The sequence below is a fragment of the Lutra lutra genome, chromosome 13, assembly GCF_902655055.1.
Source record: "Lutra lutra chromosome 13, mLutLut1.2, whole genome shotgun sequence".
In the NCBI taxonomy this organism is placed as follows: Eukaryota; Metazoa; Chordata; class Mammalia; order Carnivora; family Mustelidae; genus Lutra; species Lutra lutra.
In genome coordinates, this window is record NC_062290.1 from 67064844 (window position 1) to 67136932 (window position 72089).

Sequence of the window (72089 nt, forward strand, 5' to 3'; positions counted from 1 at the left end):
TTACTAGGAAATTTGGGATGTTATAAAAATCTGGATATGATAATTCTACATATAAAAGCAAAAATAATGAAATTATGTAAACATTTAACAATTGAATGGATAAGATATTTGATGACGTATATATACATATATATGTATACATGTATATATATATATATATAGTGAAATAGTAGGCAACTTTTACACACCATGTTTTGGTGAATTTTTTAAAAATACTGATCATGCTTACATTAGGGTTGTCCTTCCAGAAGAATGACAAACTTGACAAACTAGGAACACTGGGGCCTGAGAGCAGACTTTTCACCTGAATCATGCAAAAAATATTGTTTTTGTGTTGTTGCTAGTTCTCAACAAGAAAAATAAAAGTTATGAATTGAAAAGAGAGTGATGATTTAAAGAAGATGAGAGGATATAGGATCTATTGTATGAGTGCAAGGGTTGACCTTGGCCATAAAGCATAGTTCATTCGTAGTAGTGAAAAGGAAGGCAAAGTATGTGCACACCACTGCTCATAGGTAAATTAATGTAGTGTCAGGTCTTTTGTGGGATATCTTTTCTGATTGCTTCTGTTTTCTCAATGAAATAAGAAGTAATGTCATCAAAAGAGTGACTATCAGAGAGGTCATGGGTGATGTTTACAAAGAAAAGAGACGTGAATTTATTGAGGAAGAGAAGGGAAGAATGGAGATTGACTAGAGAAATAGAATTGTTGGGCAACATTTCAGACACTTTGACATCATTATCATGACTTTGAAGTTAGGCTATTGTGCATGGTTACTTGGTTTGCTCCAACCATAGGTATAGCTGTTAATGGAAGAGAACTGGATTTTTTTTTAATTTCTTTTCAGTGTTCCAGAATTCATTGTTTATGCACCACATCCAGTGCTCCATGCAATACATGCCCTTCATAATACCCACCACCAGGCTCACCCAACTCCCAATCTGCCTCCCCTCCAAAACCCTCAGATTGTTTTCTAGGGTCCACAGTTTCTCATGGTTTGTCTCCCCCTCCAATTTCCCCCAACTCCCTTCTCCTCTCCATCTCCCCATGTCCTCTGTGTTATTCCTTATGCTCCACAAGTAAGTGACACAATATGATAATTGACTCTCTCTGCTTGACTTATTTCACTTAGCATAATCTCTTCCAGTCCCTCCATGTTGATAGAAAAGTTGGGTATTCATCCTTTCTGATGGAGGCATAATACTCCATAGAGTATATGGACCATATCTTCTTTATCCATTCATCCGTTGAAAGGCATCTTGGTTCTTTCCACAGTTTGGTGACTGTGGCCATTGCTGCTACGAACATTGGGGTACAGATGGCCCTTCTTTTCACTACATCTGTATCTTTGGGGTAAATACCCAATAGTGCAATTTCAGGGTCATAGAGAAGCTCTATTTTAAATTTCTTAGATTCTAAGGAATCTCCATACTGTTTTCCAAAATGGCTACACCAACTTGTGTAAGAGGGTTCCCCTTTCTCCACATCCTTTCCAACACATGTTTACTGTCTTGTTAATTTTGGCCATTCTAACTGGTATAAGGTGGTATCTCAATGTGGTTTTGATTCAAATCTCCCTGATGGCTAATGATGATGAACATTTTTTCATGTGTGTGTTAGCCATTTGTATGTCTTCTTTGGAAAAGTGTCTGTTCATGTCTTCTGCCCATTTTTTGACATGATTATCTGTTTTGTGTGTGTTGAGTTTGAGGAGTTCTTTATAGATCCTGGATATCAGCCCTTTGTCTGTAGTGTCATTTGTGAATATCTTCTCCCATTCCGTGGGTTGCCTCTTTGTTTTGTTGACTCTTTCCTTTGCTGTGCAGAAGCGTTTGATCTTGATGAAGTCCTAAAAGTTCATTTTTGCTTTTGTTTCCTTTGTCTTTGAAAACATGTCTTGAAAGAAGTGACCATGGCCGATGTCGAAGAGATTACTGATTATGTTCTCCTCTAGGATTTTGATATATTCCTGCCTCACGTTGAGATCTTTTATCCATTTCAAGTTTATCTTTGTGTATGGCGTAAAAGAATGGTCAAGTTTCATTCTTCGATACATAGCTTGTCCAAATTTACCAGCACCATTTATTGAAGAGACTTTTTTTTCCAGTGTATATTTCTTCCTGCGTTCTTGAAGATTATTTGACCATAGAGTTGAGGGTCCATATCTGGGCTCTCTACTCTGTTCCATTGGTCTATGTGTCTGTTTTTGTGCCAGTAACATGCTGTCTTGGTGATCACAGCTTTGTAGTAAAGCTTGAAATCAGGCAATGTGATGCCCCCAGTTTTGTTTTTCTTTTTCAGAATTTCCTTAGCAATTCGGGGTCTCTTCTGGTTCCATACAAATTTTAGGATTGTTTTTAGGATTGTTTGTTCCAGCTCTTTGAAAAATGCCGGTGGAATTTTCATCAGAATGACATTGAAAGTATAGATTGCTCTAGGCAGTATAGACATTTTAACAATGTTTATTCTTCTGATCCATGAACATGGAATGCTCTTCCATCTTTTTGTGTCTTCTTCACTTTCTTTCATGAGTGTTCTGTAGTTCCTCAAGTACAGATCCTTTACCTCTTTGGTTAGGTTTATTCCCAGGTATCTTATGGTTCTTGGTGCTATAGTGAATGGAATCGATTCTCTAATTTCCCTTTCTGTATTTTCATTGTTAGTGTATAAGAAAGCAACTGATTTCTGTACATTGATTTTGTATCCTGCCATGTTACTGAATTGCTGTATGAGTTCTAGTAGTTTGGGGGTGGAGTCTTTTAGGTTTTCCATATAAAGCATCATGTCATCTGCAAAGAGAGAGAGTTTGACTTCTTCATTGCCAATTTGAATACCTTTTTATTTCTCTTTGTTGTCTGATTGCTGTTGCTAGGACTTCTAATACTATGTTGAACAAGAGTCGTGAGAGTGGGCATCCTTGTTCTGTTCCTGATCTCAAAGGGAAGGCTGTAACCTTTTTCCCATTGAGGACAATATTTGCTGTGGGTTTTTCCTAGATAGACTTTATGAAGTTGAGGAATGTTCCCTCTATCCCTATACTTTGGAGTGTTTTAATCAGGAAGGAATGCTGTATTTTGTCAAATGCTTTATCTGCATCAATTGAGAGGACCATGTGGTTTTTCTCTCTTCTCATTGATTTGTTCTATCACACTGATTGATTTACAAATGTTGAACCACCCCTGCATCCCATGGATAAATCCCACCTGGTCATGGTGGATAATCGTTTTAATGTACTGTTGTTTCGTATTAGCTAGGATCTTGTTGAGAATCTTTGCATCCATATTCATCAGGGATATTGGTCTGAAATTCTCCTTTTTGGTGGGGTCTTTGCCTGGTTTGGGGATCAGGGTAATGCTGGCTTCATAAAATGAGTCTGGAAGTTTTACTTCTGTTTCTATTTTTTGAACCAGCTTCAGGAGAATAAGTAGTATTTCTTCTTTGAATGTTTGGTAGAATTCCCCCAGAAAATCCATCAGGTTCTGGACTCTTGTTTTTTGGGACGTTCTTGATCACTGCTTCAATCTCATTACTAGATATCGGTCTATTCAGGTTGTCAATCTTCCTGATTCAGTTTTGGAAGTTTATAGGTTTCCAGGAATGCATCCATTTTGTCTAGATTGCTTAACGTATCAGCATATAGCTGTTGATAATAATTTTAGATGATTGTTTCTATTTCCTTGGTCTTAGTCATGATCTCTCTCTCTTTTCATTCATAATTTTATTAATTTGGGTCCTCTTTCTTATCTTTTAGTTTGGCCAATGGTTTATCAATCATTGATTCTTTCGAAGAACCAGCTTCTAGTTTCATTGATGTGTTCTACTGTATCTCTAGTTTCTATCTCATTGATCTCTGCTCTAATCTTGATTACTTTCCTTCTTGTGTGCGGAGTTGGCTTAATTTGTTGTTGATTTTCCAGTTCTTTAAGGTGTAAAGACAGCTGGTGTATTCTGGATTTTTTTATTTTTTTGAGGGAGACTTGGATAACTATGTATTTCCCCCTTACAACTGCCTTTGCTGTATCCCATAGGTTTTGGACCAAAGTGTCTTCATTCTCATTGGCTTCCATGAAGTGTTTAAGTTCTTCTTTGATTTCCTGGTTGATCCAAACATTCTTAAGCAAGGTGGTCTTTAGCTTCCAGGTGTTTGAATTCCTTCAAGACTTTTTCTTGTGGTTAAGTTCCAGTTTCAAAGCACTGTGGTCTGAGAATATGTAGGGAATAATCTCAATCCTTTGGTATCTGTTGAGTCCTAATTTGTGGCCCAGTATGTGGTCTATTCTAGAAAAAGTTCCTTGTGCACTTGAGAAGAATGAATATTCTGTTGTTTTAGGGTGGAATGTTCTGTATATATCTATGAGGTCCATCTGGTCCAATGTGTCATTAGGTGCTCTTGTTTCTTTATTGATTTTCTGCTTGGATAATCTATCTATTATTGAGAGTGGCATATTAAGATCCCCTACTATTAATGTATTCATATCAGTATGACTCTTTATCTTGATTAACAGTTGGCTTATGTAGTTGACTGCTCCCATATTGGGGGCATAAATATTTACAATTTTTAGGTCTTCTTGGTGGATAGATCCTTTAAGAATGATGTAGTGTCCTTCTTTATCTCTGTCTACAGTCTTTAGTTTAAAATCTAATTTATCTGATATGAGGACCACTACCCCAGCTTTCTTTTGAGGCCCATTGGCATGAAAGATGCTTCTCCATCCCTTTACTTGGAGTCTGGATGTATCCTTAGGTTCCAAATGGGTATCTTGTAGACAACATATGGATGGTTCCTGTCGTTTTATCCAGTCTGCAACCCTGTGCCACTTTATGGGAGCGTTTAGGCCATTCATGTTGACAGTCATTATTGAGAGATAAGTTTTTATTGACATTGTGTTGCCTGTTAAGTCCTTGTTTCTATAGATTGTCTCTGTAAATTTCTGTTCTATGACACTATTGGGTTCTTTTTTATTTTATATAAAATATTAATATTATATTAATTAATTAGTATTATATTTATTATATATTAATATATTAATATTTCTTATTATTATTATAATATATATAATATATATAATAATATATATAATATATTATATATAATAATATAATATATTATTAATATATATTAATATATTAATATTTCTTGTAGTGCTGGCTTGGTGGTCGCATACTCTTTTAAACCTTGCTGGTCTTGGAATCTCATTATCTCTCCATCCATTTTGAATATCAGCCTTGCTGGATAAAATATTCTTGGCTGCATGTTTTTTTCATTTATGCCCTGAATATGTCTTGACATCCCTTACTGGCTTGCCAGGTTTCTGTGGACAGGTCTGACGTTATTCTGATGGGCCTTCCTCTGTAAGGAATCTCTTCCCCCCAGCTGCTCTCAAGAGCTCCTGTCTAAAATTATGATTCATCTGTTTCACACTCAGGTGTCTCGAGCTCTTTCTAGATTCTATGATCTTTTGGGGAGAACTTTCTGCCTCTAGGACACAAACGCTGGTTCCATTCCCCAACTGGGAAAATTTTCATGGAGAATTTGTTCAATTATATCTTCAAGTCTTCTTTCTTTCTCCTCCTCCTCCGGGATTCCATGTTTCATGGCGTCATTACAATAAACTAATGAATTACAAAAGTAATGCTGCATAACAAGCAATGACAAAAACCAATATCTTAAAACAGTAAGTATTTATTACCCTCTTGAATTAGAGGATGAGCTGGTGTGATTCTTGAGTTCTTGGCTGAGTTTATTTATGTCTCAGTGCTCAACTGGTGAGTCATCTGCAGTTGCCTTTAATTGAGCTCTCTCACTCCTCTGAGGCTTGGGCTCTGATACTGGGCTGATGGACTCCAATTCACATGGGGTCTCATCCTACACTGGACTGTGACTGCTCGCTATGCTTGTGTCAGGGCAGAGGCAGGGGCTCAAGAGAGAGAAAAGAAGTCCACAGGATCTCTTGAGGTGGAGACTGAAAATTGTCACTGTGTCACCTCCACTGCATTCTGTTGGCCAAACAAGTCTTAAGGCCATCTCAAAGAGAGAGTAAACAAAGACTGAAGGTTAGGCAAATAGCGCAGATATTGGCAGGCCACCAGTTACACCCATCAATGTGATCAATCTACTGCTTTCATTTATCATCAATGAGTTGATATTCTCTGTAACATCATTATTTTTAGATTGTTTTAATATTTTTTTTCTGTATTTTATAAATCTAATGTTGTAAACTTTATCTCTTTCAAGATCTGAAAATGAATAAAATATTTAAAATGAGAATTAATGCATAAGTATTTCATCATAATTCAAGTTTTATGGGGTTTTCTTTAAGTTAAAATGTAAAGTATTGAAGTAACTTGTAGACACCAAGAATTTTAAAAAAAAATAATAAAAACTAAAACATGGGAAAAGAAGGGAAAGAATTGAATCTGAAGGTCTCTCATTTGACTAATGGATCATATTCTTCCCCTGGCAGTAATAATTTACTTCAACACCTAAAATTCACTACCATCTGCTGTAATGTTAAATGAATGAATTCCAGCTAAGTACTGATACACACCTGAGATATGTTTGTGCTGTATTTATGTGTAGCACAGTTTCAGAAGTATTAATTGATACAAGAAAATAATAGTTTCCTGAAATAGAAATCAAAAGTGATTTCAAAAATTTAACACCACTATTTCATGTAACACTAAGTCAGGTATCCATATAAAGGAAAGCAGCTTCTTGATTTACAAATATTACCTATTTGGAAATAAAAGGAAAAAAAATGTACTCTGCCCCTGGAATATTAAGCTGTCTGTCCCTCAATTTCCTCACCTGAAGATAAAGATAGTACCAGCTTGATAGAGTTGGTGAGAGGTTGAAAGAATTATAAAATGTTAAGTACTCAGGGGAATGTTGGAAAATAATTAAAGTTTCAGAATAACAGTGTCAGAAATGTTCATTGTGTTGCTGTAGTGATAATTCTCCCCTGCTCTGTCACTCTGATCCATGTTCATTTTTTCTGCCCTGCTCCATGCCTGGAAAAGATGATTCCAGCTAAGTTAATCAATTGGGCCCCCTTATCAGTTGATTACTAGTTGGCTCATCCCATGGGAGACACTACCAAAATATTAGAAAGTGAGAAGAAAAGCTTCTCTAGGTTACTCCCTGATACAGTGTGTCTGCCAATTGACTATAATTTCTATCAGATGGCCCTTCATCAAGGTTTCAGCTGTCACTAGGGTGGAATAACATTTTATAATCCTCTTGACTCATTAGTCTTAAAAGTAGTAACAGTTTCCCACTCATGACAGTCTTGGGCGATGCAGTAACCCTTATTTGTTCCCTGAAACTTACTCAAATCTTTAACTTAATTATCTTCATTTGAACCATGTGTATTGTGTTTTTTCTCTGGATCCTATTCAGTAACTACTATATACTAAATTTTTTAGTCAGAAGTTTTCATTAGGCAGTTCACTCATAGAATATACTAAAATACTTTGTACTCTGTCCTTTTCATCACAGAGATAAAAGTTCAGATTTGATGAGTAGAATTTAGAGAAGAAAACATTAGTAGAAGTTAAGAAAGAATTATTAGAGGGGGCACCTGGGTGGCTCAGTGGTTTAAGCCTCTGCCTTCGGCTCGGGTCATGATCTCAGGGTCCTGGGATCGAGCCCCACATTGGGCTCTCTGCTCAGCAGGGAGCCTGCTTCCCCCCCTCTCTCTGCCTGCTTCTCTGCCTACTTGTAATATGTCTGTCAAATAAATAAATAAAATTTAAAAAAAAGAAAGAATTATTAGAAATGAATAGAGTGAAGATACTAAAAATATCTCCTTTTTTTGCATTAAGGACCAACTTGGTGATAATGGGAATGTATTTGTATAATTTGAAAGCAGAATGATTACCATAGAGATGAAGAAAATAGGTACCTTTTATGGCTATAAGTGCCTATTAATTCAGGTAGACAGTAAATACATTATTTGATGTAATGTTTACCACAATTATCCTCTTAAATAGGTGCTCCTTCCAACACATCATGCTACCTCTTATAGTTCCTTTTGGATAAATTAAGTATCAGGAATCTGGTGAACATATAACCTTAAAAGAATTAAGAAAGGGAAATTAACTTTTACCAGCCTTACAAACTAGGTTAAAAAAAAAAAAATGAATGTCTGTGTTTTTAAAACCACAAGCATTTCTCAAAGCAGGATCAAACAGTACCTCCTTTGCTTTCTCATTACAATTTATTTATTTCTATTTTATTTCTTTCCATTTTCTTATAATTATTTGAATACTTATTTCTCTTTCTCCAGCTATAGTGGATTCCTGGACATGATGAACTACATTTTATCTAACTTTTCATTTCTAAAAAATTGCCCAACCCATAGTAGATTTTTAAATTAGTGAATGAAAAAGTTAATAAATAAATCATGGCAGGTACAATTCTGCTGGTTAAAATTGATCCATTAATCAATGCTAACAGGGCATTCTTTTACATCAGCTACACATTATCTTAAATATACTACCTGACAGACTGAGATTTACCAAATTCATTTAACTCTGAAATATTCTGGATATGTTGATAGGGCACCAAAGGCATATGTTTAGATTGAAGTAGACAATAATAATAATAATATCACAAATTAATTTCTTCTGCAGGCACAGATTCATTGTGAATGAGTCATAGGTTATACAAGTTTAATTTATTTTGAATATCAAATGATATAAGATATATAGAATATCACAATTATATGCATAATGTGTTCCTGCAACTCAGTTGGTAAATAATTCCTATGCATCCAAACACAAATGCAACCTTATATATTCACACATTGATTGGATAATCTCTCCTATAACTCTCTTGGGTTCTCAGATCTAGCACACTGTTTTTTAAAACCTAATATTACATAATGATGAGCAAAATGGTGAAATGCATTTTTCATGATCTTACATTGCATGTAAATGTTAATTTACATAAGCTCTAGAAGAAATTATTTTATGTGTGTGTATACATACGTGTATGTGGTTATGCCATTGACATGTGGAAAAAATATACTTTGGAAAACACTGTCTTTCTAAAACAAACAACTTAAATACATGAACAATCTCATGTTTTAATCAGGACACTTAGTTCTATAAATCCACTATTCAAAATTGTGCAGCGTAAAGAAATAATTTTAGTTTGATGTAGAATTTTTTTGTTTTTCTTTGTTTTTAATTTTTTTCTTCCTAAATTTTTTTATTCGAGCATAGATGACACAAAAAATCATATTAATTTCGGGTATAAACATAGTGAGTGATTCACCTTCTCTATACATTATGTTATGCTCACCACAAGTGTAAAATCTATTTAAATGTCAAGTATTTATATATCCTCCTCCCAAAAATAATATCATATAGAAATTTTCATTAACATCCTTTTACTTCACCTAACAATAATCTTTCACCAAGTCCTGTCAATTCTATTTCTGAAATTGCTTCTACATCTTTCCCCCTAACCATTTTCTAATTACTGTAGCCATTTTTATTTCCTGAGGTTTCCCTCAGTCCTGACCTTCATTTACTTCTAATGCAGTTACTGCAGAATCCCCTACCTGATGTCTTGCCTCTTAGCTCCACCTTCTCCAATTTGGCATCCACACTCAAGTCTGAGTTACCTTTTTAAAATATTTTAAAATATTGCTCTAAAATTTATCCTAAAGGCCTTAGCTTTTTCACCCTTGCTTAGAAAAAAATCAAGTTCAATTTCTTGAGCAATTAATGTAAGCCTATAAACACCTGATCACTGTGGGTCTTCCCAACCTAAGCTTTGCTGACTCCCATTTCTCTTGTTTCTACCATACACTCACAAACTATCCCAGGATCCATCATCTTGCCATATGACTTTTAAATCCATGCCTCTGAACCTGTTCTTTTTTTGCCTAGTGCCCTACACCAGTTAATATCACTTCCTTCATGGAAAACTTACTAACATTCCTCAACATTAGGCAAATTTTTGAGCTTCCATAGATACATTTTAAATAGAAGTATTTCCTACACCTTTATCATTTAATTGTTATGTTTTCCTTTTTCTGGATTAGGGACTTCTAGAACAGAGACTGTTTTATTTTCATCTCTATCTCCAGAACATAGCATATAACCCATCACGTAATAGAAGGACAGAACTTAGAATGACTTGCTAGTGAAACTATTCATCAAAGGCAACACAATCATAAAAATTCCATTAAAATGTCTAAGTCTTAAACCTCCTTTTAGAATTTACTACCATTAATCAATATTTTTTCCTTGCAATGTTTTCTTTTCCCTTGGAATAGTGACAACACACTATTTTAGATAATCACATCCTTTGGACTACTTTTTATGACCATTTTCTTGATGCTTTTCATTTCCCACTGATTAAATGAAGCCATAATCTGCTTTAACCCTCTTTTTTCTTCTTCTTAGTTTACATATTCTTCATTGGCAAACTTATCCAAGCTCATTGTTTCATTAGGCAACTCTTTTTGTTTTCATTAGGCATCTCTTTTCAGATGGACTCCAAATCCATCTCTGTTCATCTTAATGTATCTGACTTGATTCCACATTACTTCCTGGATATGCAGGTTATTATTAAAGTGATCAAGCAACATTTTAAAACAAAAATATGTCCCACTCTAAACCTTCTGTCAAGTGGAATCAATCTCATTCTCTTTTGAGAGCAGAAAAAAAGAAATAAAAAACTTTGGAATCATGTCTGACTTCCATCTTATTCTTGATTTATTGTTGTGCCTGCCTTTGAAATGCCTCTCAGGTATGTTTCCAAATATTCCAAAAAACTCTGCCCTATTTCAGACCCACATCATACTTCAACTAGGATGTAAAAAAACTCGATGTTCTTTAGCTCCCATTCTCACTCTATTCTCCAACGTTGATTTTGGGTTCACATACAGGATCTCAACCTATTTGAAGATGTATTAAGAAATCATTTACATTATATGGACACTATTTTTATTATCTTACTTTCTTTTTAACTAATTTATGTCTTAGGGATATACCTTAGAGAATTTCCATAACAATAAACATGTAAATATGATTGTAATGAAAATGAAATTTCCTAGATTGTATAAAGTGTACATCACAGTGCTTAACACATATTACATTGCTTGCTTTCCTTGATTATGTCTTTCATATGACATACAAAGTTATTCAAAACCTGTACTCCATCTATATTTCCATGCTTACTCTGATACTTGTTGAGGGTATGTAAAGATATTCTTTTCTGCATCTTACTTGTAGTATGAGTCTTATGATTTCATTGGATTTGTTTCTTTAGGCAAGAAGTAGGACCCAATTAATTGAGATAACTCAGTGTAAGTTCTAATAGAAAGCATGGCTCTGTTTATACAGTTAAAAACTTACCCTATGACCCTGCAATTGCACTACTGGGTATTTACCCCAAAGATACAGATGTAGTGAAAAGAAGGGCCATCTGCACCCCAATGTTCATAGCAGCAATGGCCACAGTCGCCAAACTATGGAAAGAACCAAGATGCCCTTCAACGGACAAATGGATAAGGAAGATGTTGTCCATATATACTATGGAGTATTATGCCTCCATCAGAAAGGATGAATCCCAACTTTTGTATCAACATGGATGGGACTGGAAGAGATTATGCTGAGTGAAATAAGTCAAGCAGAAAGGGTCAGTTATCATATAAGTTTCCCTTATTTGTGGAGCATAAGGAATAACACGAGGACATGGGGAGATGAAGAGGAGAAGGGAGTTGGGGGAAATTGGGAGGGGGAGATGAACCATGAGAGACTGTGGACTCTGAAAAACAATCTGAGGGTTTTGGGGGGGTGGAGGGTGGGAGGTTGGGTGAGCCTGGTGGTGGGTATTATGGAGGGCACGTATTGCAAAGAACACTGGTATGATGCATAAACAATGAATGCTAGAACACTGAAAAGAAATTTAAAAAATAAATAAAAATTAAAAAAAAAAGAAACTTACCACATACACTCAGAAGCACACATGGTTGTCACTTTCCTTTTCTCTTCCCAGCTTTATTGTGTTATACCTGACAAATAAAAGTATATATAGTTAAGATGTACAATGTGATAATTTGTTAAATGTATATATTTTGAAATTATTACCACAATCAAGTTAATGAACACACCTATCACCTCACATAGTTATCATTTTTGGAATGAGTGTGGTAAGAATGCTTAAGATCAACTCTCTCAACAAATTCTAAGTATACATAGTGTACATCAGGTCCCCAGGATTTGTTCATCTTTCAGTTGAAAGTTTGTATTCTTTTCCCACTTCCCACATCTTTAGCCTCTGGCAACTAACATTCCACTCTGCTTCTATGAATTCAACTAATTTTTTTAGATTCCACATATAAGTGAGGCCATGTAGTATTTGTCTTTCTCTGTCTGGCTTATGTCACTTATGAACCCTTCAGGTTCATCCATTCTTGCAAATGGCAAGATTTTCTTCTTTTTTTCTAAAGAATATTCCATGTTATATTCCATATATATAGGGGGATACACAGACACACACACACACACCACATTTTCTTTATCCATTTATTTGTTGATGGACACATGGGTTTGTTTGTTTGTTTGTGTCTTGGGCTTATAAATAGTGGCGCAGTGAATACGGGAGTGCAGGTATCTCTTAGAGACCCTGTTTCATTCCCCTTGGATATATATTCAGAAATGGATTGCTGAATCATACGGTTGTTCTACTTTTAATTTCTTGAGGAAAATTCACATTGTTTTCCACAGTGACTGTGTTAATTTATATTACCACCACAAGGTATAAGGGTTTCCTTAGCTCCACATCCTCACCAACTCTTGTTGTCTCTTATCTCTTGAGAATAACCATTCTAACAGGGGTGAGGTGACATCTTATTGGGATTTTGATTTGCATTTCCCAGGTGATTAGTGACGTTGAGTAACTCTCCATGTACATGTTGGCCATTGGTATGTCTTATTTGGAAAATATCTATTCAGGTCCTATACCCCCTTTTCTTTAGTTTTTACTTTTTTTTTTTTTAAGATTTTATTTATTTGTCAGAGAGAGAGAGCACAAGCAGAAAGAGAGGCAGGCAGAGGGAGAAGCAGATTCCCTGCTGAACAAGGAGCCCAAAGGGGGACTCAATCCCAGGACCCTAGGATCATGACCTGAGCCAAAGGCAGGCGTTTAACCAACTGAGCCACCCAGGTGTCCCCCATGCCCCTTTTTAAATTAGATTCTTTATTTTTATTTTGCCATTAAGTTGCATGAGTTCCTTATACTTTTGAATATTAGCCTTTACCAAATGTATTTTTTGACATATTTTCTCCCATTTCATAGATTGCCTTTTCATTTTGTTAATTGTTTCCTTTGCTGTACAGAAGCTTTTTAGTTTGATGTAGCCCCATTTGTTTATTTGCTTTTGTTGCTTGTGCTTTTTGTGTCATATCCAAAAAATTATGGCCAACACTAATGTCAGGAAGCATTCTCAATTTCCCTCCAAGGTCCAAGATACCATATCCATTCTCTTTTTCTCCTATAAATAATTCCATGCAAGTAGAAAAATGATTATCATTCTCAAGCTTAAATACATAATATGGTCTTTTTTTTTTTCCCAGCAGTACCTCTAACTAGGAACTTGGGGAAGTCTCCCCCCTATAGTACAACAAATTCTTGAATAATTTACAAAGCATAATTTTAAAATATTAATAACCTCACCATAAAGAAAATCTCCAGAGACTAAAAACCAACAAAAATCATTAAGAAATCAGATAAACAGATCAATAGAAAGTAAAAACTGAAGTATTTTTATCTAGGAAGCAAATGCTTGTACTACTGTTGGGATCAAGAGAGTAGGTCTGGGACTCCTGCAAAGTTGGGAGCTGAATATAAGACTTACACATACAGTCTGAACCTTTGAAAGGAGCTAAAGTAGACCCATATTAATGGAAAATACAAATTCTCTCTGGAGATGAACAACTCAAATTTAAATCTCCAGGATTATCAAGGGTAAGTCCAACAAAATAGAAGCAGAATGAAAAAGTGAAAAGAGAAAAGAATAGAAAAATTACCTAATCAGAAACATTTCAGGGGAACCTGGGTGGCTCAGTCAGTTGAGCATCTGTCTTGGCTCTGGTCATGATCCAGGTCCCAGGACTGAGTCCTGCATCGGGCTTCCTGCTCAACGGGGAGTCTGTTTCACCCTAGGCCTTCCCCCTTGCTTGTCCATTCTCTCTCTCTCTCTTTTTCTCTCTCTCTCCCTCTCTCTAGCTTGCTCTGTCTCAAATAAATAAAATCTTTTTTTTAATTTAATTTATTTATTTGACTGAGAGAGAACACAAGCAGGCGGAGTTGCAGGCAGAGAGAGAGGGAGAAGCAGACTCCCCACTGAGCAAGGAGCCTGTTGTGGGGCTCCATCTCAGGACCCCAGGATCATGACCTGAGCTGAAAGCAGTCACTTAACCAACTGAGCCACCCAGGTGCCCTTCAAATAAATAAAATCTTAAAATAAAAAAGAAACATTCCACAATGAGGGATATATTTGATTTAGATCCTAGAAATTCAGATACTGGAATTATCAGCTGCCGAATATAAAATAACTATTTATAAAATGTATGAAGTTATAGAATACAAAAGTTGAGCAATGAATAACTATAAAAAAAAGTAAGAAACCTTAAAAGGAACAAAACTTCTAAAAATGAAAATATAATCATTGAAATTAAAACTGGCTGAATTTTATAACAGATGAAACTAGATTCAGAGAGAATTAGAGTTCAGAAAATAGTTATAGAAAATTATCTAGAATGCAATTCAGTGAGTCGAGGAAATAAAAAATATAGGAAGAACTTAAAAATTGTGGACATTAAAAAATTGTGAACATTAGATCATAAACTTTAAATATTCTAGCTATGTCTTCTTACTAGATACTCATATAAAACTTATATAAGATTTAAGGAATAATCCAGATAAATCTAGACCAAAAGAAAGCTGGAGTAGGTATATACAAATAAAAGAAAAATGAAATTAAATGAAATACAATCAAAATAAAAAGTAAATGTAAAATGAGACATAACTACAGTTGATGTAAGGATGACGAATATCTGAATTCCTTCATGCCCATTAATTTGGAAACTTAGTTTAAATTAGACAAATTCCTAAAAAAAAAAAAAAAAAGGAGGGGGGAATGTTATACTTATGCGGCATCCACTTTATCTTTCACCCTTTTTCTGAACCATAAACATTTTATCTGGATAGCTGAATATCCAGATAAGGTGGTCTTCCCCAGCACTACTTTCTGATAGGGATAGCCCTATGAATAAATTCTAGCCAATGCAATGTGAGTGAAAGTGATTTGTGAAACTTCTTGATTATAACATTAAAGTGGAGGTTTACATAAATAAATAATAAATCCTCTTTTATTTTTCCTACTAGATTAAATGCATGCATAGAGGCCAGAGCTGGAGTACCTACCTTGGATAAAAAAATGAAAGCTGCTTGTTGAGGATGGTAGTGTAGCAATATAGAAGGAACCTGGGCCATCTGTACCATTAGATCACCCGACACAGTTCTGTCCTTTTCTGAGGCCCTTATGTTAATGACATAAAACAACAACATAAAGCACTTTTACTTTATTTAAACCACAATTATGTGTCTTAGCCTATCTTCTGCCTAATACATCTGGCAAAAATTCCTCATATAAGAAACAAAGCTTGAAATAGCCCTTGTTCCAGTTATCTATTGCTGCCTAATAAACCACCACAAAACTTAAGTGAGATTGAAAAAAATCTACACATTTTAATTTGCTCATAGATTATGTGGCTGATACTTCCTACAATTTGACTTCTGGGCCCTAAAGTAAAGAAATTGAATCCCAAAGATTACAGGTGAGGAGTTTTTGAAGTATGTCCATATTCAAGTGGAGATCAAAGAATTCCAAAGAAGAGAACACTGGACTGACAGTGACAACTGTGGAATGAACAAAAGTTCTTTTTAAAAGGGCTATTTTGGGGGTGCCTGGGTGGCTCAGTTGGTTGAGCCTCCAACTCTTGGTTTCAGTTCATGTCCTGATCTCAGAGTCGTGAGATTGAGCCTTCGTGGGGCTAAGCATGGAGTCTGCTTGGGTTTCTCTCTCCCTCTGCCACTTCTGCTCATTCCCTCTCTGTCAAATAAATGTAAATCTTCAAAAGAAAATAAAAGGGTTATTTTGAAGATTATGATTCTGACTTTGGAGGAACTACAGTGAGTGGGAATAGAAGGAATCACATGTAAAATTCCTTAAATAAAAATTTACTTTAAATAATTTTGCCTATGTTAGATATAATGTAAAAAAAAAAAAAGATTATGAGACTGAGTGGTTTACATCAGGGGAAGATCTTGTCTCCTCTGTGCTATGTGGAGCCTTAATTAGAATGACTTGAGCAGTTGAAGGTGCCTTGAACAAATAGGGGCTGGACTGGGGAGAGCCAGAGGATCCAGTCCAACCTGGCTTCTTCACTCACGTGTCTCACTGCTGTCAGGGAGGCTGAAGCACGTGTTCTGCTAGGCATTGACTGAAGCACCTACCTATGGTCTTTGCAGCATAGCAGCTTTATAGTAGTTGGATTTCTTATGTGGGGAATCCAAGAATAGGTGTTCTAGTAATAAGGATGGAAACTGTCCTGGGCTGCAAACTTCCACCATAGTCTGTCTGTAACTATGCAATCTCAGGGGAAAGAATGGAGAATCTAAATCTGCCCCTCACCCAGGGTTCTCCCCCAGGCTGTTTGTTTGTTTGTTTCTATGTTAAGTTAGCCAACATGTACTACCTCATTAGTTTTTGATGTAGTGTTTAACCTAAATCTTAATGGGTTAAATCTTAATTTAATTAATTAAGTTAATTAATTAAATTTTAATTTCTAGCCTTTTTTTTTCAAATCATTATAGACATTGAATTTGGTTGAAACCCCAGCTAAAAAAGATCAGAACCAGAGTTTTGTTTTTGTTTTTGTTTTGTTTTTTAAGATTTTATTTACTTATTTGACAGAGAAAGAGCAGGAGAGTACAAGCAGGGGGAGTGGCAGAGGGAGAAACAGGCTTCCCACTGAGCAGAGAGCCTAATGAGAGGCTCAATCCCAGAACCCTGGGATAGTGACCTGAGCCAAACACAGTTGCTTAACCAATGGAGCCACCAAGATACCCCCAGAACCAGAGAGTTTTATAAGGGAGCTTAATCAAATTTTTGAGAAACAGATGATTCCAATGTGAATAAAATCTTTTAGAATGGAAAAAGAAAAAAATCTATAATTCATTCTGTGAGTTTAGTATAACCCTGCTAGTCAAACTTAAAAAAAGTCTAGATAACAGAAAATTACAGGCTACTTTCACTTATAAATATAAATGCAAAAATTTCCAAAGAAAATACAAGGATCCAAACCCAGCAATGTATTAGGAAAAAAAAAAAAAAAAAAAAAAAGGCAAGGTATCTTGGATACATTGTTGTATTCCAGAAATCTGAGATACTTTAATGTGAACAAACTCTTAATCTAATTTACTGCATTAACCTATTACAGGAGAAAAATAATATGTTTTTCTAAAAAAATAAAAAATATAATAAAAATCAGTGAAATATTTTTTTTGCAAATTAGCAATTTTTGCAACTTTAATTACTATGTAATAATAATAATTTACACTTCCTTAAACATGTAGCCATGGGCCTAGATTTTGGCCACCAAACCACAAATGGATGTGATATCGGGTACTTCCTGTGAGGGAATGCAAGCTTTTTTCACCTGTTGCTTGGAAAGCAGAGATGCTGAAAGAAATTCTATCCGCCATTTTGGAACATAGGACTATTGTCATACCCTAAGGTAAAAATGGACCCATTTGGAAGAACCCTGAGTTCTTGTTGATTCCTGGATTATTCACAACCCCATGTTATATAATTTTTATATTGTAATTTTATTCATATTATTTTAATATCATATTCAATATAGAATTGACTTTTAAACATTGTGAGGTAAAAAACATGTTTGTGTGTGTGTACACATATATACACATATAATATGTATACCATAAAAATCATATGAAAACTCTGACATCCCCAAGATTTATTTTGAATTATCCAATCTCCATTGATCTGTTGTGTATTGATAATGATGCCAGTATATGTGTGGATCAGTTTCATAGCACTGTATTCTGCTCCATGGTTCATCCCTGTGACAATACTTCAATGTAATAGTTACTAAAGCTTTAAATAAGCATTTTGTATTGTAGAGAAAATTGCAGCACTCCCCACATGGTCTTCTTCGGTTATGTTTTAACTATTCTTGAACCTTTGCTACTTTTTCATAATTTTAGATTCAGCATGTCAAGTTTCTTGAATTCTGTTAGAAATTTTGATGGAGTTGCCCTGACTCTATAAGTCAAATAGGTTTTTTATACTTATGAACATGATATACATTTTAAGTTATATAGCACTTTTGCCATGTTGCTGGACAAGCTCCAAATTAATATCTTTATCTTTTTTTTTTTTTTAAGAGAGAGAGTGAGAGAGTGAGCAAGGAGGGGTAGAGGGAGCAGAGAGAGAATCCCAAGCAGGCTCCCTGTTCAGTGTGGACCCCAATGCTGGTCTCCATCCCATGAACCCTGAGATCATGACCTGAGCCAAAATCAAGAGTCAGACTCTTAACTGACTGAACCATCCAGGTGCCCCAATATCTTTATCCATTTGTGATTATATTTATTACCCATAAAAACAAGGAGAACCTGTCATTCATTCAGCTGATACCACTGAACACATATCATGAGCCAAAGAATATGATAGATACTAGATATATAAAAATATCTACCTGTAGAGCATGTAGTCTATATTTTACATTGTATATCATAGTCAATATATTAAATAAAAAGAATATATGTTGGGGTGCCTGGGTGGCTCAGTGGGTTAAGCCTCTGCCTTAGGCTCAGGTCATGGTCTCAGGGTCCTGGGATCGAGCCCCGCATCGGGCTCTCTGCTCGGCAGGGAGCCTGCTTCCTCCCTCTCTCTCTGCCTGCCTCTCTGCCTACTTGTGATCTTTGTATGTCAAATGAATAAATAAAATCTTAAAAAAAAAAGAATATATGTTATGTAGCATGTATGGATCTCAGTGGACAAGATCATACCTGTGAAAGATATATAAATATCTATTCTAGGATGGGAAAAACAGTAATGTATTTGTATCTTTTTCTAGTTTGGAAAAATTCTTCCCATTTTTTTTCCCTGATTAATATCCATTTTCCTTCTATGCTTTAACCTCCCATGTTTGTTTGACTGATTGATTAATTTTTAAAATTTTCTTTAGTTTGAGCTTCTAGAAATTAATAATAGAAAGAAATTAAGGAATTGGAAGATACTAGCACTTACCCCATCCCCAAAGACAATGAAGACAAAATCATTGTCTCTTTAAATGAGGAAGGGGAATACTTGGGTGAAACAGAGTATTGGGATTAAAGATTACATAAAAGGCAAGAAAATATGTATATATTGTTAGGAACCCTAGGAAATATTCTGGGGGGGGGGGTTGGGGCCCTCCAAGAAAATGCCATCTTGTAATATCTTTTCTTACTATGGACACATAATTATCCCTGTAATTAGTTGAAGATTATAAATCTTCAATCATGAATATTTAAATCATGAATGAATTTATGCCATTATTTTAATATGATCACTTGATTTTTGTTTTTTTGCACAAGTGCTGTTTGAATTAGGAGAGTGTGTTTGCTTTTAATCTGTAATTTTAAGGAATGACTATTACATAGAGTTACTGTCACATAAAGATTCAAATAAAAGGCTTAATAGAAATAAAAAACCCTCTTGTCTCTCTCTGGGACACTGAGATTTAGATGCACCAAATGTCCTTTTATTGTCATATCAGCTGGAACCTGCCCTGACCAGATGAGGAAGCCTAACCACTCGTCTGGTATTAGCTGCTTAGAGGACATCTGCCCTTTCACCATCAGTTTGTGCCATATATGGAGTCTAGAGCTGTGAAGAATACCAGTGGCCCTTTCTCTCCTCTAGATTTTCCTTTTAGGTCTTAGTGTAAGAGGGATATGCAGGAGATGGCATTAAATCTCTGAGGTTTTCTTGTCCTAGAGATGTTGTGTCTCTGTTCTTCAAGTAAGTACCAACCCAAAAGGAATGAACACATTCTTGGTTCCATCTTTGAATTAGTAAATTAATTTTTAATCACACTAAATTAATAAAAATATTGGTATTTTCCCAGTAATTAAATATGTGATCTATGCTTCAAAGAAAAGAAACAGTACAAAGTACTATGATGTTTTGTTGCAAATAAATTTAAGCAAGTCTTATCAGGTTAAGGAAAGATTCTCTGAAAAATACTGTTTAAGATTGAAGTGAATTTACTCCCATGTTTCAGTTACAGATAGGTAAACTACACAGTATAAAAGGAGAAAAAGCCATAAATCTGTAACTAGTGTTAATATTGCATTTTCTTGCACTTACTTTCCCTACACTGTGCAAAAATCATATTGAACTATTCCTCTCACTCAAGCTCAAAGCTTTTTGTACTATAGAGAGCCCTTTCACATTACTGATTTTTTTTCTCCTGTTTGTTTCTACTAACATGAGATTTACAACATTGGGAACCAGATTGTTTACTTATTCATCTACAAATGCTAGAACTTTGTACTTCATGCATGGTACATAGTAAATTCTCTCTCTCTCACTCTCTCTCCATATATATATATATATATATATATATATATATATATGCATATATATATGTGTCAACTTAAAATGACATTGAGTATCATTTAGCTGTTTTTCTAATGCTTCTCCACTGTAATTATTCATTCTAACTTATGAAATATTTTTTCATAATCCAAAATTATAGTGATCACTTACATAGTGATCACCATACAGAATTACCTGACACACTCCATCTAGTCAAAATGATACTCATCTATCTAGAACATAAGATCTTTCAGCAAGTATTTAACAGTATTCTAATTATTATATTGTTATAGATTGTCAATGTCCTGAATATTAAATGAAAAGGCATAAAGATTCAGCCATCTTTTTTCAGTTTCTCTGCTACATTTTATAGTGTATATAAATTCTATTTTTAAATTTCTCATTTATATTAATCAGAAAGTATAATCTGTGATTGGTAGATTTTAACTTTAATGTTACTCTGAAAATACTCTGGAATCCATTCATATTTAAATCATTCTAACTATCAACTGACACTTTTATTATCCAGCAGAGATTTGAAATCATTTGAAAATTTCCTCCTTTTCATACACTATATAATGTTGATATATTCACTGGTGCTCATGAATATAAGATTTTCCTAATAATTAAAAACTCTGTATATCATGGTAAAACATATTTCTTTTAAAAATCCTCTTTGGAAATATAAAAAATATATACATCCTAAAATTTCTGATGAATGATACTTCTCTACTTATGTGGAATAATTTCCAGTGATTCTTTTCAAAACACAAGTAATCACCAAAACTTTTTCTCTTCATCTGCTGATCTACATTTGTGAAGACCTTGCAAGTAATTTGATCCTATAATGGAAAAAGTTTCAGTAAGAAGTGTGTACTCTTAAAGTAAAAATTTTCTTTTATCAAGGGTGGTATTATACTGATCAGTCTAGCTCTCTGTCTCTGGGTTTAAAAATTTCTGAAGGGATCCTTGTCTGGTTTTAGGATCAAGATGATGCTGGCCTCATAAATGAGTTTGGAAGTTTTCCTTCCATTTCTGGTTTTTGGAACAGTTTCAGGAGAATAGGAATTAGTTCTTCTTTAAATGTTTGGTAGAATTCCCCCGGGAAGCCTTCTGGCCCTGGGCTTTTGTTTGTTTGGAGATTCTTGATGACTGTTTCAATCTCCTTACTGGTTATGGGTCTGTTCAGGTTTTCTATTTCTTCCTGGTTCAGTTGTGGTAGTTTATATCTCTAGGAATGCATCCATTTCTTCCAGATTGTCAAATTTGTTGGCGTAGAGTTGCTCATAGTATGTTCTTATAATTGTCTGTATTTCTTTGGTGTTAGTTGTGATCTCTCCTCTTTCATTCATGATTTTATTTATTTGGGTCCTTTCTCTTTTCTTTTTCATAAGTCTGGCCAGGGGTTTATCGATCTTATTAATTCTTTCAAAGAACCAGCTCCTAGTTTCGTTGATTTGTTCTATTGTTTTTTTGGTTTCTATTTCATTGATTTCTGCTCTGATCCTTATGATTTCTCTTCTCCTGCTGGGTTTAGGGTTTCTTTCTTGTTCTTTCTCCAGCTCCTTTAGGTGTAGGGTTAGGTTGCGTACCTGAGACCTTTCTTGTTTCTTGAGAAAGGCTTGTACCGCTATATATTTTCCTCTCAAGACTGCCTTTGTTGTGTCCCACAGGTTTTGAAATATTGTGTTTTCATTATCATTTGTTTCCATGAATTTTTTCAATTCTTCTTTAATTTCTTGGTTGACCCATTCATTCTTTTTTTTTTTTGACCCATTCATTCTTTTTTTTTTTTAATTTTTTAATTTTTTCAGCATAACAGTATTCATTGTTTTTGCACCACACCCAGTGCTCCATGCAATCTGTGCCCTCTACAATACCCACCACCTGGTGCCCCCAACCTCCCACCCCCCACCCCTTCAAAATTCTCAGATCGTTTTTCAGAGTCCATAGTCTCTCATGGTTCACCTCCCCTTCCAATTTCCCTCAACTCCCTTCTCCTCTCCATCTCCCCTTGTCCTCCATGCTATTTGTTATGCTCCACAAATAAGTGAAACCATATGATAATTGTTCTCTCTCCTTGACTTATTTCACTCAGCATAATCTCTTCCAGTCCCGTCTATGTTGCTACAAAACTTGGGTATTCATCCTTTCTTTTTTCTTTTTCTTTTTTTTTTTAACAGCTTTATAAACATATATTTTTATCCCCGGGGTACAGGTCAGCGAATCGCCAGGTTTACACACTTCACAACACTCACCATAGCACATACCCTCCCCAATATCCATAACCCCACCCCCTCTCCCAACCCCCTCCCCCAATCAACCCTCAGTTTGTTTTGTGAGATTAAGAGTCACTTATGGTTTGTCTCCCTCCCAATCCCATCTTGTTTCATTTACTCTTCTCCTACCCCCTCAACCCCCCATGTTGCATCTCCTCTCCCTCATATCAGGGAGATCATATGATAGTTGTCTTTCTCCGATTGACTTATTTCGCTAAGCATGATACCCTCTAGTTCCATCCACGTCGTCGCAAATGGCAAGATTTCATTTCTTTTGATGGCTGCATAGTATTCCATTGTGTATATATACCACATCTTCTTTATCCATTCGTCTGTAGATGGACATCTAGGTTCTTTCCATAGTTTGGCTATTGTAGACATTGCTGCTATAAACATTCGGGTGCATGTGCCCCTTCGGATCACTATGTTTGTATCTTTAGGGTAAATACCCAGCAGTGCAATTGCAGGGTCATAGGGTAGTTCTATTTTCAACATTTTGAGGAACCTCCATGCTGTTTTCCAGAGGGGTTGCACCAGCTTGCATTCCCACCAACAGTGTAAGAGGGTTCCCCTTTCTCCGCATCCTCGCCAGCATCTGTCATTTCCTGACTTGTTAATTTTAGCCATTCTGACTGGTGTGAGGTGATATCTCATGGTGGTTTTGATTTGTATTTCCCTGATGCCGAGTGATATGGAGCACTTTTTCATGTGTCTGTTGGCCATCTGGATGTCTTCTTTGCAGAAACGTCTGTTCATGTCCTCTGCCCATTTCTTGATTGGATTATTTGTTCTTTGGGTGTTGAGTTTGCTAAGTTCTTTATAGATTTTGGATACTAGCCCTTTATCTGATATGTCATTTGCAAATATCTTCTCCCATTCTGTCAGTTGTCTTTTGGTTTTTTTAACTGTTTCCTTTGCTGTGCAAAAGCTTTTGATCTTGATAAAATCCCAAAAGTTCATTTTTGCCCTTGCTTCCCTTGTCTTTGGTGATGTTCCTAGGAAGATGTTGCTGCGGCTGACGTCGAAGAGGTTGCTGCCTGTGTTCTCCTCGAGGATTTTGATGGATTCCTTTCTCACATTGAGATCCTTCATCCATCTTGAGTCTATTTTCGTGTGTGGTATAAGGAAATGATCCAATTTCATTTTTCTGCATGTGGCTGTCCAATTTTCCCAACACCATTTATTGAAGAGGCTGTCTTTGTTCCATTGGACATTCTTTCCTGCTTTGTCGAAGATGAGTTGACCATAGAGTTGAGGGTCCATTTCTGGGCTCGCTATTCTGTTCCATTGATCTATGTGTCTGTTTTTGTGCCAGTACCATGCTGTCTTGATGATGACAGCTTTGTAATAGAGCTTGAAGTCCGGAATTGTGATGCCACCAACTTTGGCTTTCTTTTTCAATATTCCTTTGGCTATTCGAGGTCTTTTCTGGTTCCATATAAATTTGAGGATTATTTGTTCCATTTCTTTGAAAAAAATGGATGGTACTTTGATAGGAATTGCAAAAATGTGTAGATTGCTTTAGGTAGCATAGACATTTTCACAATATTTATTCTTCCAATCCAGGAGCATGGAAAATTTTTCCATTTCTTTGTGTCTTCCTCAATTTCTTTCATGAGTACTTTATAGTTTTCTGAGTATAGATTCTTAGTCTCTTTGGTTAGGTTTATTCCTAGGTATCTTATAGTTTTGGGTGCAATTGTAAATGGGATGGACTCCTTAATTTCTCTTTCTTCTGTCTTGTTGTTGGTGTAGAGAAATGCAACTGATTTCTGTGCATTGATTTTATATCCTGACACTTTACTGAATTCCTGTACAAGTTCTAGCAGTTTTGGAGTGGAGTCTTTTGGGTTTTCCACATAGAGTATCATATCATCTGCGAAGAGTGATAGTTTGACTTCTTCTTTGCCGATTTGGATGCCTTTAATTTCCTTTTGTTGTCTGATTGCTGAGGCTAGGACTTCTAGTACTATGTTGAATAGCAGTGGTGATAACGGACATCCCTGCCGTGTTCCTGACCTTAGCGGAAAAGCTTTCAGTTTTTCTCCATTGAGAATGATATTTGCGGTGGCAAATATCAAATAGATGGCTTTGATAATATTGAGGTATGTGCCGTCTATCCCTACACTTTGAAGAGTTTTGATCAGGAAGGGATGCTGTACTTTGTCAAATGCTTTTTCAGCATCTATGGAGAGTATCATATGGTTCTTGTTCTTTCTTTTATTAATGTGTTGTATCACATTGATTGATTTGCGGATGTTGAACCAGCCTTGCAGCCCTGGAATAAATCCCACTTGGTCTTGGTGAATAATCCTTTTAATGTACTGTTGAATCCTATTGGCTAGTATTTTGGCGAGAATTTTTGCATCTGTGTTCATCAAGGATATTGGTCTGTAGTTCTCTTTTTTGTTGGGATCCTTGTCTGGTTTTGGGACCAAGGTGATGCTGGCCTCATACAATGAGTTTGGAAGTTTTCCTTCTATTTCTATTTTTTGGAACAGTTTCAGGAGAATAGGAATTAGTTCTTCTTTAAATGTTTGGTAGAATTCCCCCGGGAAGCCGTCTGGCCCTGGGCTTTTGTTTGTTTGGAGATTTTTGATGACTGTTTCAATCTCCTTACTGGTTATGGGTCTGTTCAGGCTTTCTATTTCTTCCTGGTTCAGTTGTGGTAGTTTATATGTCTCTAGGAATGCATCCATTTCTTCCAGATTGTCAAATTTGTTGGCGTAGAGTTGCTCATAGTATGTTCTTATAATTGTCTGTATTTCTTTGGTGTTCGTTGTGATCTCTCCTCTTTCATTCATGATTTTATTTATTTGGGTCCTTTCTCTTTTCTTTTTGATAAGTCTGGCCAGGGGTTTATCAATCTTATTAATTCTTTCAAAGAACCAGCTCCTAGTTTCGTTGATTTGTTCTATTGTTTTTTTTGGTTTCTATTTCATTGATTTCTGCTCTGATCTTTATGATTTCTCTTCTCCTGCTGGGTTTAGGGTTTCTTTCTTGTTCTTTCTCCAGCTCCTTTAGGTGTAGGGTTAGGTTGTGTACCTGAGACCTTTCTTGTTTCTTGAGAAAGGCTTGTACCGCTATATATTTTCCTTTCAGGACTGCCTTTGTTGTGTCCCACAGATTCTGAACCGTTGTGTTTTCATTATCATTTGTTTCCATAAATTTTTTCAATTCTTCTTTAATTTCCTGGTTGACCCATTCATTCTTTAGAAGGATGCTGTTTAGTCTCCATGTATTTGGGTTCTTTTCAAATTTCCTCTTGTGATTGAGTTCTAGCTTTAGAGCATTGTGGTCTGAAAATATGCAGGGAATGATCCCAATCTTTTGATACTGGTTGAGACTTGATTTAGGACCAAGAATGTGATCTATTCTGGAGAATGTTCCATGTGCACTAGAGAAGAATGTGTATTCTGTTGCTTTGGGATGAAATGTTCTGAATATATCTGTGATGTCCATCTGGTCCAGTGTGTCATTTAAGGCCTTGATTTCCTTGTTGATCTTTTGCTTGGATGATCTGTCCATTTCAGTGAGGGGAGTGTTAAAATCCCCTACTATTATTGTATTCTTGTCGATGTGTTTCTTTGATTTTGTTATTAATTGGTTTATATAGTTGGCTGCTCCCACGTTAGGGGCATAGATATTTAAAATTGATCTTCTTGTTGGACAGTTCCTTTGAGTATGATATAGTGTCCTTCCTCATCTCTTATTATAGTCTTTGGCTTAAAATTTAATTGATCTGATATAAGGATTGCCACTCCTGCTTTCTTCTGATGTCCATTAGCATGGTAAATTCTTTTCCATCCCCTCACTTTAAACCTGGAGGTGTCTTCGGGTTTAAGATGAGTTTCTTGTAGGCAACATATAGATGGTTTTTGTTTTTTTATCCATTCTGCTACCCTGTGTCTTTTGATTGGGGCATTTACCCCATTAACATTCAGGGTAAGTATTGAGAGATATGAATTTAGTGCCATTGTATTGCCTGTAAGGTGACTGTTATTGTATATTGTCTCTGTTTCTTTCTGATCTACTACTTTTAGGGTCTCTCTTTGCTTAGAGGACCCCTTTCCATATTTCCTGTAGAGCTGGTTTGGTATTTGCAAATTCTTTCAGTTTTTGTTTGTCCTGGAAGCTTTTAATCTCTCCTTCTATTTTCAATGATAGCCTAGCTGGATATAGTATTCTTGGCTGGATGTTTTTCTCATTTAGTACTCTGAATATATCATGCCAGCTCTTTCTGGCCTGCCAGGTCTCTGTAGATAAGTCTGCTGCCAATCTAATATTTTTACCATTGTACGTTACAGACTTCTTTTCCCGGGCTGCTTTCAGAATCTTTTCTTTGTCACTAAGACTTGTCAATTTTACTATTAGGTGACGGGGTGTGGACCTATTCTTATTGATTTTGAGGGGGGTTCTCTGAACCTCCTGGATTTTGATGCTTGTTCCCTTTGCCATATTGGGGAAATTCTCTCCAATATTTCTCTCCAATATACCTTCTGCTCCCCTCTCTGTTTCCTCTTCTTCTGGAATCCCAATTATTCTAATGTTGTTTCGTCTTATGGTGTCACTTATCTCTCGAATTCTCCCCTCGTGGTCCAGTAGCTTTTTGTCCCTCTTTTGCTCAGCTTCTTTATGCTCTGTCATTTGGTCTTCTATATCGCTAATTCTTTCTTCTGCCTCATTTATCCTAGCAGTGAGAGCCTCCATTTTTTATTGCACCTCATTAATAGCTTTTTTGATTTCAACTCTGTTGGATTTTAGTTCTTTTATTTCTCCAGAAAGGGCTTTTATATCTCCTGAGAGGGTTGCTTTAGTATCTTCCATGCCTTTTTCAAGCCCAGCTAGAACCTTGAGAATCGTCATTCTGAACTCTAGATCTGACATATTACCAATGTCTGTATTGATTAGGTCCCTAGCCTTTGGTACTGCCTCTTGTTCTTTTTTTTGTTGTGAATTTTTCCGCCTTGTCATTTTGTCCAGATAAGAGTTTATGAAGGAGCAAGTAAAATACTAAAAGGGTGGCAACAACCCCAGGAAAATATGCTTTAGCCAAATCAGAAGAGATCCCGAATTGTGAGGGGGGAGAAAGGGGATAAAAAGTGGTTCAGAAAGAAAAAAAAAACAAAGAAACTATTAAAAAAAAGAAAGCCGATAAAGAAAAAATATAAAAAGAGGAAAAAAATATATATATTAGATAAACTATTTAAAAAACGTTAAAAAAGAAAACGGTAAAAGTTAAAAAAAATTCAGCAGAAGAAGAGAAAAAGAAAAAAAAATTGAAAAAGAAAAAAAAATTAAATTAACTGCAAGGCTAAAAAATCATGGGGAGAAAGCCATGAGTTCCGTGCTTTGCTTTCTTCTCCTCTGGAATTCCGCCCGCTCTCCTTGGTAGGTGAACTTGGTCCTGGCTGGGTTTCCCATTGATCTTCTGGGGGAGGGGCCTGTTGTAGTGATTCTCAAGCGTCTTTGCCCCAGGCGGAGTTGCACCGCCCTTACCCGGGGCCGCGCTGAGTCATCCGCTTGGGTTCGCTTTCGGGAGCTTTTGTTCCCTGAGCGCTTTCCGTAGAGTTCCGGAGGACGGGAATGAAGATGGCGGCCTCCCGGTCTCCGGCCCGGAGGAGCCGAGAGCCCAGGGCCCCACTCCTCAGTGCGCCCTCAGAGAACAGCGCCCAATGACTCCCGCCACCCTGGCCTCCGGCCGCGGTCCGAGCTGACCGAGCCTGCGACCGGTTCAAGGCAACCCCGAGCTGAGAGTCACTCCTCGGCTCTGTCTCTGCAGCCGGCTTCCCCGTTCTAATACCGGTAAGCTCTGCGACACTCAGACACCCCTGATCCTTCTGCGACCCTGCGGGACCTGAGGCCGCGCTGACCCCGCCTGGGCTTCCAGTTAAGCCTCTGGAGTGATGTCCCTCAGCGGAACAGTCCTGATTTTGCTTCGTTGCTCCGCCGCTAGCCGGGAGCCAGCCCCTCCCCCCGCGGTCTATCTTCCCGTCGCTTTGGATTCACTTCTCCGCCAGTCCTACCTTGCAGAAAGTGGTTGATTTTCTGTTTCTGGAATTGCTGTTCTTCTTCTCTTCAATCTCCCGTTGGATTTGTAGGTGTTTGCAATCTTTAGATAAGCTCTTTAGCTGATCTCCTGCTACCCGAAGTAGTCTCAGCCTGCTACTTCTCCGCCATCTTGACTCCTCTCTTGACCCATTCATTCTTAATAAGGATGCTGTTTAGTCTCCATGTATTTGGGTTCTTTCCAGATTTCCTCTTGTGATTGAGTTCTAGCTTCATATGATCTCCCTGATATGAGGAAGTGGAGATGCAACATGGGGGGTTAAGGGGGTAGGAGAAGAATAAATGAAAAAAGATGGGATTGGGAGGGAGACAAACCACAAGTGACTCTTAATCTCACAAAACAAACTGAGGGTTGCTGTGGGGAGGGGGATTGGGAGAAAGGAGGTGGGGTTATGGACATTGGGGAGGGTATGTGTTATGGTGAGTGCTGTGAAGTGTGTAAACCTGGTGATTCACAGACCTGTAACCCTGGGGATAAAAATATATTATATGTTTATAAAAAATAATTTAAAAAAATTTTTTTTAATTAAAAAAAAAATTTCTGAATCGGTGTTACTTGGACTATCTTGTAGCACATAGCCTTAATCAGACACAACTCAGATACTGAAAACAGACCTAACAGGATTTAACTTAAACCCTGAGGTCGATTACCAAACATATGTGCATTAAGTCAGTTTATGTTGCTTGTCTTACCATCTGTCTGGTTTTACAAACTGCTTTTTCTTCTGACCATTTCTGCCACTGAATGACACCTCTAGTGAGTGGCTTTCCTAATTGGAATTCTGACTCCATTCTTTTTTAAGTGAGATGATGATTTACTATCAGTAAAAACTCTGGGATCTGGAATTCAAACTCCGACCTAATCCAATGCATAGATTGTTGCATCTTCCTGGAGCTGACACTGAAAAGGTCAGTGTCCAGACTCCACTGACACCTTCAGTGGAGGTGAATGAGATCTTTTAAGATAGCATTTCCTTCCTCATCAATTATGTCTTTACTGATTATTAAAATCCCTTGTCACTATATTTAAATCATCCTATCTCTCTTGAGTTTTTCCCATTTTCAAGGTATTTTATAAGCAGAAATAGTAGATAGCTAAGTGGCAGGGAAAGAAGAAAGAGGAACTCCAAAATGCCAAGAGGCATTGAATCTATGAAGCTGTGAGTGTTGAAAAGTAATTTTGGATGATTTTTCTCCATTGCACTTCTCTAGTTGGATTTTTAAATTAGTCTTTTGTTCCACCATGTCTTAAAGACACTTAAATGGTTTATCTGCCCCTAGACTCATATATTTTTTTTAATCTATATTCCACACAACTGTCAAAATGTTCTTTCTAGTTAGCAAATCTGACCTGGTCACTTATCTTTTTGAATCCTTTGATAGCTTTTTTTTTTTTTTCCAAGCAAATGCTCCTATTTTTTTGTTGATATGACAAATAGCCTCTTTAATGAGTTTGCTCAAACTTATTTTTACTCATGATCTGCTACTGTCTTCCCACACTTTACTGTTTGGAAATTCCAAACTCTCACCAAATATTTAGTTACATATTAGTGTGCTGCATCCAGCTCCTGCAAGCTCCTACTGACTCACAAGTCACAAAACTGTTAAATATTCAAAAATGTTGCCAACAATTATCAAACATTTTGGTAGCTTGAAGTTAGCCATGGTGTGAGTATACACTCTGGAAATCAGCAAATGCCACAAATCAGGGTTCTTCCCTCTCAGATAGGCAGATGACCATCGCTGAAAGCAGCTCATGTACTTCAGATGTTAATATCATAATGGCTGTTTGGATTTCCATGTCTTTCCTTCCACTTGGTGATCTGAAGAGTGAAGATAAAATGGATGGCAGAATCAGAGCTGGAAAGCTTATCCTTTCTTAGTGTGTACAAAAATGCCTAGTCAGAGTTCTGAGATGGAGAAAATTAAAACTTTATACTATGAATAAAAGTAGCAGCCATAATAGCAATGATAATAAAAAATACTTTATGTTTGAAGATATATCTATTTTTTAATGTGAGTTATTTTGTTGTTGGGTCAAAATTTAATTAAGTTTAACTACAATGTAGCCCTTATTGAATATTTCTAAATAAGATAATTTTCAATTTGTATCTCATACAATAAAATTTACACAATATAGTATTCAAAATGATACTTATACTTTATGCATTGCTGATTAAACCTATGTTGAGTGAGATTAAAACATGACTTAATTCTGATTTTAAAAATATACTCATTGTTTCAAGTAGGACTCCCAGATCCCTATTGTAAAAAACATATAATTTCCATTCAGAATATACTTATGTGATAACTTTTTATTGATCTCGCCAAGCAGTTTTAGATTTGTCACTGTTTGATTTAGGCAATGGGTCTGCAATTCTTTTTAACACTCATGTTAGGTGCAAAGGTTTGAAGTAAGAGATTTGGGATAACTTCTCACCACTAGAATAAATTATTGATTTAAAGAAGTGTTTTTGGAGTAACAGCATATCTGTAACCTAGAAGGACTTCAATATTCTACGGGGCGCCTGGGTGGCTCAGTGGGTTAAGCCTCTGCCTTCGTCTCAGGTCATGATATCAGGGGTCCTGGGATCGAGTCCTGCATCGGGCTCTCTGTTCAGCAGGAAGCCTGCTTCCCCCTCTCTCTCTGCCTGCCTCTCTGCCTACTTGTATTCTCTGTCTGTCAAATAAATAAATAAAATCTTTTTAAAAAAATATTCTAATATAGGGTACAGTCCAAAGACATCCTGAATTTTGGAGGTAGAGTAAAATTTAAATAACACACATTGATTGCTTAATTGAATTGGAAAAATAGTGTGAGTTTAATGTTGTATGTTTTAACCTCATGCTATACTTAACACAGTAATATTATGCCTCATTATTTCTTTTCTGGTAAACAGACCCAGGAAATTACATTTACGCTTTTAACTTTTACCCTTCTTGACAATGTAGGTAGTATGCAATACTTGTATTGGTCTATTAGCTTAATGGTACATGACAGATAGATGGAAAAAGGAAGTGATAACTAAGAGAAAAAAATTTTAGATCTTTCAGTGTTTATTTTTTATGCTGAATATCATAAAATGTCTAGAGTTTATCCTTGAGGAGTCCTATAACTAACCTAATGTCCATGTGAATCCCCTAAATTGCAGAGATTTTTAATGTTTCTAGGGAATATAAATATAATTTTATTGCTCTCAAAAATTATAATAACCATCCAAGGCAATTCCTGTCATCTAGTAATATATGACATGTTGTGAGTGAGGGTAGAAATACATCAAAACTTCACTGCACATTTGTCTGCAGATGTGAATAAGCATCCAGGAATTGACTACAGTGTAGTATTTTGTCCCTCCAGGAAGAAAAATTTGTGAGAAAAAAGGACTTGATGGCTACTGTAACAGTGCCTCTTTGATCACCCAGATTTTACAGATGCTACTTCTTCCTAATATTTCCTTCTTTCTTAATTTCCTTTTGACCCTCCCCAAGTTTACCCATTTGACTCACTTGGAATTGATTAATGCATTCATTTACAAAATACGTGTTAAGCAATTATTATGTACTAAGCATTCATCTAGGCACTAGGAATTCAGACAAAAAGCCTTGCCCTCAAGGAGCTTACATTCTAGTGGAGGAAATACATGATAAATAATTAAATGTGTGATAGAAGAGAGAATCATCATTTAAAATTTAGTTTCACTATCAACTTCTGTGGAAAGCCTTCCTTGATCACCTCAGCTTGTGTTCTGTCCCATTTCTAGATAGTTCCAGAGGATCCCATGCTTCCCTCCATTAAAGCTACAGCTTTACATCATCATCATCTCTTTACATTTCTCTAAATGTAAATGTAAATGTAAATGATAGAAGACTCCAAGAAGGTAGGTAATATATTGTCTCCATCTTTTTTTCAAAATAACTAACCTAATTCCTGGGTCATGGTATATGTGAGAAAAACAGCTATAATTTATTAAACCCTTTATTCATTTAAGGTATTATTCTAAGGCCTTTCCATGTAAAAGCAGTTTTCTTCTGCTTCATAACAAACTATAACAAACTTAGTATCTTATACACACACCTTTGTTGTCCCATCATTTCTGTGGATGAGAAGTCTGGGCACAGCTTAACTAGGGCTCTCTGTTGAGGGTTTACAAGGTTGCAATCAACATGTCATCATGGCTGCATTTTTGTCTGAAGATTTGACTGGGGAAGAATCTGCTTCCAACATCACTTGGGCTGTTGCAAGTATTCATGTCCTTACAACTATATGACTTAGGACCTGGATACCTACTGGCTATAACCTAGAAGCTGCCCTCAATTCCTAGAGGCCACACATAGGTCCCTACCATGTGACTACATATACAGTTCACAATACTGCTGTTTGCCTCTTTAAGACCACTTGGTGATTATTTCTCTACACTCTGACAAGGTAGAGTGTAATGTTAGGAAATGTAATCATGGGAATGACAGTCCATTATCTTTGCCATAATATCCTGCTTAGAAATATGTCAGAAGTTCCACCCATACTCAAGAGGAAGGAATTTTATCAGGGCATGATTCATTGGGGACTGCTTTAGAATGTACCTGCCATACCCTGTATTGTCTCATTTAATTCTCACAATTCTATAAGGCAGGTGCTCTTATTATGAAGTTAAAGAAGCCAAGGGCATCAGCTGATAAAAAGCGAAACCAAGTTTCAAGTTAGGCAGTTTACTCTGTAGTCCGAACTTCCCTCTTGCATTACCCAGGCAAACCTTGTTTTATTGCACTTTGTTTTATTGTGTTTTGCAGATACTGCATTTCCTAAATATTAAAGATTTGTGGAAACCCTGTATCAAGCAAGTCTGTTGGTGTTTTGTTTTTTTTTTGTTTGTTTTGTTTTTTTCCCAACAGCGTTTACTCACTTTGTGTCCCTCTGTCACATTTTGGTAATTCATGCAGTATTTCAAAAATTTCATTATTATTATTATATTTGTGATGATGATTTGCAATCTGTGATCTTGGATGTCACTATTGTAATTATTTGGGGGCACCACGAACTGTGCCCTTATAAGACAGCTAACTTAACTGATAAATGGTGTGTGTGTTCTGACTGCTCCACCAAATAGCTGTTCCCATCTCTCCCGCTCCAACTGGGCCTCACTATTCCCTGAGACACAATATTGAAATGAGGCCAATTAATAACCCTACAGTGGCCTCTAAATGTTCAAGAGAATGGAACAGTCCCATGTCTCTCACTTTAAATCAAAAACTAGAAATGATTAAGCTTAGCAAGGAAAGCATGTTGAAAGCCAAGATGGGCTGAAAGCTAGGCCTTTTGCACCAAATAGTTAGCCAAGTTGTGAAAGCAAAGGAGAAGTTCTTGAAGTAAGTTAAAAGTGTTACTCTGGTAAAAACAGGAATGAGAAAATGCAAAAACAGTCTTATTGCTGATATGGAGAAAGTTTTCGTGGTCTAGATGGAAGATCAAATCAGCCACAACATTCCCCTAGGCAAAACTTAATCCAGAGCAAGGCCCTAACACTTTCAATTCTGTGAGAGTTGAGAGAAGTGAGTAAACTGAAAAAGAAACATTTGAAACTAGCAGAGGGTTCGTGAGGTTTAAGGACAGAAGTCATCTGCACAGCATTAAAGTGCAGGGTGAAGCAGCAAGTACCGATGTAGAAACTGCAGCATGTTACCCAGAAGATCCAATGAAGATACTTAATGAAGGTGGCTACACTAAACAAGAGATTTCCAGTGCAGACAAAATAGTCTTATGTTATAAGAAGATGCCACATAGGACTTGGTAGTTAGAAGTTAGTACCCTAGATTCAAAGGTTCAAAGGACAAGCTAACTCTCCTGCAGGGGCTATTCCATCTGATGACTTTAAGTTAAAGCCAATGTTCATGTACTGTTATGAAAATCCTAAGGTCTTTAGGAATTATGCTAAATCTACTCTGTGCTCAGATGGAACAAAACTAGGATGACAGCGCTTCTGTTTACAACATGGCTTACTGAATATTTTAGGCCCACTGTTGAGACTTGCTGCTCAGAGAAAAAAAGATTCCTTTCAAAATCTTACTACTCATTGATAGTACATCTGATCACCCAAGAGCTCTGATGGAGATGTGCAATGAGAATAATGTTGCTTTCATGCCTGCTACACAATATCCATTCTTCAGTCCATAGTTCAAGACATAATTTCAACTTTCAGGTTTTATTAATTAAGAAATACATTTCATGGGCCGCCTGGGTGGTGCAGTCAGTTAGGTGTTCCGACTGGGTGTTGGCTCAGATCGTGATCTCAAAATTGTGAGATCCATCCCTGTGGTGGCCCCCCTGCTCAACATGGAGTGTGCTTAGTGTTCTCTCTCCCTATCCTCGGTCCCTCCCCCCACCAAATAAATAAATAAATCTTTAAAAAGAATACATTTCATAAGGCTAAAGTTTGGGGTTTTTTTTAAGATTTTATTTATTTATTTGACAGAGATGACAAGCAGGCAGAGAGAGAGGGGGGAAGCAGGCTCCCTGCTGAGATCCCAGGACCCTGGGATCATGACCTGAGCTGAAGGCAGAGGCTTCAACCCACTGAGCCACCCAGGTGCCCCTAAAGCTGTTTTAAATGGTGATTCCTCTGATGGATCTGGGCAAAGTGAATTGTAAACTTTCTGGAAAGGACTCACTATTCTAGATGTCATTAAGAACATTTGTGATTCATGGGAAGAGGTCAAAATGTCAACATTAACAAGTTTGGAAGAAGCTGATTCCAACCCTCATGGATGATTTTGAGGGGTTCCAGACTTCAGGGCAGGAAGTAAATGCAGATGTGGTAGAAATAGCAAGGGAACTAGAAGTGGAGACTGAAGAAGTGATCAATTGCTGCAATCTCCTGATAACACTTGAACAGATAAGGAGTTGATATGATAACAAAGGATTAAACAGCAGGATTTGAAATAATGGCCTCTAATTTTGAAAGAAGTTCTACTGTAGATGAAGTGCTATCACACAACACCACAAGGTACAGAGAAATCATGTATGAAGGGAAGAGCTGATCTATGCAGCATACTCCATTTGTTGTGTTCTTTTAAGAACCTGCCACCCAACCTTCACCACCACCACCATCCTGATCAGTCAGCAGCCATCAACATCAAGGCAAGACCCTCCACCAGCAAAGAGATGACAACTTACTGAAAGCTCAGATGATGGTTAGCCTTTCTTTTTTTTTTTTTTTTAAGATTTTATTTATTTGACAGAGAGATCACAAGTAGGCAGAGAGGTAGGCAGGGGGTGGGGGGAAGCAGACTCCCTGCTGAGCAGGGAGCCCTATATGGGGCTCGATCCCAAGACCCTGAGATCAGGACCTGAGCTGAAGGCAGAGGCTTAACCCACTGAGCCACCCAGGTGCCCCAATGATTAGCATTTCTTAACAATAATATATATTTTAATTAAGGTATGTATATTTTTTAACATAATGCTCCTGCACACTTAACAGACTACAGTATAAATAGAACTTTTTAGGCACTGGGAATCCAAAAATTCCTTTGGCTTGCTTTATTGCAATATTTGCTTTATTGGCATGGTCTGGAACCAAACTCATTATATCTCTGAGTTATGCCTATATTGACCCCACTAAATATTTATATAGATACAGTATATATAAATAATACGTATTATATGTTTATATTCTATACATTTATATATATGTGATTATATGAAATCTATGTACACAATACATATACACTAGCATGGCATGTTGCTTTAAACTAAGACTCTGAGAAAAGATAAGTTCATTTGTCTCATATGTCTGTTGAGTGGAATAGAAGAAGGAATTTCCTGGGCTATTATTTTGTTTACTATTAACTATTACTTTATTTCACTTCTGTATCCCTACTTTTTGTTTTTTAATGTATTTATATTTCATTCCCATTATTTAAAATTCCTATGGTACTAATATATTGTGAGGTCATTAATAATTATTGAGTAATATCCTATCATGTTGTATTGATAGAATTATTGTTTATTTATTCATTCTTTTATAGTATACCTTCCCTAGCAAGAATATAACTTCTATAAGAGAAAGGTCTTATCTGTTTTTTACCATTGTTGTATCCTAAGACCTATAAAATAGTAGGCACACTGTAGGCACTCAATACTTAATTTTCACTTGAATGAATCAAATTAAAAAATACTGGAAAAATATAATTTCTAATCTACTATCTTTTTTTCTTTTGCTATAGTGTTTTTCTTACTGTTGGTATTTTACATTTAAGTATGTGGAGAATAAAATAGTGGAATTCATTCTCAAGCTTCATTTGGCTTTAACACACAATCAAACAGAAATGTATTTTGAATTTTTGTTGTTGTTTAAACATCATAAGCATTTAATTAAATTTCAAATAGCTAGTGTCGGAAAGAATGCCTCATTCTGCCAAAACATAATCCACATAGATTTAAAGAAAAGTTGTATTTTCCCCTCTGGGTTTAACTCAGAAGGGCTAACTTATAAAGTGTTGCCCTGATCTCTGAAGACACACTCATTTCTATGATATATATCATATAATCAAACTACCTAAATGATTTTTGGAAACAAGATTCCTACAGCACTTTTCCCCTCTTTCACTTTCAGCTAGAAAATATCCAAATCGTTTATCATGAGGTAGATCTCTCTTGTATCTTATAGCAGTAAACTCACAGCTAACATATGGTGTTATTTAGCTGTGTAACAGAAAAGATTAATCAGCCGACAAAATGTCATTATAAAGGAAATATTTTAAACTGTGATTTTCTTTTTTCTCTCACTTATGGGCATCCAGCCAAATTCATCTGCAGCTGGCTTAAACAATGAAATGTGGAAATAAAAAAAACAAACTCTTAAATTATCAGTGGCACTAAATATATTTGGGGTACCACACTTGAGGTTTCTTCCTTATGAAATGTAAATTTTTCCCCGTTAATGAGAAATTACACTGTTGTTTTAATTGTGTGTGTGCAAAGTAAATTTTTGGAGGGTTCATTGAAAGCATTAATATTTCCAACATTGACAAAGACCAACCATTATCATTCACTTACTGTTGGTTGCCCAAAACTTTAGCGTAAGTGATTATATATCCTAGATTTCTCTGGAGAGAAAAGGTTTAACTCATGAATGGGAGGACTCATACGAGCAACCTTAACAAATGTAGCTTCTCCTGAAGGAACACTTTAACAGTATTGAATTGTTTGATGTGTTAAGGATGATCCTATTTTTAGGGAAAATACCACTGTGAGGAAAAAAAAATCACACTTATTAACGCATATATTATTGCTTTTTCAAACTTATACAAGTACTATGAGGATTAAATAAAAGAAAATCCATTTTTAGAGTTTAAAAATCATAGTTACATTTCATCATTTTTTTACATTTTGAATCAAGCAAAAAAGCAGATTAACATAAGGATTGGGGACTCAGTTCTGCTTTTGATATAGCCTTTCTACTTTAAAACATTGATAACCATGCATCATCTCATTTATTCCTCATAAAGGTCCCATTCACACCCCAAATTGAATAAATTACCATTAATTGAGTGGGTAACTTTAAATAACCATAATATTAATGAATTTCTGATTCGTCCCAGGAGCTAAACACTACTATATCCACAGGTTACAGATGTGACCACTGATCTGTTTTATTTATTTTTTTTATTTTTTATTTATTTTTTTTAAAGATTTTATTTATTTATTTGACAGAGAGAGATCACAAGCAGGCAGAGAGGCAGGCAGAGAGACAGGAGGAAGCAGGCTCCCTGCTGAGCAGAGAGCCCGATGCGGGACTCGATCCCAGGACTCTGAGATCATGACCTGAGCCGAAGGCAGCGGCTTAACCCACTGAGCCACCCAGGCGCCCCTGATCTGTTTTATTTTAAAGTCTTTGCTTCTCAAACAGATTCTCACTGTAGTTTCTGGACCAGTTTAATATTTATCTTATCGAAATATATCTTGCCTGGAGGGACTGTAGTTTTTTTTTGTTTTATTTTTTTTTATTAATTTTTTATTTTTTCAACATAACAGTATTCATTATTTTTGCACCACACCCAGTGTTCCATGCAATCCGTGCCCTCTACAATACCTACCACCTGGTGCCCCCAACCTCCCACCCCCCACCCCTTCAAAATTCTCAGATCGTTTTTCAGAGTCCATAGTCTCTCATGGTTCACCTCCCCTTCCAAATTCCCTCAACTCCCTTCTCCTCTCCATCTCCCCTTGTCCTCCATGCTATTTGTTATGCTCCACAAATAAGTGAAACCATATAATTGACTCTCTCTGCTTGACTTATTTCACTCAGCATAATCTCTTCCAGTCCCGTCCGGGACTGTAGTTTTTAGTAGTTTTCTAGGAATCCATGACTGCTGTCCTCATTTTATGTGGGTGCCATTGTGCCACAACTTATTTCTTCATGCTGGTCATATATTTATACATTTTCACTTTATAAATCTAACAAAGAACACATCCCCATAAATTTCTCAAAACCTACTGGATATGTGACACATTAATTTGGAATATATTTGTATAAATTAACATGCTAAGTATCCAAACTAAAATTCAGACTAGCGAGCAGTATGAACCCTACTTCATTTACATTTCCAGAGCATGAATTACATTTTTTTTTACTGAATAGGACAATCTTTCCTTAATGAGTTCTATCTAAAAATAATGAATACAGTGTTAAATATGAAGTCACAGAGGTTGTTTACATTGGTAACTGTTCATAAAATTAGTATTTCCTTAGTTCCCAGGGGTAGTGGCTAAATTGTTTATTAGCAGACACAAACAAATTAATCCGTTGGAAGAAAAATAAGGAATATCCTTTGACATTTTCATGCATGATAAAAACTGGTTTATTCTACCAAATTTATGCTGAACAGAAAATAATACCCAGTCCAATTAAACAAATATGTATTGAACGTTAACATCTTATTCTACTAAGTGTGAAGTTTCCAACCCTATCTAAACCATAGCTTCTGGCCTCAAAGAATATAGTATCTTTTAGGGAGAATAAGACAAGTTATTTTTCAACTGAGTCTTAAGGGCCTAGTACTATAGGTTTTATAAAAATGATGCAAAGTGCTATGTGAATTTAAAGGAGAATGAACTAACATTGAGTTGGGGTGATTAAAAAGACCATTGAAGAATTGATACAGTTGAGATCTACCTTTAATTCATCTTTCTGTTATGAAAGTAGATAGAAAGGTCATTACACTAAGGTTATATAGTTTGAGCAGTGATGTGAAATGAAAGTATTCATTATTCTTAGAGGAATAAATATTCCTATTTGACTACAGAACAAGCCATTCATTGTCTCACCAGTACCTAATGAGTGCTTACCATGTCTTAGACACACTCTTTTAGGGATGGGAATTTAGCAGTGAAGCAGTGAACAAAAGAGTCAAAAATCTCCACCTCTGAAGTTTGCTTTGTTGTGATGAAAGATAACAGACTTACAAAAATACAAATAGGTGAGTGAATGATATGAATCAGAGTTGCTATGTCTATAGATGAACATTCATTCTGTTTTAATTTAATATTTGAGAATTTATGAATGACAGTAAAGGTACTATCATATATAACAATTAGAATTTGCTTGTGAATAGATTAGAACTGAAGTAAAAGAAATGGAATCAGTTAGGAGGTCACTTCAACTAGTCCAGATATAATGTCACAAAGGAGTAATTAGGATGGTGGCTATAGGAATGGAAAGAGAAAAAAATGTTTGAAGTGCATTAAAGTGAAGAATTTGTAGGATTTGGCAACTGTTTAAATGTTTGAGAATAGGAAAAGGGTAAAGTCTCAGGTAAAATTTAATAATGGAGGAAGTCTTATGCCATTATCTGCAAAGGCAAGAGGAAATCAGTATAAGATGGTCTGAAAAAGAAGGTAATAATTCTAATGTTTCCCATTTGAGAAATGATCAGGATATAACAATGATAAAGTGGATCAGACACCAAGCAAATTGAACTTGCAGCTCTGAGTGAGGAATCAAAGATAAAGATAGATTTAGAATGATTTTCATTGGTTCAGTGATACTATTTTGAATGTCACTTGGGAATGAACATGAAGGAGGAGAATGGAACTACTTGAATGTATCTATACTTGAAGCATTTGAGATGGATTAGGGTTAATGTTAATTAGAATGTATCAAAGCTTTATTTCTCATTAGCACCGAGAATCAAACTGACCGGCCAGGGCTGTCTCTTACGGAGACCTAATTGAACACTGGATCCAGCTTCATGTAAAATCAAGCATAATGACACAAAAGTAACATGAGGGGCACCTGGGTGCCTCAGTCATTAAATATCTGCCTTCTGCTCAGGTCATAATCACAGGGTCCTGAGATCGAGCCCTGAATCGGGTTCCCTGCTCAGTGGGGAGCTCACTTCATTCACCCTGCTTGTGTTCCCTCTCTCACTGTTTCTCTATCAAATTAATAAGTAAAATCTTAAAAAAAAAAAAAAGTAACATGAATCACTAAAGTCCCTGTATTTTTTAATAATAGAGCTATATGCCCTCTGTTGTTTACAGTATAAGGAATCCTAACCTGTACATAGTTAGATAAAGGTTTAAGTATCAATTTACAATTTGAATTATAATTTAAATTGTAATGATGTTTTAAAAGTCACAGTAAAAGAAAAGTCAGATATGGTTTTGGAATATGTATAGTTTATGATTAGATATTTTTATAATATTTATTATTTTGAACATTCAAACTGTAAATTCAGACATGCTATATATTTTATGAATTCAACTCAGTGTTATAAAGCAAACTTTTTTTTAAAGATTTTAGTTATTTGAGAGAGAGAGAGGGAGAGGGAGCACTAGAGGGGAAAGGGCCAGAGGGAGAAGCAGACTCCCCGCTGAGCAGGGAGCCAGATGTAGGACTCGATCCCGGGACTTCAATATCATGACCTGAGTCAAAGGCAGTTGCTTAACCAACTGAGCCACTCAGGCACCCTAAAGCAAACTTTTAGTACATGACAGTATCAGAGTTTAAGGATAAATAGAAATAAGGCTGTTAGTTATGCCATTTCATGATCTCTAATAGATTGTATATATAAAAGATAGGTTCATCTTAATGAACAGTAGACATCCACATAACAATTTTTAAAGTTTTATATTAAAATATTGAATAAATTAAGAATGTAAAATAAAGCATATAAAATTATGTATGAAGGTGTATATATGCCTATGTATATTGATAAAATTATCAAATTAATCTATAAAGTCAATATATTCCAAAGGAAAATATGCATATGGATTCTGTAGAAGTTGATACAGTTAATTCTAAAGATCCTCATGAAATTAAAATATATAATACTCAAGAAAATTCAGCAACACAGAAATGAGAGAAATTTATTCAAAATATAACAATATAGAGCTATAATATTTAAATACATATGGTATATGTGTAGAGCATAAAATCAATGCAGCAGAATTAAATATCTAGAAAAATACTAATTTACATGTGGTTCACTATGATATATATGTATTTCAAGTCAAGTTACTCAAGTTATTGAATAACAACTTTTGTTGTTATTGTTGAAGGGATCTAATTAATAGATCTATTACACCACTCAAAAAAAGTATAGATTTAAGGCCTTTTCTTTGTCTATAAAATTATTAGTAAGAATTAAATATAGGTATTCTATAAGATTAGATAGCCTTTCTTAAATAAGAAATATAAAAATAAAAAGCCACAGAATGAAAATCATCTTAAATTTTTACAAAGTGTATCTATCCAACAGGAAATATAAACAACTTTGAAAGCATGGACTGTCAGTATGTATGTACATGCATGTAAATAAGTGGATTAGACATCAAGAGTATATAAAGATCTTTCACTAGTGCTTAAAAACAACAAAATAAATTCCAAATTAAAACAACATAAAATCTCCTTAATATGAAATCAATATTTCATTATATAATCATATTAAATGATTGTTAATCATAATCATTAATTATGAAATTAATTTTACTGATCAGAAAGCCCTTTAAACAATTTCTTATGGATATTTAAATAGATAAATTTAAAAATTGTTTTTAAAAAGTTAAATAGAATTTTGAGTCCACTTAAGACATAGAAAGGTGAAAAGTGTCATTACACAGGATAAAAATTAAGTTACCTCTAGCTGAATTTAAAACCTGTCATGTACGGGAGGTAATCATGTGGCCAAAACCTGAGAAGATTGACTCAATTTTCCATACTGGAGATGTACTAAGAGAAGAGATGTACTCATTTCCAGGGATAAATATACAAGATAACAAGTTTATTCATAAACAAAGAAGAGGATGAAGGAAAAATGACAATGGTATTTTAATACAGATGACATTCAAAGTGTAAATTGCTCCGGGGTGGATAGACATTTTAACAATATTTCCAATCCATGAACATAGAATATTTTTCCATCTTTTTGTGTCTTCCTCAATTTCTTTCATAAATGTTCTGTAGTTTCTAGAGTATAGGTCCTTTACGTCTTTAGTTAGGTTTATTCCTAGGTATCTTATGGTTTTTGTTGCTATTGTGAATGGAATTGGTGCCTTAATTTCTCTTTCTGCAGTTACATTGTTAGTGTATAGAAAAGCAGCTGATTTCTGTGCATTCATTTTTTATCCTGCCACATTGTTAAATTGCTGTATGAGTTCTAGAATTTGGGGGTGAGGTCTTTTGGGTTTTTCGCATAAAGTATCATGTCATCTGCAAAGAGACAGTTTGACATCTTTGCCAACTTGGATGCCTTTTATTTCTTTTTGTTGTCTGGTTGCTGAGGCTAGGTCTTTTTTTTTTTTTTTTTTTTTTTTTTTTAAGATTTTATTTATTTAGGGACGCCTGGGTGGCTCAGTTGGTTGATCCAGTGTCCTGGGATCAAGTCCCACATCAGGCTCCTTGCTTGGCAGGGAGCCTGCTTCTCCCTCTGCCTCTGCCTGCCATTCTGTCTGCCTGTGCTCGCTCTCGCTCCTCTCTCTCTGACAAATAAATAAATAAAATCTTAAAAAAAAAAAAGATTTTATTTATTTATTTGGCAGAGAGAGAGTGAGAGAGGGAACACAAGCAGGGGGAGTAGGAGAGGGAGAAGACTCCCCACTGAGCCGGGAGCCTGATGTGGGACTTCATCCCAGGACCCTGGGATCATGACCTGAGCAGAAGGCAGAGGCTTAACGACTAAGCCACCCAGGCACCCCAAGGCTGGGTCTTCTAGTACTATGTTGAACAGTAGGGGTAAAAGTGGGAATCCCTGTCCTGTTCCTGATCTTAAGGGAAAATCTCTCAGCTTTTCTCATATTCACTGTCGGCTTTTCATATATGGTTTTTATGATATCGATGAATGTTCCCTCTATCGCTACACTCTGAAGAGTTTTAACCAGGAATGAATATTGTATTTTGTCAAATGCTTTTTCTGCATCAATGGAGAGGATCATATGGTTCTTGTCTTTTCTTTTATTGATGTGTTCTACTACGTTGATGGATTTGTAAATGTTGAACCACCATTGCATCCCAGGCATAAAACCCACTTAATCATGGTGAATAATCCTTTTAATGTGCTGTTGGATCCTATTAGCTAGGATCTTGTTGAGTATTTTAGCATCCATGTTCATCAGGGATTGTGGTCTGTAATTCTCCTTTTTGATGGGGTCTTTGCCTCGTTTTGGGATCAGGGTAATGCTATCCTCATAGAAGGAGTTTGGAAGTTTTCCTTCTGTTTCTATTTTTTGGAACAGCTTCAGTAGAATAGGTATTATTTCTTCTTTAAATGTTTGGTGGAATTCCCCTGGGAAGCCATCTGGCCCTGGACTTTTGTTTTTTGGAGGTTTTTGATTACTGCTTCAGTTTCTTTACTGGTTATTGGTCTGTTCAGATGGTCTATTACTTCCTGTTTTGGTCTTGTTAGTTTGTAAGTTTTTAGGAAGTCATCCATTTCTTCTAAGTTGCTTAATTTCTTGGCATACAGTTGCTGGTAATATTATATATTACAATGTACAATGTAATACTATATATTACAATTATAATTACAATGTAATATTATTTATTACAATTACAATAATATATAATTATTATATATTACAATACAAATATTATATATTACAATTATATATTACAATATTATATATATACAATGGAATATTATTCAGCCATCAGAAGGGATGAATACCCACCATTTTCATCAAAATGGATGAAACTGGAGGGGATTATGTTAAGTGAAGTAAGTCAAACAGAGAAAGACAGTTATCATATGGTTTCACACATATGTGGAACATAAACAATAGCACAGAGCACCATAGGGGAAGGAAGAGAAATATAAAGGGAGAACAAGCATAGAAGGAGATGAACTGTGAGAAACTATAGACCCCAAAAAGCAATCTGGGAGTTTCAGAGGGGAGGGGCACACAGGGTGATAGGTATTGGGAAGGGCACATGCTGTGATGAGCACTGGGTGTTATACTTAACTAATGAGTCATTCAACACTGCATCAAGGACGAATTATGTACTATACAGTGGCTAATTGAACATAATTTAAAAAAAAAAGAAGAAGAAGTGGATGAAGGAGAATGAAAGGAGAGGGAGGAATCCCAACACATTTTCTAGAGACAAAGCAATCAAAAGAACCAGGCTCAGATACCACACGGATATTGTAGCTCTCAGATAGGGAATATAAAACAAGTGTGATTAATATGTCAAAGGCTCAGGAGGAAAAGGTAGACAGTAGTTACAGATTCAGAAAAAGCATTTCATGAAGTCTAGTACCCATTCCATTCATGATTAAAGGCTCTTGGCAAACTGGAAATAAAAAGGAACTTCCAAATTGATAACACCTATAGAATCCTGCAGCTTGACATCATACTTAATGGTGAAAGACTGAAAGCCCCCACCCTGATATTTACAAGGGAAGAATTTTCATGCTAATCATCTCTATGTAACATCATGCTAGTATTTGCAGCCAGTTCAGTAACAAAAGGAAAGGAAATGTAAAAAAAAAAAAAATGCATATGAGAAAAAAATAAAAATTTGTTTATTCACAGAAAACATGTAGATCAAATATAAAATGACGAAGTCTTTGATTATACAATTATATGATTATGTATGAAGTTTTAATCTTTTTTCATTAATTTGTGATAGTTCAGAGAATGAATTGAAGTAGTAAATTAGAGATAAAGACTGTATAGACTGTACTTCCAAGCTGTTAAATTAGGGAGGTAGGAGATAGAATAAGAAACTTGATAGACAGATTTTAGTATAATGTATACCTGGGCATAGGTGTAAAAGAAAGTTGGCAATACAAAAGAAAGGAATAAGTTATATGGAAAAGATAGATTCTAGATCAGCAAAATAAACAAGATTAGAAAGAGAACTGAAAGTTTAAGAAGCAAAGTGTGGGTATGAAACAAAGTATTTCAGGAGTGGTAGGATAAAAGGAGAATCATGGCTAATGCAAACCCAATTTCCAATCCAATCTCAACATTTAATTAGGAAGTCCTTAACATCAAAATGCTTGCTTCCCATGTCTTACAGCATTTGAAAAGGAGCATATGAAAATAGACCCTTAGAGCTATTAAATTAAGTTTTTAACATATGTTCAAATAAGTTTTGAGAATTGAAGGCTGTTACTCTTATTCTTAGCAGATAAAATGAAATATTATGAAATTGTTCTTAAATCTAGTAGCAAATCTAGATCATTCAAATATGCTTGAATTTACTACTAATTTATACCTGGACACTTTAATTAAATGTTCTGTGTAACACAGTGCATAAAATAGAAATACAGTATTTGCATAGAATAATTTATTTACACTGTTTAAGGATATACAGTTTTAATTGTAATTAGATTGTGGGATATGAGTGAATTGTTTGAAGAAGGCTGTTTATTAAATGATCTTTTGAGACTTAATTATAGAATCACATCTTTAAAATCTTAAGGAAAGGTAATTTGCATTAATTTCTTGAATTAGATGACTCAGTATACTTATTTAAGTAACTATCTTTCAAGAATGAGGTTGAGAAAAATCTGCCAAGTGTTACATTTCAGCAGACTGTAAATCATTCAACAATAGCTTCAAAACTAGGCTGACACTGTGAGAGAACAAAATCTCATGACTCTTTGTGCAGCATAAGCATATTTAAAATACCTGGGTAGTAAAAAACATAAACAGCCTGGAAAAATATGAGAAGAAATGTTTAACATCTGGTGCCAGGAACTCACTAAGGACAGATTAAGGAGGTGTTCTGAACGTATTTCCACATATTTCACAAAATAAATCTTAGAGATGATGATACCAAAAAGTATGTGCTTTCAAATGGAACATACAATATAACATGTATACTATTTTGTAATAACATTATTCTTACATTTATATATTTTTCTAAATCTAATGAGTTACCAAGACTCCTCTATAGTTCACACATATTAAGAAGTCTCAAAACTTACTGTTAGAAAAATCCAATCGAAATACATAATATTTCTAATAATTCAATGACTCATTTTCACTCTTTATTTATTGATTATAGCCCTACTTAAATATTTTCCACTACAGAAAATAATTCAGTACAAGATGAATTATATCTAAGAGGGATTAGCAGTTCTATTTGTAATAAAATTCATTTTAAATTACTTTATTGTAATGGTGTGCCCATATAATTTCCATGGGTGTTTCCTGCAAAATCCGTTTAATTTTTTTAAATATTCACAACAGGCTATACACTGTGAAGATGAAAAACTCTTTTTTTTATTATTTTTTAAGATTTTATTTATTTATTTGACAGAGATCACAAGTAGGCAGAGAGGAAGGCAGAGAGAGAGAGAGGAGGAAGCAGGCTCCCACTGAGCAGAGAGCCCGATGCGGGGCTCGATCCCAGGACCCTGAGATCATGACCCGAGCCGAAGGCAGAGGCTTAACCCACTGAGCCACCCAGGCGCCCTCGAAAAACTCATTTTTAATAAGAAGCAATAAAATGTCCATTTAAAGATCTTTAAGTATTATAGAAGGGAAAAAAAGATGAAGCAGCATTGCACACTTTCTCACATGATTAAGAGATATTAGGGAAGAAACACAAATAAGTTAAGATCCAGCCCCTTACTTGGAATTTCTCAGATTTTTTCACCATTGATCAGATATTATGAAATTATAAACAGGTAGTAAACATATTTTTCTAAAAGCAAGAAAAAGGGCAGACTTTTAATTGGGCATAGTTCTTGGGACACTAAACCAGTTTTGTGGTTTAAGGACAGTAAACACCTATTTTGTGGTTTGAGGACAGTAAACAAATGTTGTAATTCAACTATAACACAGAGAAACTTAGGGAAGAATCTGTTTTGTCTGACTTGGTTCAGATCTCTTAAGCATTGGTGACAAGCTTAGACAAACTAGGCATTAGTAAAGACCACAGATTCTGAAGCAAATTCACATCTCCAGTTTGTGTATTCCTAATCATGTGGAGTTAGGGAAGATTATTTATCTCTCTGTAATTTAGTTTCTTCACATCTGGAATGATGAAAATAGTAAGTATGCTTCATAATACTGTTGTGAGGGTTAAATTATATATGTATATACATATAACAGAACAGTGTCTGGCACAGAGAAATAGTACGAGCTGTTATCAATAGGGTTAGTCTATCAATGTTCTACTATAGTGTTTTTGCTATATGTCTTGAAATGCTTGATCATATTCATGCCTTTTACTGTATCTTGTTCCATGTAGCTCACTCTCCTACTCCATCTACTAAGTTTAAAAAGTACATAATTGTTTGTGTGTGTGTGTGTGTGTATGTGTACACACACTTATTTTCCTAGTTTTAACTTTGGCACTTTCTCTTTTCTTAAGATTTTATTTATTTGAGAGAGATAAAAAATAAAAAATAAGATTTATATCTTATTTATTATTTATATCTTTTTTATATCTTATAAAAATAAGATTTTTATTATTTGAGAGAGACAGACAGAGAGGGAGGAATGAGGGAGAGAGAAGCAGGCTCCCCATTGAGCAGGGAGCCCAACTTGGGGCTCAATCCCAGGACTCTGAGCTGAAGGCAGACACTTAACTGACTGAGCCACCCAGATGCTCCTTACTTTGGGAATTTCTTATAATAGTTTAGCCAATCTCTTCTGGTACTACATATTTAAACTGTATATTTTACATGGATGATGAATTTTTGAGCAGCACTTCCAGGGAAATCACCCAACTCCAAAGAGAATACCTGAACTTAATGGATTCACTAAGCATCAAATTTAAAAAAAAAAAAAAAAGACACTCAAGTACTTTTTTTCTTTTTTTATTTAAATTCCAGTTAGTTAACATACAGTATAATATTATTTTCAGATATACAATACAGTCATTCCGCACTTTCATAAAACACCCAGTGCTCCTCACAACAAGTGTCCTCCTTAATCCCCATCACCTATTTCACCCATCCCCCCACCCACTTCCCCTCTGGTAACCATCAGTTTGTCATCTATAGTTAAGAGTCTGTTTCTTGGTTTGCTTCCCTCTCTCTTTTATTTTTTCTTTGCTCATTTGTTTTATTTCTTAAATTCTACATATGAGTGAAATAATAGGGTATTTGTCTTTCTCTGTCTAATGACATATCAGAGCTATCATAGAAGGACAAATACCGTAAGATTTCACTCCAGTACTTTTCTGTTCACTATATACATAGTCATACAAATTACTCAATAACCTAAGTGGTTTTTCACCTATTTTAGGAACTCAGTAAATATTTGTCGAGTGAATAAAGAACTATTTATGGAAATGAATCTAATACTTAATTTTTGTTGTTTTCCGAAGTTTTGTTTTTTTTTCAAGTAAGAACACATTGAAGTTCTTGTTTTGTCTGGATCATAAACCTATAAACCTACAGAACAGTGATTACTGCAAACAGCATGATACATGAAAATATGCTCAACATCGGGGAAATGCCAATCAAATCACAAGATACTACCTCATGCCTATTAGGATGTCCATTATACAAAAAAAAAAAAAAAAAGATAAATTTTGTAGGGATGTGGAGAAATTGAACCCTTGTACACTATTGGTCGAAAGGTAAAATGGGGCAGCCACTATGGAAAACAGTATTCTGTTTCATATTCTGAGATTCCTCAGAATATGAAAAATGGAGATACCATAAGGTCCAGCAATCTCACTTCTATGTACATATCCAAAAACTTTTTTTTTTAAAGATTTTATTTATTTATTTGACAGAGAGAGATCACAAGTAGATGGAGAGGCAGGCAGAGAGAGAGGGAAGCAGGCTCCCCGCTGAGCAGAGAGCCCGATGCGGGACTCGATCCCAGTACCCTGAGATCATGACCTGAGCCGAAGGCCGCGGCTTAACCCACTGAGCCACCCAGGCGCCCCTCCAAAAACTTTTTAAGTCAGGATCTTAACGTGATATTTGCAGTCATTGTTCATTGCACTATTATTCACAATAGCCAAGATGTGGAAACAACCTGAATGTCCATACTTATATGAATGGATAAAGAAAATATGCTATATACTTATAATAGAATATTAGTCAGCTTTAAAAAAGAAGGAAATCTTGCCATATACAACATAGGTGAAACTTGATGATATTATGCTGAGAAAAATAAGCCAGTCATAGGATAATACTGCATGATACCACTTATATGAGGTATATAAAATAGTGAAACACATATAAGCAGAAAGCAGAATGAAGGTTTCCAAAGGTTGGAGGTAGGAGGAAATGGAAAATTGCTGTTCAAGCAATTTTTACTTATGAAAAATGAGTAAGTTCTAGAGATCTGCTGTACAACAATGTGCCTATAGTTAACAAAACTGTATTGTATATTTAGAAATTTATTAAGGGAGTAGATCTCGTGCAAAATGTTCTTACCAAAATAAAAACAAAAAGATGAGTCTACCTCAAATATATATATACATAAAATATGCATATTATATATATATATATATACACAGTACTAACCTCATCTTTAATCAGATTTATCATTAAAGAATTTGTGAAAACCCTTAACAGATCAAATGATAGGGGATTTGTCTAGTGTAATTTAGATTTTCCTTTTAATTTGTATAGTTACTAGTTTATAACCTGCATTTGTTTTATCCTTTTATCTTCCTTGAAAGGCAATTTATTTGTTGCAGAGTACTCACTACTGAGTCCTTATCCTTTGCCAAGTCACCTTCTTGAAGTGTACCTTTATAGCTTTTTGCTGGAAGTTTTGATTTCTCCAAAATGCTAATTATGTGCATGCTTCTAGTCTGTCTCTAGACTATGCAGTTTGTGTCTTATATCATTGGCAGCTCTGTTGTCTCTGCTGCAGTGAGCATCTGAAGCTCTCTGCTGATGAAATAGGCAGGGTAGGGGCACCTGGGTGGCTCAGTGGGTTAAAGCCTCTGTCTTCGGCTCAGGACATGATCCCAGGGTCCTGGGATCCAGCCCCACATCGGGCTCTCTGCTCAGCAGGGAGCCTGCTTCCTCCTCTCTCTCTCTCTCTCTCTCTCTTCCTGTCTCTCTGCCTACTTGGGATCTCTGTCTGTCAAATAAATAAAATCTTTAAAAAAAAAAAGAAATAGGCAGGGTATTGTGGCAAAGATTGTTAGAGCCTGTGATAAAAGGGAATTGCTTCAAGGTGCAACACTATAACTCTCCATGTGTATACCATTAAGTATTCCCCTGGCAAAGACAGATTACATCATTATTGTTTAATTAGTCTGTGCTCAATATCATGTATTGAGGATACTCTTCATCTTTATGAATTTAAATCAATAATATATATTATATATATAATTTTATATTTAAATATTTAATATTTTGACTTTAATAATACTTATATATGTGATATATAGATATCTATATATATACATATGGAAAATGTGGAGGTCTATTTCTATAACAGTCAGATTATGATAAATTTTGCTATAATGAAAGCAACTAAAAAAATCTGAGTGGCTTGGGGCACCTGGATGGCTCAGTGGGTAAAAGCCTCTGCCTTCGACTCAGGTCATGTTCCCAGGGTCCTGGGATAGAGTCCTGGGATCAGGTCCTGGGATCGGGTACTGGAATCAGGGCCCACATCAGGCTCTCTGCTCAGCAGGGAGCCTGCTTCTCCCTCTCTCTGCCTGGCAGATCCTACTTGTGATCTCTCTCTCCCTGTCAAATAAATAAATAAAATCTTAAAAAAAAAAATCTCAGTGGCTTGATGAAATGGAGGTTTCTTTCTTATTTTATATGACTGTTTCTGAACAAAGACTGAATTTTCACTATGTGTAGCAGCTTTGTGGCCTCTACAGGAGAAGGTTAAGAATTGTGCCTTGATCCTTAAGTGCTTCCACCCATAAGAGATGCAAGTTATAGTACTGCTTACATTTTATTGGCCAAAACAAGTCACACAGTCACACTTAACCTAAAGGAAATCCTGCAATACCATCCTCTCGGGCACCCTGAAAGAGGGAACTAAGGAAGTATTGGTTTGCATCACTAATATCTAATAGAATGTTTAATTTTTCGTCTAAGAGAGAAATAAAAAGTATGCCATAATTTCAAAACACTGTGTCAGTCTGTTTAAATAGTGTGTAGTGAGAGAACAGCACCACAAGTTTATGTTCAGCCTCTGGAAAATACCACCCTTAAAAATGTTTTATGAATCTCAATTTTCAAGGAAACCTAAGGATTTTAAATGATTTAAAAAACAGGTCACCAAAATTTTACTTAAAGGAGGTCAGCCACAGAAGGACAGCTTCCTGATACCATGGGCAGTAAGCACCATGAACCTTGATGAGGGCAGTCAGAACAGTGTTTGACTATCAGAGACATAAGTGGGGCTGGAAGTAGTTGATGACATTGGAGATATAAATTCCTGCTGTGTCATAGATTTCTCTACTGAAGGAGGAGGGCAGTATTCTGGTTCTCTGGAAACATTTAATTCTCTGACCAGAGTTCAAGCATTTGATTTTTCCAATAATTGGTGTAGCCTTGGAAAAAAAAGGAATGTACTTAAATCATAAGCCTTCTTTCTATAGTATCAGAGTTCCTTTAGACACCTCTTCACTACATATTCTTTTTGCTGAAAGTATTGCTCTCACATCCCTATCAGACTAATCTATGATAAATATACTAAATCTAATTATTCTTAACCAACTTACCTCATAGATATTTCTATTTAGCTTTTTTTTTTTTTTACCCAAACCACAGCCCCCCACACTTTGTGTAAAGCTTTTTTTTTTTTTTTTAGGTCTGGTGGGGGGGACTGATCCAAATCAGCTTATATACTTTTACATTATTTTTCTCTTTTCAAATGTATGTGAACATCATTCTGCTCAGTATTTCAGATAATTGGCATATACCTCTTCTGTCTTTCTGAGACACTAGTCATGTTTAAGATTGTTTTGGTTTTCAACTTTACCTACATAAACTTAACTCTGAGCAGCAGTGGTGAATTCAGCATATGGTCAGGCCTACCTCCTACACTCAAGGGAAACAAGTAATGCAGTTGGCACCACCCAAAAGAACCACTGATAGGAACGAATGAGAAGCAGTTTTGAAAAATAAAGGAGCTATTGTAAACAGAAAAAAAGTAGGAATTTTATGGTACATACACAAACTATAAATGTTTATTATTGTCATTGTTAATAAGGTAATAGTAAGAGAAGCACTCTAATATTATTACTGATAAAATCTAAGCTAAAATAAACATTTATGGCAAGAAAGCATATAATTTTTATATAAACCTAAACTTATTTGTGTTTCTTCCCTAATATTTCCTCTTAAAAGTATAGCTTGAAAATGGGAGGGACTTCTGGAAGAGCAGCATGATGATCTTTGTAATTATTGTCTTCAATAAAAGCAATGAAAATACTGGCAAAAAAAGTAGTCAAAACCATTTTTTTCCCAAAATTTTGACTATTGAACAAAGGTATCTAAAAATCTGAGGAACCTTGGGGCACCTGGGTGGCTCAGTGAGTTAAAGCCTCTGTCTTTGGCTTGGGTCATGATCTCAGGGTCCTGGGATTGAGCCCTGCATCGAGCTTTCTGCTCAGTGGGGAGCCTGCTACCCCCTCTCTCTCTGCCTGACTCTCTGCCTACTTGTGATCTCTCTCTCTGTGTCAAATAAGTATATAAAATCTTTTTAAAAATTTTTTTAAAAACTAAAAAAAAATCTGAGGACACTTTACTATATAAAAGCTACTAAACCTTTTGAAGAGCAGTAGTGATTGTGGCTTTTTTATTTGGCCTATTTCAATTCTCTACTTCCCATCTCCATGGGAAGCCAGCAGCCTCATAATTATGGAAGTTATGAAAACCATCAACCTTGCATCTACAAGCTAGAGCAGTCTAGGATTAGAACTCAAAAAGTCCTATCCCCCAGAGCATTATTATTTGACTTATCTTGGAGCTCTTGAAAATAGCTCTAACGCATGGCATTTATTAGAAATAATCAGCAGCAATTGTAAAACATCATAGGCACGTGGGCTTACAATAGGAGTTAATGCTAACAAGATCCTGGTCAAAATTTAAAAGAAAGATCTGGGGAATAAGATGTCCATTGGAAGATTGTAAAGCTCTACCATTTCTAGATATCTAGAAGGTCCCACACATGTGCAGGTCTTGTACATACACAGGAAAAAAAAAAATGGGGGGAAGCCCATTGGAAAGCCCTGATGGTTTTATTGGTGAATGTACAAACTTTAAAAGAAGACTTAATCCCAGTCCTTCACAGTGTCTTGTAAGAAATATAAAAAAAGAAGGAAATATTTTTAAAGCTATCATATGAGCCAATATTACTTTGATACTAAAAGTAGACAAAAAACAAAGGTGGAGACAAATATCTAATATGAATGTAGATGCAAAAATCCACCACAAAATGCTAGCAAGTCAAATTCAGCAACATACAAAAAGAATAATACAAATAATCAAGTAGGATTTATCCAAAGAATGCAAGAATGCAATTTAACATATGAAAAGTAATCAATGTAATGCATTATGGTTGTAAAAAAAGGATAAAAAAAAAGGATAAAAGCTATATACTCATTCAGTTGATGCAGATTAGACACTTACATATTCCAATGCTGTCTCATAATAAAAAACACTCAACAAACTGGAAATTAAAGATAATTTCCTTAGCCTGATAAGGGACATGTATGAAAAACTCAGAGCTAACATCATATTTAATAGTAAAGGACTATTTTCTGCCTGAATTCTGCAAGAAGACGAAAGTACGTTACCACTCTTATTCAAAATCATACTGTAAGTTGTATTTAAGGAAATTAGATAAATAAATAAAAGACGTCCAGATAGAAGATCTAAAGCTATCTTTACTTGCAGATGACATCATTTTGTATATAAATCTTGAAACCCAAAGCACAAATGAAAAGTGAAGAAAACTAGATAAATTTGATTTCATCAAAATCAAAACCTTTAGTGCTACAACTGAAACTATCAAAAAAGTCAAAAGACTGGGGCGCCTGGGTGGCTCAGTGGGTTAAGCCGCTGCCTTCGGCTCAGGTCATGATCCCAGGTCCTGGGTTCGAGCCCCACATCGGGCTTTCTGCTCAGCAGGGAGCCTGCTTCCTCCTCTCTCTCTGCCTGCCTCTCTTCCTACTTGTGATTTCTCTCTGTCAAATAAATAAATAAAATCTTTAAAAAAAAAAAAAAAGTCAAAAGACTACCTACAGAATGGGTGAAAATATTTAGAAACCCTGCATATGATAAGGGACTTGTGTTTAGAATATCTGAAGAACTCATACAACTGAAAAATGAAGACAAATAACCCAATTTTTTTTTTAAGATTTTTATTTATTTATTTATTTGACAGACAGAGATCACAAGTAGGCAGAGAGGCAGGCAGAGAGAGAAGGGGGAAGCAGGCTCCCCGTGGAGCAGAGAGCCCGATGCGGGGCTCGATCCCAGGACTCTGGGATCATGACCTGAGCCGAAGGCAGAGGCTTTAACCTACTGAGCCACCCAGGTTCCCCCAATTTTTTTAAATAGGCAAAAAATTTGAATAAATTTTCTCTAGAAAAAACATACAAATGACTGATAAGTAGATGAAAGGTGTTTACATAATTAGTTAATAGGGAAATGCAAAGTAAAACTACTCCATACCAAATGGAAAGAAATAGAAATTTTTCTACTTTGCTGGTAGAAATGCAAAATAGGGGCACCTGGGTGGCTCAGTCAGTTAAGCATTTGCCTTCAGCTCAGGTAATGATCTCAGGGTCCTGGGATTGAGCCCCATGTTGGGCTCCCTGCTCAGTGAGGAGTCTGCTTGTCCCTCCGCCTCTCCCCCTACTCATTCATGATCTTGCTCTATATCCCTCTCTCAAATAAATTAAAAAAACTTAAAAAAAAAAAAAAGGAATGTAAAATGGTGCAGTTTCCTTGGAAAACAGTTTGGTATTTAATATGTCAAACATAAGATACTACATAATTCAACACTACCATTCCTGGGTTTATACCCAAGAGAAATGAAAATATGTGCCCCCACAAAAACATGCACAAAAATGTTTATGCGTTGCTTATAATAGCCAAATAATGGAAGCAAGCCAAATAGTCACCAACTGATGAACAGATAAACATAAGGTGATAAAACCATAAGATAGAATATTTGATAATTAAAAAAGGAAAAAGTACTGATACACAATTCAACTGATGGACGTTGAAGACTTTATGCTAAATGAAAGAATCAAGTCACAAAAGACCACATACTGTTTGATTCCATTTATATAAAACACCCTAAAAAAGCAAATCAGTAGAGACAAAAAATAGGTAGGTAGTTGCCTGATGTGAGGGTGAGGAATGCCTGCTAAGGGACAGAGTTACTTTAAGGGGTAATGAAAATATTCCAAGGTTAAGTGATGGTGATGGCACAACTCTGTGAATATACTAAAATGCATTTTAAATAAATGAATGCTATGGTATGTGATATATCTCAGTTATGTTATTTATGATTTAGAAAATTAGAACAACTTGGCTCTAAAAAATGAGAAAATGGTTAAATAAATTTTAGTGCATTTAATCAATTACTGCTTCTCAAAATCAAATATATAAAATATATAAAAATCAACTGTTTAAAATGCACATTATTGAGCCCCATCCCACAAATTCTGCTTTAGAATATCCTGTTCCAGTTACTTGTGGTCAACATTTTGAGAAATATTTCACTTGATGGACATTAAGCAACCATTAAATTATGTTTATGAAGTATTTGCAATAATATGAAAAAAGACTTATGTTTTAATTTTAATTGAGGAGAGTAGAACATGCATAAATTTAAATTTTAAATGAAATAGTTGCTTGGAAAAGTTAACGGAGGAATACAGGATGATTTTTTTTCTTTGTGTTTCATTTTTCCATAACATCTTGTTTTACAATAAGCATAAATTATTTTTATAATCAGGACAAATAAGGGGCACCTGGGTAGCTCAGTGGGTTAAAGCCTCTGCCTTTGGCTCAGGTCACAGTCCCAGGGTCCTGGTATTGAGCCCCACATCGGGCTCTCTGCTCAACAAGGAGCCTGCTTCCTCCTCTCTCTCTGCCTGCCTCTCTGCCTGCCTCTCTGCCTACTTGTGATCTTTGTCTGTCAAATAAATAAAGAAAATCTTTAAAAAATAATAATAATAATCAGGACAAATGAAATTAATTCTTAAAATGGAGTTCCATGTTGAAAAGCCATTTAAAACATGAGAGGTGAGTTAATATGTGTTTATGTGTGTGTGTCCCGTGGAGTACCTTTATGAATTCATCCCATTTTCTAATTTATATATGGAAATTTGTCTTTCCAAAATACTTTTAAAATATTCTGACAAAATAAAATTTACCTAGTAAATGTAATTTTTGCAATATTCACAAATTTAGATTTTGTTTTCTAAGAACACTGTGGTTGATATATGAATAATTATATATATTTCAAATTGGAATTTTAATATATATTACTAGATTTATAATATAATTTGTCACAAATTTAGATCTAGTACATGTTTCTGCTTTCATTGTTTAAATTCTTTTGTATGTTCCAGCACACTGTTGTACTATTTTGCATTTAATAATATAGACTGGATTTTTAAATTAAATTTAAGTAAATCATACTGTATGAAAGAAGTAGGTCACTAAATACTTCCATACAAGTTGAATTAGTTAAATTTGGTAATATTGAAAGAATATTCTCTGTGTAGATATTCAAAAGGATGGTATGGGAGATGGGAAGTAGGGTATTTACTAAAGGTTGCCTGACTAAAAACAGGTGGTTTATATTACTGCCTTATCAATATTTATATTATATTTAAGGCTTGCTATACACACAAGATGCTTATGCATTTTGAGGCTGACTACATTTTTATTTTAAACCATTTAATGCTAAGTTGCTGTTGGCTGAATTTAATAGGTTCTTGAGAAAATGTGGTTGTATCTCCAGATTCATAATATCACACTAAACCAGATTTAGCATTTTATTATAGAAAGAATGGAGTCAGGAGTCACATATCTGAGACATTTTTGAAACAGGACAGAAAAAGCCAAGAAGTAAAATGGTGATGGGAAAAGACAATTTATTTTCCTCTGCCTGCCTGCATTTAAAATAAGGGTATATTTAACCCAGAAAAGAACAGATGGACTGTATTTATAATAGTCAGAGATAAAATGTTGTATTATTCAATTCTTCTATTAATTTATTTCTATTGCTCCCACTGCCCAAAAGTGTACTGTTACACATAGGTGAATTAAATGAAAAGAAAAATGATCCACCATGTATGTGGTTTATGATTTATAGAAAGCTATTTATTTCAAGTTTACTTTGAGGTATTTTTTAGTTTGGGTTTTACCTACTGAACTCTGCCTCAAGGTAAATCTAGTATTAGATTTTAATATATTTATAATTTTGAGTATAGTACATTGGTTGTTGAAAAGAAGAGACACTAAATGTCACCTCGATAATGTCTTTGGAATAGAAGTGCTGTATATATCCATCCAATAAACAGAGTGAGGCATACAAGACATATGAAGCATAAATCAATATGTCCTAAAAAGTTAACTCTAAATGGTTAAGAATAAATAGACTAAATTACTTTGCTTTGAAATGTAGGAGATGTTTTTATTTTTAAAATTAAATTTAATATATTTCAAACAAATAATCAGTAGAAATGGAATGAACAGTAGTTTTGGATAGTTCCCCTTTATCTCTTTGTCTTCTGTACTGGGCAATAAATTTTAATTTTTGTTTGCTTTGATCATTTCCATGACTCCATCACTTAGAACAGTATCAGGAGCGTTGATGAAATGATCCTTCATATTATGTTAATAAACAGCTATGTCTCTTCAACAAATGGTGTTCATAAAACTGGAAAGCTACATCTATAAGAATGAAACTGGACCACTTTCTTACACCATACACAAAAATAAATTCAAAATGGATCCAAGACCTAAATGTGAGGCCTGAAACCATAAAAATCCTAGAGGAGAACACAGGCACAGGCAGTAACCTCTTGGACATCAGGCCTAGCAACTTATTTCTAGATATGCCTCCTGAGACAAGGGAAACAAAAGCAAAAGTAAACTACTGCAACTTCATCAAAATAAAAAGTTTCTGCACAGCGAAGGAAACAATCAACAAAACTAAAAGGCAACATACAGACAGTGGGAGAAGATGTTTGTAAATGACATATCTAATAAAGGGTTAGTATCCAAAAAATACAAAGAACTTACAAAACTCAACACCCAGAAAATGAATGATCAGTTAAAAAATGTACAGATAACATGAACAGACATTTTTCTAAAGAAGACGTACAGATGGCCAACAGACATGAAGATGCTGATCACTGATCATCAGAGAAATACAAATCAAAACTGCAGCGAGATATCACCTCACACCTGTCAGAATGGCTAAAATCAACAACACAAGAAACAACAGGTGTTGGTGAGGATGTGGATAAAGGGGAACACTTTTGCTCTGTTGGTGGGAATGCAAGTTGGTACAGCCACTCTGAGAAACAGTATGGAGGTTCCTCAAAAAGTTCAAAATAGAAATATCCTATGATTCAGCAATTGCACTACTAGGTATTTATTCCAAAGAATACAAAAATACTAATTCAAAGGGATATATGCACTCAGATGTTTATAGCAACATTATCTACAAAAGACAAATTAAGGAAACAGCCCAAGTGTCCATTGTCCATTGAATGATGAATGGATAAAGAAGTGATTGATATATATATATAATAGAAGGTTACTCAGCCATAAAAAAGAATGAAGTCTTGCCATTTGCAACAACATGATGGAACTAGAAAGTATAATGCTAAGTGAAATAAGTCAGAGAAAGACAAATACCATAGAATTTCACTCATCTGTAGAATTTCAGAGACAAAACAGATGAACAAAACGAAAAAAGAGAGAGAGCGAGGCAAACCAAGAAACAGATTCTTATCTACAGAGAATAAACTGATAGTTACCAGAGGGGAGGTGGGTGGGATGGGTGAAATAGGTGATGAGAGTTAAGGAGTGCATTTGTAATGAGCACTGGGTGTTGTATGGAAGTGTTGAATCACACATGAAACTAATGTTACACTGTATGTTAACTAACTGGATTTGAATAAAAACTTCTTTTATAAAGGGCGTCTCAGTGACTTAGTTAAGCATCCAGCTCGTGGCTTTGACTCAGGTCATGATCTCAGCATCCTGAGCTTGAGCCTTGCATCAGACTCACATGTCAGGCTCAAGCTCAGAGCAGAGTCTGCTTGTCCCTTTCCCTCTGCTCCTCCCCCCTCACTTTCTCTCTCTCTAAAATAAATAAATAAAATCTTTTTTAAAAGAAACTTTAAAAAAACAAAGATTCTAAGATTTTAAAAATTAAAAAAAAATAAACACAGGTATGGTAGAAATAATCCATCCCATAGTTAAGTCTTTCCTATCCAATAAAGGTAATTTAAACCACTGAGCCACCCAGGCACCCCCAATAAAGGTAATTTAGATTATAGATATAAGAAAATAAAACAGTCTGCATACACAAACCATAGGTAGTAAAATTATCAAAAACCAAGTATGTGTAAATATTGTTGTATAGCAAGCAGTGTTACATAATGATTTTGAACATTAAGGAATCATCTGCTTCACTTCACTACTACCCATGTAAGATGGACAAATTACTTACCCATTTTGTGCTTCTTTTTATCATTTATAAGATAGGAAGAACATGTGATAAAACATAAATTTATATTCTGTTTTTCTTTTCTTTCTTTTATTTTTTTAATTTTATTTTTTTATGTGACAGAGAGAGAGATCACAAGTAGGCAGAGAGGCAGGCAGAGAGAGAGGGGAAAGCAGGCTCCCGTCTGAGCAGAGAGCCCGATGTGGGGCTTGATTCCAGGACCCTGAGATCATGACCTGAGCAGAAGGCAGTGGCTTAACCCACTGAGCCACCCAGGCGCCCCTAGATTCTGTTTTTAATTTGAAAGAAATAAATTCCCTGGGAATTAAATATTTGCAAACCTAGGATGATTGTAATACTATTAGTAATTATTTTAGTGTGTATAATCCTAGATACATTAGTGTATTTCAAGTAAGTCATTTCAGCTGTATCTAACTGGGGTGCCTGGGTGGCTCAGTCATTAAGTGTCTGTCTTCGGCTCAGGTAATGATCCCAGGGTCCTGGGATTGAGTCCCACCGTCAGGCTCCCTGCTCAGCGGGAAGTCTGCTTCTCCCTCTCCCACTCCCCCTGCTTGTATTCCCTCTCTCACTGTGTCTCTCTCTGTCAAATAAATAAAATCTTAAAAAAAAAAAATACATACATAAATAAATAAACTGCATCTTATTTAGGTGCTAATTAATTACCCCAACCTGACCATTATCACTCCAGTTTATAAGATGGAAATTGCAACTCACCAAAAGTGTCTGTTTTCCTGTCATAAAATTAGCTACTCAGTCAAACATACAAACACAATTCAATAGAGCAGTTTAGTATCTTTGTATAAATAAAATGAAGAGATGTCAGGTTGTCTCATAGCCCCTTTTTTCACCTACTTGTCCGGTCAAGTATGAGCATAGCAACTTGAATTTCCACCCACAGAGCAAATTCTTCACATTGAAATGGTCCTTTTCCAAACCTTTGGTTTGTGCAGCACTTGCTTGTATCCTCTACCTCATCTGGCCACCTCCCCCACAGTGCCCCATGACAGACGAGTGGGTAAACGTGCTGGAGACCACAACTCCTCTATTCAATTTGCCATGGAAAACATGGATAGTGGGTTTTGTGTTTTACAAAATGTTATCGTAAGTGTGAAACAAAAGTATTACCTTCCTAAAAATTTTCAATTATTAATTAACTACTAATATACTCCTGAAAAGAGGTTTTTACCGAGTTTTACCATATATGGAAAAGGTTAATATAAAACAGCCAGGCTAAATATATGAACTACAGGAGTAGTACTAAAATGACTGAATGTGAGTTAGAGGGAGATAGTTTCAGCTCAGGGTGGCACTTCCAACAGTCAATGCTGACAAATGATTAAAGTGTTTCAAAGTAGAGAGTTCCCTGTCAATGAAGAGGTTCAAGTAGTTACTTATATACACTTCTGGAGAAGGTTGAACCACTGAATTAGTTGTTTGACTAGATAATGCTCAAGAACATTCCCACCTGAGACTGAAATTCTGTCATCTGCACAGAGTACAGTACACTATAGATCACATATGGAGAGAATAGGCAGCAATTCTGAAAGTACAGGACGTTAGTGATCACAGAAATAAAAATAGTGAAAGACAATTCAGAGTGTACAAAGGGATTTTATGTGAAGTTTAATTCTCATACCGATCCTGTGTAAGAATTATTGTTACTATAATTACTATCGTAAATAAAGAAACTGGAACTTAGCCAAGTTGAATGACTTGGCTGCGGTCAACTAATAAGGGATGAAGAGGAGTCCTGATACAAAATTGTCTTTCCATATTTCTTATCTGTTTTACTGTATGATTATGACTACTATACGAATATGATCGAGAACAGGTAATTTAAATTTTTCCTGGGTTTTCTTTGCCTAAAAAAAAAAACATAGGAAATATGTAAAAATAATGGGAATCTGCATGAAAATGTTTTTTTTTTAAAGGATCTTATTAATTTATTCAAGAGAGTAAGAGAGACAGAGATAGCAATGAAGATAGCATGAGTGGGAAGGAGAGGAAGAAGCAGACTCCTCGCTAAGCAGGGAGTCCGACATGAGGCTCAACCCCAGGACCCTGGGATCATGACGTGAGCCAAAAGCCCATGCTTAACCAATTGAGCCACCCAGGCACCACAGCATTAAAGTGTTTTAATGCCACACCTTGATTAAACTTCCTAAGGGATTATAGTGCTATCTGACATTGCCTGCTTGGCCTGGTGTGTTATCATTAAAACAAGCCCCTGGGAAAGTTCCCAGCCTGTTTACCATGATATAATGTGCTGTAGTATCATGCCCAGTCAGAATCCATTTCTGAAAGGGTCAGTCTCATTTGTGAAGACCCTCAGGGAATCCAAGAGCGCGGGAACTGCTGATCCGCCTGTTTTGCCTCGGTCACACTCATCATCTGAATTAGGAATGCAGGGTCGTTTTAAATGTGCTGCTTTGGGGCTTCCTGTGGATCAAAGTTTTTAAACTCCTTATGAATCTCATTTTGTACTGAGCTGGTTGACACCACAGAGTGCTGGTGCTACAACCTCACCAATGGGACAGGATGGGTTTCTTTGCGCCCTTTAAGAAATACTTGGCTATGCAATTCCATGCAAGAACAGAACCGAATTCTCTTCCTCCCCCACTACTTGTGCCATCCCTGTCCTCAACACTGAGTTTGAAGAATTTTTTAGCATAATCACATCAGCTTTCAGCCTATTTTAGTGTGGCTGAAATATGAAATATGACTTTTAATAAAACAAAACCAGTTTGTTTTATATTTTTTATTTTGCTGCATTAGGGGAAATGCAAAGATGTCCACTTCACCTTCTAGAAATGTTTCATGCTATCTGAACTTGAAGAAATAGGAACTGTCTTTTAATGAATCATAGCTCTGAATTTAATAGGCCAATAAGGCAGCTTATGAAAAGAAAAAAGAGGACAATAGGGTTATAAGGTGGTTGTCTCATAGTTTTTATATATTTTTTTAAATTTCTTCCTGGACATAGGAATAAAGTGAATATGGCTGTGAGAACTCAGGGGCTCCCTAAAGTGAGGTCAGGAATTTCAAATAAAGTGGAGGGTTCCTGGATGCCTAGGAGTTCATTCTTGCTGGGGAAGTTGTCCTAGGATTATATTGGAAGATTTAGATGTCTCAACCAAGTTAGAAATCCAGACAAAAGGGATTGTTTAAGTTTCCCAATACACATAAAAGCTGAGTCTTTACAAACGTATCCCTGGACTTCAGAAGAGAGGGAGGGTGTTTCCGTTACCTGCACTCAATCTTCCCTTCTCTGACTTGAGATGATGGCTTCATTTGTAACCCTGCTTCTCCAGCAGGTAGTCTGTATATACAACTCTGCCATAATGTCCCACAACACTTAGAGACTGGAGCCTTGTGAGGGTGATAGTGAAATGTGCAAACATCTCTCTTTGGAATGCTGAACTGAAACAAGAGACTCCTGATATGAAACACTGATTAGTGATACCTAAGTTGCACACACATCAAAGTTATATAATTAGAAATGTAAATAGCAATAAAAGGGTCTGTCGGTCTTTTTTTCCCCCTTTTTTAAAATTTAAATTCAATTAGCCAACTGATAGTAAATCATTAGTTTCAGGTGTAGAGTTCAAGAAATGATCAATTGTATACGACAGTCAGTGCTCATCACATCACATGTCCTCCTTAATGCCCATCACCCAATTATCCCAGCCCCGGTTTGTTAGTCTTTTAAAAACACTGAAGGAGGTGAAGATCCAAGACCAATAGGACTTACATACATTTCACTAATTCAGTTGAAACTATTGAGTGTCTACCTAATGCCAGGCCCTGTTATGGATTCTGTGGGTGGATGAATGAATGAAGGTGCCTGAACTTATAATAGTTACTTCCTAGAGTGTGTTGACAGAAGATAAACAAGAGAATTCAGAGTGTCCTAAGGAAAAGAAAACCAGGTGTTATGCTATAGAATGAGTGGACGTAAAGGAGGGTGAGTTAATTTACCTTGGAAGAGGACAGTATCTGTGTCTAGAGTCAGAGAATTTTTGGTAGAGAAACCAGTGAATGGAGACAGAAACAGGTTACATTCCTTATGTTTAAGGAAAAGAAAGCCGCTATGACTGAAGTTAGGGGGCAAAGAGGAAAGTGGTAAGAAATAAGATCAACAAAATAAGCAGAGGCCAGATGATATAGAGCTTTGTAGGTCAGTAGAGGAAATTTGGACTTTATTGAATATGTAACAAGAAGCTGTTGGTGGCATTTAAGCAGAGGGGAAGTGTAATCTAACTTATGATTTATTAGTTTTGTTTTGTTTTTTGAATTATTTCTTGCTATAAAGAGAATAAACATTATTAGGGAAAGGATAGAAGCAGAGAGACCAGTTGGGTCATCCAAAGTAGTCTCCAAAAGAGATAATGGTGGGATCACTATGTAGTATACTTGAAACTAACATAATATACAGTTAACTATACTTCAATTAAAAATTTAAAAAGAGGGAGAATGGTGGCTTGCAATAGGGCAGCCACAGAGTAAATAAGATGAAGAAATGGGTTGGGAATATATTTTGAAAGCAGAGCCATAGGAATTTGTTTATGCTTTGGATGTCACCTTTGAAAGAAAGAAAAGAAAAAGAGATGATCTATAGACTGTATTTCAAGCCATGGGAGCAAATAAGTTCCCCTAGAAAATTTAGGCCAAAAGATGACAGAAGGTCTAGGACTGACCTTTTTAACTCTCCAACGTTATGTATTTAAGTAGAGGAGAAGTCAGCGAAGTAATAAATATCCCTCTGTTGATGTCTACAATGATGGTTTTCACAATTTGAACAGTGGCAACATTTAATTGGTGAGATAAGGAGGACAGGTTTAACATGAAAATAATCAAAACAAAAATCATTGAACTTAAAAACAGAGTAGAATGGCAATTTCCAGGGTCTGGGAGCAGGTAGGAGAAATGGGGAGATATTGATCAAAGGGTACATACTCTCAGTTATAAGACAAATAAGTTCAGTAGATCTAATGTAGAACATTGTAACTATAGTTAATAATTCTATACTGTATACATGAATTTGCAGAAAGAGCAAATCTTTTTCCTTTTTTTTAAGATTGTATTTATTTATTTTAGAGGGAGAGAGCATGTGCAAGCACAAGAGAGCATGAGCAGGGGGAAGAGGCGGAGAGGGAAGGGGAGGAAGACCAAGACAAGCAGACTCCTTGCTGACCACGGAGTCTTGATGCCAGTCTGATCTCACAGTGCTAAGTTCACAACCTGAGCTGAAATCAAGAGCCAGCAGCTTAACTGGCTGAGCCACCCAGGCACCTCTAAAAGAGCAAACATTAGCATCCTCACCACACACAAAAGGTAACTATGTGAGGTGATAGATGTGTTAACTTGGTCATGGTAAATATTTCACAGTGTATATCAAGTCATCATGTTGTCCACATTAAATATATGCAATTTTATTTGTCAAATATACCTCAACAAATCTTCATGTGTATAAGTTCTGTTTTGGCCATGTTCATTTTGAGATTCCTATTAGAGATCAAAATGAAGATATCAAGTATGAAATCGGGTATCAATTTGGGAAGTGGTTCCCTCAGCCCATCATGAAAGCCACGGTGGGTGGAGAAAGAGAATACATCATGATAAATTAGAGCTCTGGCCAGAGGAGAAGGTAAATAAAGCATCAAATTCAGAGGGATAGTGAGAGTCAGCCCCTATCAGAATTTCTAGAGTTCTGCTGCAGGATTATCAGAATCGCTTATCAATGAGATATTGTATGGGTGATTGCAATATCACTTAAAATTTCCATAAATGTCAAGAATACATGATAATGAGCTTATCACAAGAAATACAGGAGGTCATTTGTACTGGCCCTCTCATTATAGCTTCCCCATATTTATGAGAATTAACTGTTAGTAAGTGTTCTCAGTGTATGGGATAAAGTAATTACATTGGTAAAGGTGAAAAATTAAAATTAAAAACTTTCAAGCTCTAGCTATCTACTAATACGCTGAAATTCTCAACAGCTAAAATGGCTTAAACCTCTCTCAACACTTGACATGATAACATTGGTACAGTGGAAATGCAGTTTAAGGATTGTGCCAAAGGGATCATTTTTAGGGCATTTGCTATAGGAAGTTTTCACACGATGTGACTCATCACTTTAGACCTCCTCTTTATCATTTTAAGAGAATACCCACACCAAGGAGATTAATAGAAAGTATATCATATTATGAAAAGTATTCTTCTGAAACAAAGAATACCAAATATCATAGAAGAGCTTTCATTCCATTCAAACAATATTATCGAGAATTACACTTATAATTTCAATGCCCTATTTCTTGAAGATCAGGAGGGCATCAATGACAAGGATTGGGAAATATAAGATATATCCATAATAATATGTAACAGGAGAAGCATGTGACACCTTGATAAGACTCAACAAAAAGCTTGAAGAGGGTCTTGCTACAATATTTTGCAACTCAGGGTAAACACAAACTGACAGACCACTGGAAAAAGGTTCCCTGTCTACAACAAATCTATGAATCTTTACCACATTACAATATATAATCAACATTAATAGGACCAATTTAAATAATTCATCTTAACCATCTGTTGTCCATCAGAGAAGAGTGGTGGGAAAGTTAGGTTCTGTCCAACCCATAGACCATAATATCCGTGATAGGGAACAGGCTATGGTCTAACCAAGAGCAGAAAATGATTTCATTTTCCCCATCAGCACAGAAATGATGGGGATCATAAGAATAGAGGAAGCAGACCTAGTGATCCTGAATATGGAGAATCAAAAACTATCCAACTTTGGAGAAATCAAGACCCCTTCTAGTCACTGCAAAGAGACTGCAAGAATTCAGTCTGCAGGATACAGTTCATGGATTCAGAAAAAGAAAGAGGATATAGGTTAATTTAAAAAAAAAAAAAAGGAGGGGGAAGGGATAGAGAAAATTGAAAATTCAGGCTCTGCAGGGTAGAAGCTAAAGATGTTGGAAGATCCATGAATATTACAAATGACTTAAAACAGGACAGTTGTATCTAGGGGCTGTGGTTCCCAGATGGCTAGGTGCTGCTTGAGATATAAAACACATTAGTACCTCCCCTGACCTTCTCTGCATAATCAAAGGGAATGGAGGTGAGAATTCCATTTTAAAGTAGCTTAAGTATCCACTGGTAGAGTGTGCAAGGTCAGGGTCTCCTTCCACTTTAAACCCATTTGGCCACCCCACCACAAGCAAAACACTGGAATAGGAATTCCCTAAGCTCTTTATTCCTCCAGTTTCTCCTCATCCTCACCCTATCACAGATAAACAAGTAGCTATATTGGTACATCTAGCATATGGTAATAAATGGTCAGAAGGGAAAAATAGAACTGGGTAAGAGAATAATAAGTATAGAAAAAAGTGTAATTTTATAATGGATGATCATGAAACTGCTCATTAATATGCTGACCTTTAAAGGAGATCTGTGGGGAGCAGGATGTGCAGCTCTCTGGAGGAGAGCATGCCAAGCAAGGGGAACAGAAATAACCAAACTCCTGAGGTGTGAAAATGCCTGGTGTATGTGAGGAACTCCATATAATCCAGTGCAGCTAGAGGATTGCAATGAAAAAGAAGGTGGCTGATAAAAAGAGAGGTAGCAGAGGCTTCATTACATAGGGCCTTATAACCCTTCACTCAGCAGCATGGGAGGGTTCTGAGAAGAGGAGTGTGTTTACTCTGTTTCTGCTTAATAGAATCACACTAGCAGCTGTGATTAAATTAATTGCAAGGGAGCAAGTATAAATGCAGGAAGACCCGTTAAAACATTATAGAAATAATCCAGGTAAGAGACGGTGCCTCAGACCGGAAGAGTAACTGTGAAGGTCTTAGAGTCAGATTGTGGGGGTGCCAGGTGGCTCAGTTGGTTAAGGATATGATTCTTAGTTCAGCTCAGGTCATGATCTCAGAGTTGTGAGATTGAGCATGAGATGGAGCCTGACATCCCGCTCCAAGCTTAGTGTGGAGCCTGCTTAAATTCTCTTTCTCCCTTTTCCTTCCCACTGTTTGCATTCTCTCTTTCTTAAAAAAAATAATAATAAATTAAATATATGCATATATAAAAATAATTTTTAAAAAGAAAGATTGTGGATATATATTTTTTTAATATTTTATTTATTTGACAGAGAGAGAGAGAGATCACAAGCAGGCAGAGAGGCAGGCAGAGAGAGAGGAGGAAGCAGGCTCCCTGCTGAGCAGAGAGCCCGATGCAGGGCTCGATCCCAGAACCCCGGGATCATGACCTGAGCCGAAGGCAGAGGCTTTAACCCACTGAACCACCCAGGCACCCCCAGATTGTGGATATATTTTGAAAGTAGACCTGTTTTGGGCACCTGGGTGGCTCAGTGGGTTAAGCCACTGCCTTTGGCTCAGGTCATGATCCCGGAGCCCTGGGATCGAGCCCCACATCGGGCTTCCCTTGCTCTGCAGGGAGCCTGCTTCTCCCCTCTCTCTGCCTCTCCCCCTGCTTGTGTGCTTCTCTCTCTCTCTCTCTCTGTGTCAAATACATAAATAAAATTAAAAAAAAAAAAGAAAGAAAGTAGACATGTTTTATTTGCTGATGGATTGGGTTTGTCATTTGATAGAGAGGAGTCCAAGTCAACTTCAAGTCTTTGCCTGAACTACAATAGATACATACTATTTACTAAAATAGGTAAGGACCAGATGGAATGAAACCAGCAATAAATTCTTCCACATTAGGACTAGTGAAATGTTTGCCCACATGTATTTGTTTTTTTCTTAATGTTATTATATTTAAATTCAATTAATTAACATACAGTGTGTCATTAGTTTCAGACAAAGAGGTCAGTTAATCATCAGTAGCATATAATACCCTGTGTTCATTACATCAGGTGCCTTCCCTAATGCCCATCACTCAGTTACCCCGTCCTCCCACCCACACATGATTTTGTTTTAAAAATTAGAGTTCTGTAATCTATTAGGTTCCTTGCTATGTTCTGGTCACTGTAAACAGTGTAAACAGATTCAGTGTAATTCGCTTTAGCAAGAAATTATACAGATAATGTCTCCTCTTTTAGTTCGGATTTCTTTTTCTATTGTACATTGGTTCTTGGAGTACTTGTGATTTTCCTCTAAGATGTTTCAAATTCATATTGAAATTAATTAGAGTGATAAATAAAAGTAAAACAATAACAAGGTTTCCTATAGTTGTGTTCTCCCATGAATATCAAGGGCCCATAGGATCTTGAAATTCAGTATATTTTACACAATAACAGGTGGAAGAGTTTGTGATATTATATTTTTTATAAAAAACTATAAACCTATAAATAAAAGCTTTCACATTTCTAGTATAAAATAATATTTTCTATTAATTTTATAAGTGTGTTATTTTATCCAGGCATTGATGACTTCAGAAGTAATTTACTGTCATATCTATATCAAATAATATTTGAAAAATGTTCAAAGAAAATATGTCCCTATCATTTTAGATGTTACTCCAATACTTGCCCAGACTGTATGCAAAGCACACAGTAACTGAGTCTCTAGGGATCTTACAGAGCAACTCTTGATATAGTATGCACTATAGTTATAGCAACGATGTCAAATGTGAGACTGTCAATAAAGCAATATTTGAAATCTGTCTGAATTAAATGTTGCTAAGCCTTATTACTCTGAAGAAGAAAAAAAAGAGAGAGTGTGTGGTCTCAAATTACATATTTGGTTATATATATATATATAATATATCTATATAAACATGTAAATATTAAATATACATATTAACATATATACAAACATATATTCACATGAGAATCTCAACTGAACTATAAATTCAAGATTTAAGAACACTCTCCCTTTTAGCCACTTGGGAAGAATTCATATAGAGACTTATGAGAGCTGGAGATTGAAAATTTCACGAATAATCTTAAGAGGATACCAGTCTATTTACACATATAAATTTTACTATACCAATATTATCTTAAAAATATTACAAAGGATACCTAACAGAAAACTACATCATTTTTTGTTTATATACTGAAAGTAACCAATTTCATTTTTTGGATAATCTTCTTTGGTCTTTGTCTATATGCATACATAATTTATATCTTTATAATTAGAGTATGTATTTTATATTTTATTTATTCACTTAGCATTGTATTATAAGGATATTTACATGTTCTTACATAGCCTGTATAAATTACAGTGTAATAATGCATTCATTAAATCATTTTTAATGTTAGACATCATCATCTCTATATTTTGCAAATATGGGAAATACTAAAAAAAAAAACTATAGCTAGGTACATATCTGATACTTTTCTTTGATTTAAGACAGGATTTCTGAATGATACATAAAATATGTGTTATGTTATACTGTTTTATTCATTTTTAAAGATTATACTTCTAAAACTATATATATGTATTGCATACATATATTATTTACATATGTATAATACGTGTAATATGTATATTACACATATATACCATTTTAACAATCATGCCAGATTTATCAAATCTTTTTTTAAGAATACTAATTTTATAGCTCTAAACACTTTATTTTAGGTAGATTGTTTTCTACATGTTACTTTACTACTAATGGCAATCTAACAATTTAAGTTATTCTGTTCTGCTATTTTTACATACTTTACGGTCTAGTAATTTTGACTCCCCTATATATATCTATTCATTTCCTACATAACTGAGAATACCTGTGAACTTTGATTTGATCTGGATGCATCTCCATCTAGACCTTGCCAACAAAGTTTCCTAGGGCAATTACCTGTTCTATCTTTGACTGAGATTTGAGTTCTTCCTCTAAGTGAAAATAAGCCATGATTTAAATTCCTGTGAATGAATGACAGATAACCTGCTGTTGCTTAACAGGGACTCATGCTCTTTAATTAAAAGTGAAAAATTTCTTTCCCCACACCCTTT